This window comes from Phocoena phocoena, chromosome X, assembly GCF_963924675.1.
Source record: "Phocoena phocoena chromosome X, mPhoPho1.1, whole genome shotgun sequence".
Taxonomy (NCBI): domain Eukaryota; kingdom Metazoa; phylum Chordata; class Mammalia; order Artiodactyla; family Phocoenidae; genus Phocoena; species Phocoena phocoena.
In genome coordinates, this window is record NC_089240.1 from 13,019,342 (window position 1) to 13,091,430 (window position 72,089).

Below are 72,089 nucleotides of genomic sequence, written 5' to 3' on the forward strand. Positions count from 1 at the left end.
TCTCTTTCATTCTAAAAAGGTCTTTAGTGTTGATGTAAACAAGTAGTAACATCTCTCAACTAGACAATAATTAATTTTTTATATAATTGGAAAAATCCATTTACCAGGAGAAAATCATGTGGAAAGTGTATGATGTTGAGATTGCAAAGTGAAGAAGTTCAGCACATGTTTCCTTGAACTAATTTTGAACTACCTTCAGGTTTTTGTGAAAATCAAACACCTTGTCTGGATACAAACACTACTCTAAAGCACAGTGAGTAAAACACCCAAATTTCCAGGTCGTATTGGCTTTGACAAAGAGCAGAAGTCTATTTAAGAATCATGTTAAGCTGTTTAAAAAATCTATTCTTTGATTTGTAGATATATTTATTTTGTATATAATTTTTTTTTTTTTTTTTGCGGTAGGCGGGCCTCTCACTGTTGTGGCCTCTCCCCTGCGGAGCACAGGCTCCTGACGCGCAGGCTCAGCGGCCATGGCTCACGGGCCCAGCCGCTCCGCGGCATGTGGGATCCTCCCGGACCGGGGCACGAACCCGTGTCCCCTGCACCGGCAGGCGGGCTCTCAACCACTGCGCCACCAGGGAAGCCCCCCCATCAACTTTTAAAAACATATTTAAGTATAAATTTTTGTAAGCAAAAGTTATTCAGTTTTACTTATCCTCCTTCCTAAGGCAAAGATTTTAACATGCTGTAACTATGCCTTGAACAGCCCCCACCATTTTATTGTTGTTTTGAGATTTAGTTTCACTCATGTTTATAAAAAATGATTACTTTTTAAGTCATTAATTAAACTTACTGACACTTTTTAAGTCATTAATTAAACTTACTGACATATTTTATCAACTTATTTGTTCACTGTTATTTCACACATCTTAAGCATTCCCTCTGCACTCACTTCTCTTCTTGCCAAAGTATATACTTTAATATTTCTTTCAGGAAGGGTCTGTGAGTCATAAATTCAGCCTATGTAAATCTGAAAATATTTTTATTTATCCCTCACTCTTAAATACGAGTTTATATGCACATAAATTTCTAGCTTGAATATATTACTCCATTGTATTCTTGCAAGTATTGTTAGTGAGAAGCCTACTCTCTTTCTAATTGTATCTAGTTCTATTTGGTAGCTTTTAAGATATTTTCTCTTTATCCTTGCTGTTCATTTCCACTACAGTGTACCTAAAGGTGGTATAATTTTATTTGTCCTGCTCGGTTTCAAAATGAACTTTGTTCTGAAGATTCAAGTCTTTCTTCAGTTATGGAAAGTTTTCATCAATATTTCTTTAAATATTGCTTCTTCAACTTCCCCTTTTTTTTTCTTTTTCTCATGGCACTTGCATTATGCTTATATATTTCTCAATCCTTCTACGTTATAACTTATCTTTTATATTTGGTATCAGGATCTGTGTGCTAGATTCTGGATGAATTATTCAAGACTGTTTTCTAGTTCACAAAGTCTCTATTCAAATGTGTCTAGATTTCAGGTTATCGTATCTTTTGAGGAACTATCCTATCCTATTTTTAATTCCAGTAACTATATTTTTCATTCTAAGTTTTCTCTACGGTTCCTTTCATATGTACTGACTCTTACTCTTTTAAGTCTGCTTTGTTTCATAATTTCCTGTTTAATTTATGAAAATTTATTTTTTAACCTGTCATCTTAGGCATACTTATGAGCAAATCTTTTTTAAGCTGTTTTCTTATTTCAGTTTCATTTTGAGTGAATTTGTGTTTTGATCGATGGTTTTGTCAACTGTCTCTCATAGCATATGGTTTATTTACTTTCTTTGGAATTTTAGTTTCCAAGATCGTCTTGAGACTTTGAGAGGAAATTCTTTCTCTCCTCTTGATGCTCTCCAGCAGGTTTTTAATCCTGCCTTTGGGCTGATGATACAGAACTAGGAGTTATTTGGAGGTTCCGGGGTTGGGAGGGTCTCAGTCTTGTGACGGACAATATCAGGGGCATCTCAAATCCAGTCAGAATTAGCCTGTGGGCATCTTGGCTCCATTCTGGTATGAAGGCTGCCTGCGTCCTCTCTTCCCTCACAGGCCCACCTATGAACTGCTGCTGCTAAACCACAGCCCCAGGTGGCGGTGAACAGCAGGTCTTTACAGCTGCCTTCACCCTTTACTATCTTTTCCTTCGGCCTCTCTAGGCAAACAGGAGGAGACAACACTTGAATCCTATTTCAAAAAGGTGGCTGAACTTTGTGCTACCCCACTGCCTGGGTAATGTTCAGCATGTACAGCGGGGCTTCAATAAAGACAGAGAAGCAGACAGTCTATCCAGATAGAGAACTTTAGGAGTCAGGCTTTTAAAGGCCAAGAAGGAATTTTACTTAAAAATGAATCTAACTGGTTTTATGTTGGGTTATTTGGCTACAGATGACATGGAAAGATTTTAACCATAACTGCTTTTCTTTAGGGGATATATCAAGGACTCGGTAAATGAACCTACTTTAAAGAATGTGGGAACATGAGAAAATATTCCAAGGACCAAACGAAGGAACCAGAGCAGAGGAAGGGGGCACAGAGAGAGAAAGAGAATCTAGGAGATGGAAAGAAGGAAGCAGAAAGAAAAGCAAGGTAGAGAGACAGGGACAGGAGCAGAGGAAGGGAAGAGACAGAGGCAGAGATAGATGAGGCAGGGTTGCGGGGAGAAAGAGTCAAAGGGAAGAGGAAGAGAGAAATACAGGCAGTATAAGAGAGCCAAAGGCAGACAGAAAAGGAAACGGCTAGCAAAAAATATTCTGAATACGTTGAAGGGATTCCATTTTCTTGCTTTTAAAAAATAAAACATAGCCACAACCATAGGAGGAGATGTACCCTATTTGCTGAGTCTATTGAGGGGATAACCCAGAAGAGCAGAAGTAGTGAAAATGACTGATCTTCCCGTCAGTGGTATGACCCCCTCCAAGCCTGAGACAGAAGGCTGCTCTCCACTAGCTGTTGCCAGGCACAGCCAAGGAGCACTCCCACTGCCTCTGGTCACTTCTTCCAGCCGGGCTGATCTGATGGTCTCTTCAATAACACATTCATCCGCAGCCTTATTAGTTTTCGTCCTGAGCAACATTAATTGCCCTCCGGCTGAGAGCATGTGTGAGGCATTGATTGATGACATTGCACTGTTTTCCGCTTCAGCAGCAGCCATATAGGTCTTGGCTGACGCACACACCCCTCCCCACATGGCAGGTGGGGTGATTCCAGGACCAGTGACTGCAGGGAAAGTGAGCCCTCATCAGCAAACTAGTAGTTGGGTTAATAGAATGAACCGCAAGAGATTAACCCCATCCCAGTGACTGATCTTCCTTTGAAACCACAGGGTCAGCTCTCAGCATGAGGCCAAATATTTGCTTTTCTCCAGGAGTGCTTCCATTTATCCAAACCTGTCTTTGCTTGGGTTTCCCCAGAAGCAGAGTCTGAGCAAAGCATATGAGAGCAAGTAGTTTATTTGGGAGGTGCAGATAGCACTGGTAGGAGAGTGGGGAAATGTGAAAAAGGAGAGAAGGCAGCCGACAAAGCATGCATTATCAAGCCAGCTTCCACTGTGGACAACTAGAGCTTAATCCTACAGGAAAACTCAGAGAAATGGTATAAAACCCATGCCCCAGGTTACTTAACTGAAGGGGCATGAGAGCTGGGTTTTTTTTTTTTTTTTTTTTTTTTGGCTGCGTTGGGTCTTCGTTGCTGCGCGTGGGCTTTCTCTAGTTGTGGCAAGCGGGGGCTACTCTTTGTTGTGTTGCATGGGCTTCTCATTGCAGTGGCTTCTCTTGTTGCGGAGTACAGGCTCTAGGTGCGTGGGCTTCAGTAGTTGGCACACGGGCTCAGTAGTTGCGGCACACGGGCTTAGTTGCTCCATGGCATGTGGGATCTTCCCAGACCAGGGCTCGAACCCATGTCCGCTGCACTGACAGGCGGATTCTTAACCACTGCGCCACCAGGGAGACCCAGCTAGGGTATTTATACGCTAACTCTTGTCAGTCATTGGCTGCTACTGGATGGCATTCTGTCCAGGAAATTCCATCCTGTTCTATGTATGAGCAGAGTGGCCTTCCACCTAAGGCGATGTTGACACTGGCAGGTGGAAGTTAGCTGGAGTAGACTAGGTGGTAAGGCCTGAGGGATGTGCGGGGCTCCTACAACACTTGCCCAAAGCCTTAGTGGACACTTAGAGGCTTCCTAAGCTCCTCAGAGAAAAGCTGCCCATTTCTAAAGTTTTATAACATAGGCTCATCTACAGGCAGTATAGCAATGATTCCTATGGTCATATGTTTTTATCAAATTCACACACGCAAGCTGTTTTAACCACAGTTGGTCAAGGTCACTATCTTTTTCCACTCTGGAATCTTCCCTCACACTTCCCTTGTATTAGGTGGTTTCTCTGATCCTCCCCTTCGAAAAAGCACAGTAAACTAATCAACAGTCATTCTAAACTAGTTTTAATGAAAAACATTATCACTGTTTGGACTTTGGAGTTATGGTCTATTGGGACTGCTTTAAAACAGGCCCCCATGGGAGAGGTAATGATTAGCAATAGTTAAATAATTATTCACTGTGGCTCTTTGGTGTCCCTGTGAACCAGAGCACTTTTGGGGAGGGCTGGTTTTGATAGTCACTATTACTTCTGGTTCAAGAACTAGTGGTAAATGTAAAGTGACGAGAGGAGCTGTCTGATTCTTTAAGGAAGCAAACTACTAAGCTTAGGGAAACAGTTTGGGAAAATCCAAATACAATTTATCATCACTAAGATTTGGAAATTTATGAAGCCACTTGTAGCACCTGACAGGTTTTTATTCATCCCTGAGCTAACATGGGCCCTGTAATTTGATAATATTTGCCCATTCAAGTACCAGTATCTATGAAAAACCCCATGTATGATACAGACACATATGTATTTGAGTGTATATGATGTACCCATGTAACTACGTAAATATACATGACATCTATGTAAAACTCTCCAAAAATAAAAATTGAAATATTAGGAATGGTCAACATCATTCTGTTTCCAAATACAGACTAAGAGTATAGGGAGTCACTACCATTTGTTGAAAGCTTACCGTGTGCCAAGCACTATGGAAGCCCTTAAAATCCACAAAAGCCCACAAAGTAGGTTCAGTTATTATTGTCTCTGTTATTCAGATAAAGAAACTAAAGCACAAAATGTTAAGGAACTTTCCCAAGATCAATTTGTAAGTGATGGAGCTAAGATTTAAAATCGGGTATTTCTGACTCCAGAACCTGATTTTTAACTACCACTGGTAGCTTTAAGTATAAATAGCCTGTTGGGACTTCCCTGGTGGTCCAGTGATAAAGAATCCACCTTCCAATGCAGGGGACGCAGGTTCGATCCCTGGTGGGGGAACTAAGATCCCACATGCCATGGAGCAACTAAGCCTGAACACCTCAACGAGAGAGCCCGCATGCTGCAAACTACAGAGCCCACGCACTCTGAAGCCTGCGCGCCACAACTAGAGAGAGAAAACCCACACGCCACAACTAGAGAGAAGCCCGCGTGCTGCAACAAAAGATCCCACATGCCTCAACGAAGATCCTGTGTGCCACAACTAAGACATGACACAACCAAAAAATAAAATAAATAAATAAAGTATAGATAGCCTGTCAAAAGGACAAGGTCTTGGCAAAACTGCCTAGAGCCTTGGGCCTGTAACTGTTCAAGAGTCTGCAGGAAATTGACATTTGTATGTATAGGCTGGGGCAAAGGTTAGAGGACGGATAACATTTTCTCCTTGTGTAAACACTAGGGGCATTCCAGGACTCAATCTCACTCTGCCTTTCTCCTATACTTTTTCTCTGTTAAGGTGATCACCCCAGGGCTCATCTAACTGTCCTCCAGCTTCCGTGAACTTTAGCTTCTGGCAAGGATGTCTATGCGCTCAGACCCGCTAAAGATTGGTACCTCATACTTCTCCCCGGGCATATTTGTCTAGAACAGACACATAGTCTATACAAGGTTTCTCTATGAGGTAGACAAGTTTTATTTGTTTGTTTCTGCCTCTACTAGCAAAGAGCTCAGGTTAAAAATGATTGAGATGCAAGAAGTCTCATTAAGTGGTATGTAACTGACTTTTGGTACTGACCTTTATGCAGATTATACACAAGGTGCAATTCTTCTTGGTCTTCATGTTGTCTTAGCAATTCCACTCAATTTCTTTATACTTCTGTTAACGTCCTCTAGCTAAAGACCATCAGAAACACACCTAGAGTCAAAGTTGGTTTTATTGATTTATTACAATGAGAGTGAATGTACACATTGGGGAACCATAGAGCATCTCAATAAGAGGGAGTTCAAAAGGATTTATTACAGTGTTTGGACTTGTAGTAGGTGACTTGGGGCAAAGTTCAGGAAATAGGGCTTTATTCTGGGTTAGGTGCTGTCAGGAAATGGGGATAATTCTATAACTGGGTACTTTAATAATTCTTTTTTTTTTTTTTTAATTTATTTGACTGTGCTGGGTCTTAGTTGCAGCACTTGGGATCTTTGTTGCAGTGTGCGGGATCTTTTAGCTGTGGCATGCAGGATCTAGTTCCCTGACCAGGGATCGAACCTGGGCCCCCTGCATTGGGAGCATGGAGTCTTAACTGCTGGACCACCAGGGAAGTCCCAATAAATCTCTTCTAAAGGAGGGGAGACTAGGGTGAGGCTTTACTGTAGTTGGTGAAGCGGCGGCAATCACTTATATGAGCCAAGATAAGGGGATGTTTGATCATTTTTGTTGTTTGAACACTGTTCACGCTTTCGTCTGTTTTCAGACATGATTGCAGGGTGGTCTTGTTTTTATCTTGATCCGTCATGGTCTCAGCATGGGCTTATGTGATGCTGGTGTCTGTGAGACGGCTTATGTTCACCAGGGGAGCGCTGGGGCCCGGCTACGAGCAACGCCAAGGCTTAGCTGACAGTTCTGGGCCAACTTCTGCCAGTAGGGGCGCCTTACTCTTTCTCAGTTTTCTTATTCTTAAGCTGGTATTTCTGAGTCTCATCTTTTGGATGAACGCACCTCTCCTGTATGTAGACCTCATAGGGAAAGACAAAATACCACAAAGATGCTAACAATGGGCCTTAGGCCTTCCAAAAGATCTTTCCACATTGCAGCAGAAAATACTGATACCATGTTTTCCTTTCCTTAGTTTTCCATTTCCTCATAACATAGAAATAATTCCATCTGGAGCCATACCTAGAACAGACCAGGAGATGATGCGCCAAGGCCTGTGGTCTAATTAAAATAGATTAAGGAATGAGAAGTAAGGATCAATGTAAGCTAAAAGTTGAAATGCAACAGTTCAACGGTCACACGATGGCACGTAGTAACAATAATCAGTAAGGAAAGCTCAGATTAATCTGTGTCATAGCAGTGATTGTAGCTAAGTGGTCGGGGAGAATGCAGAAGACTGCTTAGGACAGTTCTCAGAGTTTGCATTCTGGCTTTGGAAGCCCTTTATGACTTGCCTCTCCCTTGGATAGTAGAGGGAACCCTCCTCCTTCTCTTAACTTTATCCCCCCTATAGCCACACAGACTGGTTTCCTTTGAGCCAAAAGCTTCCAGATGCCCTTCTGTGCTGGAGAATAAAGTGTCTGACCCAGCCACTCTCGATTTATGTTCCCTGGGCTGCTAATAATAACAGTTGCTATCTTGATACTCTCAAATAGATACTGAAGCTGTTTGCCAGTAGGATTTGTGTTTGTGTTTCCGACAATACAATTTTTCTCCCTGCACTGTTCATATCCTCTGTAGAGTTTTCCCTGCATTAAAAATATTTGCTAGAATTGAGACTTGTTAGCTTGTTACCCCATATTGATTTGCAAGTTCTACAACTTCATATAAATGAAATGTTGCAATGCAGTATGTGTTCTTTGTGTCTGCTTTCACTTATAATATTTGTGAGACTCATCCACGTTATTGCTTGTAGTAATTTTTTTTTTTTTGCTGAGTAGTATTCTCTTATATGAATATACCACAATTTGCTTATCTCATTTGTTGATGGGTATTTGAGTTATTTCTAATTGAAGGCTATTATAGTTAAAGTTGTTACAAGCATTCTTGTACACGGCTTTTTTTATGGACATATGTTTTCATTTTTCTTAAGTAAATACCTAGAAGCCGAGATTTTGGGTCATAGGGCGGGTGAATGTTTAAATTCATAAGAAACTGACAAATAGATTTCCAAAATGATTGTACTGTTTTACACTCCAACCAGCAGTGAGACTTCTCGTTGTTTCACATCCTCACCAACATTTTTTGTTGTTAGTTGTTGAACTTTTAGCCATTCTAGTGGGTTTTATAGCACTTTAAAGTTTTCTGATTGTCCACATCAATAAGAATGCTGGATTCAATTCTTACCTGTTTTTTGCTTATATTTTTATGTTTTTCAATTCTTACATTTTATGAGTGAAATTAGAAAAGGTACAACTTTTTTCTTTAAAATTGTACAAAAAATACTAACCATAAAAGAAAAGATTGATAAACTGGACTTCAGTAAAATTAAGAACTTCTATTTATCAAAAGACACCTTTAAGATAATAAAAAGGCAAGATAGGAAGACATTTTATGTATACAAAAGATGACTCATATCCAGAATATATAAAGAACTCCTACAAATCAATACAAAAAAGACAAGTGACTAAATTTAGAAATGGGCAAAAGATTTCAACAGGCATTTTACACAGAGAATATTCAAATGGTCCATTAGCACATGAAAACATGCACAATTTCTTTAGGCAAACTTAGACCACAGTAAGATATTACTAAACAATGAGTAGAATACCCAAAATTAATAAGATTGATAATACCAAGTGGTGGCAAGGATGTGGAGCAATTGAACTTTCATATACATTTTTGGTGGGAGTGTAAATTGGCAAAGTCATTTTGAAACACTGACAGTATCTACTTAAGCTAAACATGCATGTATTGTATGAGCCAGCAACTCAACACCTAGGTATAGAACCAAGAAAAATGAGTACATGTGTCTTCCAAAGACATGTGCACATTTGATCATAGTATCCTTATTCATAAAAGTCCAAACAGAGACAACTTGAATGGCTATCAGTAGGAGAAAGATATATAAATTGTGTTATATTCAAAAAGAGAAGGAACTATGACAGCACACGATACAGATGGCTCTCACAGACTTAATGATGAGTGAAAGAAGCCAGACCCAAAATAGTACATTCTATATAATTTCTTTTGTATGAATTCCATGCATAGGCAAAGATCATTACTACTGATAGCTGTCAGAATACTTGTTGTCTCTGGGGAGAGGTATTGACTGGGAAGGTGTTTAAGACAGCCTTCCATGATGCTGGAAATGTTCTGTATCTTGACTGGGTCATAAAAATTCATCAAGCTGTACACTTATGATTAGTGCACTTTATTGAATGTATGTTATACTTCAGTATCTTTAAAAAACTTCTCATTGCAGTGTCTTCTCTTTGTTGCGGAGCACAGGCTCTAGGGTGCCCCGGCTCAGTAGTTGTGGCTCGCAGGCTCTAGAGCTCAGGCTCAGTAGTTGTGGCGCATGGGCTTTGTTGCCCTGCGGCATGTGGGATCTTCCTGGACCAGGGCTCGAACCCGTGTCCCCTGCATTGGCAGGTGGATTCTTAACCACTGTGCCACTAGGAAAGTCCCATGGAACAAAATCTTATTGGAGTAGCAAGAAGCCCTTTGGAGACACTAAAATGCCGACAAGGGATTATGACTTATAAATTACAGTAATACTCATATTTAGACACTCAACCATAGTGTCAACATGAGACTGTGTATAAGTTGCAGTGTTCCATAGAGGAAAGGCTAAAAGCAAGATAAATTCTGCATGCATAATGAAATTTCAAAATAGATTTTTTAAATGTAAATTTTCTTGTCACTAAGGCAGCTTATTCTGCTCTTAGAGTGTTCACTCAAGTTTGCCATGTGAATCCTTCCTTTGGAGTAAATGTGACACTAAGCAAATCAGTTTCTATACATAACTGATAAGCTCAGGTATTTGGGCAGAATAATGTAAGGTCTAATGATGAAATATTCATTAGCTGGGGACAAACTTGAGAAATATCTTCTACTTTGACTTCTGACAGTTGACTCGTGGCACTTTTTTCCTTGAGATGTCTGACTGGAGAACACAGTATTGGTGTATCATTGTCTGGGGGGCAAAAATTCAAAAGTGAATTGTCTCCTGTGGGAATCACATCCATATCCTAGGCTTTCCAAATGGAATAGCCAGTCATGTACAGGAGGTCTCAATTCTGCTGACTCTCCCGCGGACACAATGAGTGAGCCCTCTTATAGCCAATCTAATGCATAGAAGCAAGGCTGCCGCTCAGCAGGAGAGAAAAATGGACTTTGTCAGCTGCTGACTTTAAACCCTTGGACTAAACATTTTTTTGCAAAAATGTCCAAAGGTGGAGGATTTTGTAGGAAAAAACACTGTATCACAGCACCCCCCAAGACATCCCTCAAAGTCACAAAAGGAATATGTCAAGTAATTGAGGGCTTCTCCCTAGATTGGTCATCACCACTTACTGTGAAATGAGTAAGTCTGATTTTATAATATGTTTGCTTTCAGTAGATTTTAAAATTATTTTAATTCATAGCCTTTGTTGTTTTGATGGTGGGTTTTCAAGAGATGTTTGAAGAAAGTTTCATTTGAGGACCTTTTGGGGTATTGGGGTAAAGTAACACCTGTTACACAATGTCAAACAGTGAGTGGCCGGGAGTTCCCTGGCAGTCCAGTGGATAGCACTCGGCGCTTTCAGTGTCGCGACCCTGAGCGTTCAGTCCCTGGTCGGGGAACTAAGATCCCACAAGCCAAAAAAACCACCAGAAAACAAAAACAACACCAAAAAAACCCTCCCAGTGAATGGCTTTTTAAAGTTTTTAATAAAATTTATCTCTGCTATGCAGTGTTAAGCTTATAAGTGCGGAGTGGGGGGGGATTCATATTAACCATCTGGCTGTCTAAAGGGAATGTTTCGTCAAATGGGAACGTGACACTAAAGTTTGAAGCAGACTTACACTTCGGTCCACAGTCTCAAAGGTACATGAACTATCACTTCTTTACATATACACTTTTTGTATTTCAACTAAACTTCTGACTCCAAATTCCCATTACAACAGGCTAATGGATTACTAAGTCTGCACTTCCCCATCTTCTCCATAATGTTATCAGGCTTTTTATTTCTTGGGACATAATATTGACTGGAGGCAGGGGGTGAGGAGGGTTTAGAATGACCATCTGATCTTCAGTCATGGTCCTTGAAGGCTCCCTCAGTCAGCCCCTACCTCTGAGAGTATTACCATTGGGACAGGGACATCATATTCTACTTTCATCTGTAAGATGCACCGTTGAGCCAGTCACCTTTGGGGTCTTGCCAACCAACAGGAAAGCCAGGAAGTAGTTTGTAGATCCAAGATATTCCGAGATCCTTGGATTCTTTCTCATCCCATTTCCCAACCCCAGGGAAATTAATCTCTAGTCCAGGAGGGAGAAGAATCTCTCTTCCTTCTGCTTTAATGAAGCTCTGAATATACCTGAAAATGAATGAATGTATGAAGAAGTGAATAATGTTTCATAAGCCCCATTTCCTAGTTAGTCTGTCTTGTACCACAGGGCAAGTTCACTCTGTCATCTCTGCTGTTCTGTGACCTTAATCTAAACCTTATAGAAGTCTTCTAATTATTACCAAATTCAGCATTTTGTGCCAGGAGTTGTGAGGATCACAAAAGAAGCAACCTCATTGTTGCCCCCAAGGAGCCTCTTGTCTAGTTAGAGACAGGGCTTATATCCACACACATTAGAGAGCAGTATGCGGCAAAGAGAAAAGGAACATTCTGCTTGTTAGGGGAGAGCCAAGCAAAAGGCGATCACTTGCAGACTACAGTAGATGGAGAACACTATGAGGAAACAAAGGATCTGGACCACAGATGTCTTTGGTAGGTGGAAAGGAGAGAGGAGAAAAAACATTTGGTAAAAAAAAAATAATTCATTTCTCTTGCTATATCTTAGCTCCGTTACAGGTCCTACCCCAAAATTGAAAAGATACTCAATAATACCTCGTTAATTGATTGATTAAGGTATAAAGGTCTTTAAAGCTAGAGTGAGGAAACATGGACTCCATTCGCAGCTTTGCCACTAACTAGCTGTGTGATGTTAGGCAAGTCACATAGCTTTTCTTGGCATCAGTTTTCTCAATCAGAAAATGAGGAGACTGGATTTTAAAATACTCAATTCTCTTTGAGCTCCAAAAGCATATAATTAATTATCATTCAAACTAAGGAATCAAGTTGCAAAAGATTTTCTGGAAGAAATGAAGCCTGGGGACTTCACTGGTGGCGCAGTGGATGAGACTCCGTGCTCCCAATGCAGGGGGCCCGGGTTCAATCCCTGGTCGGAGAACTAGGTCCCTTGTGAATGCTGCAACTAAGAGTTCACATGCCACAACTAACGAGCCGGAGCTCCACAACTAACAGCTGGTGCTCCACAACTAAGGAGCCCACCTGCCACAACTGAGACCCAGTGCAACCAAATCAATCAATCAATATTTTTTTGAAAATAAAAGAAATCTGTTATAAAAAAAAGAAAGAAATGAAGCCTGAAGTGATTTTAAAAAGAAAAATATCAACGAGCAAAGATGGAAAAAGAATTAATGAATCTTCATTTAATAATAAGGGTAACACATTAATGAAATTACATTGTAAGCCAGAACTTGTATTTTCAGCAAAAGAAAGGAAACGTAAAAACATGTTGCTTCCTAACTGGAGAGGAGACTGTGTGGGTGAGGCACTCTCCATTATCGCTCCAGAGTAAGTATGTTCTCAGTGATGTGAATTTTCTGCTGTGACTTCCGCTCCAAGCTAGAAGTCAACAGGGACTTAGTAAAAGTTTCAATTTAGCAAAAATCAATTGGAAAGTTTAAAATCAATCGTAAGTCTTAGTTACTGAAATCAATTAAAACCTTCTCACAGAGTGTAATTTAGATAGTTCTCTGCTCAATATACCTTTTGGCGGGGAGGGGCCGGGTCAGAATGCCATAGTTTGAAAAATCCATCAATAGAATAAATATTTGAGCTCATTTTTCTTATCGTTCAGATTCCTATTTTACTGTAGAGCCTAAGGACACAGCTTGTGTATTTGTACTCCTCCCTAGATTTTTATCTCATTGTGCACTGTTTTTTATCAATGAGAAAAAAGACAAAGGCTAAGAAGGGAGTGGAAGCACTCTGAACCTATCACAGTTGATCCTTGGATCTTGTCCTCCATATGTAAGGTGTTAGAAACACTAGAGGATCGGTGTACAATCACTTATGGTGAGCCTGTCTTTACCCTCCACACCTTCCAGGAAGCTTGTCATAAAAAGATGATCAGGAACAATAAGATTGTCTTTCTCAGGAATTTACACTGGGAGATATGGAATGCATCAGTTGTTTGTAACGTCGACTTAAAAAAAAAGTGCACAACATGAGAGTTGTGAGTTAAGTTTTATTTGGCACAAAAGGAGGACTATAGCCCAGGAGGCAGCATCTCAGCTCTGAGAAACTGCTCCAAAGAGATAGGGGGGAAGGTCAGAATATATGTGATTTTTGGTGAAGGGAGAGTACATGCAATCAAGCACACATTTTTTGCAGAAGGTTTCTTCTAGTCTTGTGAAGCAGACGTCACAATGAAGGGTTTTACTGCTTTTCTAGATATGAGGAGATATAAGAACTGGGCTCATAAAATCGGTTCCTGAAAATATCTAACTATCTGAAGACTTGTTCTGCCAATTTTTCCCAGAGCACAGAGTGCCTCATTTCTGCTCTCCACCCTGAACTCCTTTCAAGGGGTGTTGGAAGTCAGCGGCTGCAGCAAGCAGCACATGATTTAATCCTTGTAGAGGCAGATGGCAAGTGCCAATTTGTAGTTGACAGAAGAATGCATACAGGGAATGTCAGAAGGTAGGATCCGGATCATGAGGGACCACGGCAAATTCAAATAGTGAGAAAGTAGAAACAGTGTAAGTAAAAGGTGTGCGGAGGGGAAGACAGAAGGCAGAGGAGAACGGAGCAGACTCTCAGAGCAATGCAAAAATGCCATGACTAAGTCTCCTCAGTCTAAAAGGAGTAAGTTCCCAGAATCACCTGTCACCTTCCATTTCAGTTCAGACCACCTGGGTCCTAACTACAGATGACCACTTTCCCTGCAAGACCCTACTCCTTGAAACCAAAAAGCCTTAATCAACACAGTAAAAATATTAAATGCCCTATACTTATATTCAACAAATAAATCCTGGAAGTAGGATATACTTAGTAACATCTTTTGAACTCTGGTGGCAGCTCAGTCCAATCACCTCATTTTACAAATGAGAATAATGAGGGCCAAACAGCAAAACAATGTAGGCAGTGCCATAGTGCTCGTTACTGTCACCCGACTGAAATCTAAGTCTCCTATGATGGCAGCTTCTAAAATGACTCGCAGGGATCCTCACCTCCTGGTATTCATGCCGTTGTGTGATTCCCTTCTTGAGTGTGAGCTAGACTTAGTGACTTGCTCCTAGTGAATAGAATGCGGCAAAAGTGATGCAGTGTCACTTCTGTGATTAGGTTATAAAGGACTGTGACTTCCATCTAGCTTTTACTCTCTCCCTGGCTCTTCTTGCTTGCTCACTTTGATGAAGCCAGTGGTCATGTTGTGAACTGCCCTATGGAGAGGCCTGCATGGCAAGGAAATGAGGGCTGCCTCTGGTCAAGGGCCATGCAGGAGCTGAGGCCCTCAGTCCAACAACCCACCAAGAACTGAATCCTACCCACAACTGTGAGTGAATTTAGAAGCCAGCAAGCCTTGAGATGACTTCACTCTCAGCCAGTACTTTGTTTTTGACCTTGTGAGAGATTCTGAGCCAGAAGACCCAGCTAAGCCATGCCTGTATTCCTGACTCACAGAAATTATGGGGTAACAAATATTTGTTTTATGAAGCTGCTTAGTTTCTGGGTAATTTGTTAGGCAGCACTAGATAGTTAATACACCCCAGTGCCCAGATCAGTGCTTTTTGCTGATGCCTGCAGAGTCAACAGTAGCCATGCTTGCCTCCAGCTGAAGGAAAGCTATGCCTGTGATTAATCTATGATCCTAACACCAAGTGATTTCACTGCTGACCGTGGCATGGAAACAATATTAAAATGACAGTGCGTCAGGTAAAGCTCAGGTGTGAGATTAAAACAAACAGAAACAAAATAGAGTTGCTGTTTCTAAAGTGACTGCAGATTTCTGTGATCTGGAGGCACAGACTCAAATTATCTACTGCTGCCCCTTAAACATTTCATCAGTAAATGCATAGCAACAATCTTGTTCCTGGTGATGTTCACAGTGAAAACAAACACTTGATTGATTTTTCCCTCCAATAGAATGAATTATCCGTGTTCTTTGTCAAGGTGGGCAAACATGTGTGCATGTGGTATGGGGAATATGCACATCTTTCTTGTGCAGTAGAGAGAGTTATGGAAAACTAAGATTTGAATTGCATTTGCAGAGACTTTGATAGCTAACAGCACCACGGTATAAATTAACTGAATGAAAATTGCTCAGGGAGAATAATTGTATCATTCTTTATTCATCCATCTATTCATTCAGTTATTCCCTTGCTTATTCAACAAATACTTATTATGCATCTACTATGTATCAGGCAATGTTCAAAGGTCCAGGAGATCAAACTATGAATAAGATAAATTCCCTGGTCTCTTTTCACTGGATGCCAGTAGCAACCCTCTCCTCACTCCCACAGTTGAGATAACCAAAAATGTCTTCACACATTGCCAAGGGTCCCCTGAAGGTCAAAACCACGCCCCAGTTAAGAATCACTGAACTAGAGTTCTTGGGGCCAAGGAAAAATCAACTGACATCCCAAGTATTTAAACATTTCACAGAATAAACTTACCAAGAAAAAATAGCTCTTTTGCTGTACACCAGAAAGTAACACAACATTGAAAATCAACTATACTTCAATAAAATAAATTTTTTTTTAATGAAAAAAAAAAGCTCTTAACTCTTGGGATCTCATTTCAAATATATCAATATTACCCTTTTGTGGTATTGTTAATATAGGAAGGTCCAGATTTTATAGAATAAATACATCTTTAAGCAAGTTTAGAGTTGGTTGTGACCTCAGGTATGTAAAAATTATGAAGCGTTAGACCAAAGCTGCACGCCTGTCTCAGTCTACTCAAAACTTCCCACGTCAACCTCAGCTTGCTCAGTGTACTGCACCAGAAACTCTTAATGACTGTAAATGCATGTGCCCTTGTGTTATCTGTCTCCTTTTGCTTTATGAAAATTGATCTTTTCTTGGTGGCAAACTTCCAAATATTCTAATGCGTTAATGTGCTATTCACCGATCTAATACGGAGATTTATCTTCAGAGATATGCTCCCGAGTCTTCAATACTAATTTTCTTTCTGTTTTGATTTAACCTATGTCATTGATAACTTTTCTTTTTCTTGAATACCTCTATTCTGGAAGTTCTCAATCTTGACTTTGTAGGAGCCCAGTTACATCCAGTTAGAAGGGGGCATGGGACTGGAGGAAGGCAAAAATGACCAAATAAAGCTAATTCAATTCCCCTTTGTTTATATTATAGGGAGGAAAAATAATTTTCCTTCTACCCTTCTAGCTTCTTGGCCGAGACCTTCTGTAATAAAAGACAGATTAACGAGAAAAAACAAACAGAACTTTAATAACATATATGCCTCCTGTATTACATGGGAGAGACCCAGGGAAACTGAGTAACCCCTGCAATGGCCCAAACCACCACCACCTTCAGTACCTTTCTTTTGTCAGCTAAAGACCAAAGAAAGATGTTGGGGGGCGGGGAGAGCGGCAGTTATGGAAGGTGACCAGGAAAAGCACAGTAAACAAGCTTATGGTTGTTATGCAGACTTAAGTCAGTGCCTTCTCCATTGGTAAGTTTCTAGAGATTTAGTCATACTCCTGGGGAGATGTAAATGTCTTCCTGGGGAGATGTAAATGTCTCTCACAAAAGAGTAACTTTCACTTGGTTTTTAGAGCTTCTCCTGTGTCTGCAATTTCTTAAAAACATCCAGCTCAAGATAATCCTTAAACCAAAGAGCCATATTTAAAGGTGTTATATTCTGCTCCCCTTCAATATGAACATAATTTTTTTAAAGGTGAAGATTTAAAATTCTCATGTCAAATGCTGGCAGAGTTTTCTTCTTCAGAAAAATTGGGAGTTACTGACTCTACACATAAAAAGTATAATTTAAAAACTTAAGGAAAATTTGGCATTAAAAAAAATCTGTGAACACTTATTTAATGTGGACTCTGTATAAGACCCTAAGATAGGTAGTGGGGATACAAAGATGAGAAGACAGACCACTGAGTTCGGTGTAAAACGTGGCAAAGGAGAAAACAAATGGCCTGGAAGAACGTCCCAATGAACCTGGCACACTCTTCCTTCCACACTTGAGCCTTTTGGTATTAGGCAGTGGGCTTCAAGGCAAGACCAAGCCTGGGGCACTGGTCTTTAATGGTTGTCTCAATGGAATCTCAAGAAACTTCAAAACTTGTAAGAAGCTGGAAACCTCTTTGGATCGTATACTCATTAGCAAGGTTATTTCTTCTTTAAATCCAGGACTTTTAAGTATATCTATTCCTTCATTAATTAATTCCCTGAAAATCCCTGCTGCTAAGTGAAAAGCCATTAAAATTTTAAAATCTTTAATTCTTTTAATTTTTTTAAAAAAATTATTTAAAAATTTTTTATTTTTGGCTGTGTTAGGTCTTTGTTGCTGTGCGGGCTTTCTCTAGTTGCGGCTAGCCGGGGCTACTCTTCGCTGCAGTACGTGGGTTTCTCACTGTGGTGGCTTCTCTTGTAGAGCACAGGCTCTAGGTGCGTGGGCTTCAATAGTTGTGGCACGCGGGCTTAGTAGTTGTGGCATGCGGGCTTAGTAGTTGTGGCTTGTGGGTTCTAGAGTGCAGGCTCAGTAGTTGTGGCATACAGGCTTAGTTGCTCCGTGGCATGTGGGATCGTCCCAGACCAGGGCTGGAACCCGTGTCCCCTGCACTGGCAGGCGGATTCTTAACCACTGTGCTACCAGGGAAGTCCCACTTCTTTTAATTTTAATGAGAATTATAATGCCTTCCATCCCAGTCCAAGATACCCAAACACAATTTCACAGATGGAAATATATGTCAATTCAATAACAAAAACAACTTTATATAAGTAACAAAAACAATTTGAAAGTAAAACTATGCAATTTGTATGTAATATATTATAAAATGATTTATTCATATCTGTTCTCAATGACATTTTCTCACTATAAACACTATAATGCCAAATGAAATCAGTGGGTACAGTTTTGTCTGATATTGTAATGCTGAAAATTTACTTCTAATGGAGTTTTCATTTATTGTTTTGGTTTTTGAAAAATCATAATTCTGAAAAAGAAAAGAAAAGAAAGAAATTGTCTGAATGGTGGTGTAACTAAAGAAAGGCCATTATGGTGAAAAGTCTTAACTGACCAGTCATTTATGTGCCAGAAGCCTGCACATTATTGTAAGGTCAGATCTTAACAAAGGGCACCACGAAACAGAGGAAAGCTTCAAGTGAGCTTTATTAGGGAGCGCTCCCGGTCGAGGTTCACTGGTCCGAGAGAAAGGGGGCCAGAGAAGTCGCACCCGGGTGAGGGTTGGGCAAGATTTTATAGGAGAAGAAGGGAAAGGGGTGTGGCGAACCTGGGAGGGCGCAGGGTATTCCTTATTTGGTGGTCTTTTCGGGTATCCTGGGGGACTGTTAGTCTCGCCCCTCGAAAGGCGGGGAAGGCTGGGCTGGGTTCAAAGTCCCCAGGTCAGTTCCTGGAACTGGGTGGTCCGGAATGCCTCTAGGGCAGTTTCTGGAACTGGGTGGTCCCAAGAATTTCGGTCTGATGCAACCTCTGAATCTGACTGTGTTCCCCTGCCTCGGGCCAGTTGGCCTTACAATTATCTTCCCCATTTATGATCACATAGGTGCTACATCACTACCTCTACGATGTAATGTAAGAGGACACAAATCTTCAGATCTTGGCAGCCATCCATGGGGGAGGGGGCCACATCTGCATTGTGACGCCTGAGAAGGTGAATTTGACCTTGCCCTCCACACTTTATCTGATTACCTACTACTCAATAACAACCAAATCAATTAAAAGGTTAACTCCGTAACTATATTTGGCCTCTTGTAGAGTCTTCACAGGTATGATTAAAAAATCATCATAGGTATTCATCCCATCCAGCAAATCAAGATAATTCAAGTTCATGCTTAAGATAATTTTTCAGCAGAAGTTCAGACACCAGGTAAAAAGTGATCAGTTTTGAGTTGCAAATGTCAGAGTAACTTGAAAATAGACTCAAGGGACAGCTTCCTTCCCTGATAGATACTGCTATTACCTAAGAATTACCCCAGACACATTTTGTAACAGTTATTGTTCCTCCTCTTCTTTCTTCTTCATCAGCTCTCTTCTCTTTACTGGGTGCATTCTATAAATGCACATAGTGCAAAGTATTTGACAGTTAGAGGACCTGGAGTTTTCCAGGCTTTGCCAATGAATCCAAAATGTCATCAGTTATAAGTTGCACCATTATTTATTTAACACTAAGAAAGAAAAAATGGTTCAAATTAATTTATGACATAGTGCTTCCTAATTACTTTGAAATTTTATTGTATAATTTTTGAAAGAAATTTTTAGACTTAGATTTTAAATATAGATTTTAAGAATCCTTTGCTCTTATGCATACATCAAAAGGGACGTATGAACGAAATGAACTGATTTAATTCCTAGGGATTTTTCAAATTTATTGCCAAACTCTTTTTTTTTTAATTGAAATACAGTTGATTTACAATGTTGTGTTAGTTTCAGGTATACAACAAAGTGATTCAGTTATACATACATATACTTTTTTTTTTTTTTTGGCTGCGTTGGGTCTTCGCTGCTGTGCGCAGGCTTTCTCTAGTTGCAGCGAGCGGGGGCTACTCTTTGTTGTGGCGCGCGGGCTTCTCACTGTGGTGGCTTCTCTTGTTGCAGAGCACGGGCTCTAGACGCGCGGGCTTCAGTAATTGTGGCACACGCGCTCAGTAGTTGTGGCTCATGGACTCCAGAGTGCAGGCTCAGTAGTTGTGGCACACGTGCTTAGTTGCTCCATGGCATGTGGGATCTTCCTGGACCAGGGCTTGAACCGGTGTCCCCTGCATTGGCAGGCGGATTCTTAACCACTGCTCCACCAGGGAAGTCCCATGGATATACTTTTTCAGTCTTTTCCATTATGGTTTATTACAAGATATTGATTATAGTTCCCTGTGCTACACAGTAGATCCTTGTTGTTTATCTATTTTATATATAGTAGTGTGTATCTGTTAATCCCAAACTCCTAATTTATCCCTCACTCCCCCCTCTTTCCCTTTGGTAACCATAAGTTTGTTTTCAGTGTCTTTGAGTCTACTTCTGTTGTGTAAATAAGTTCATTTGTATCATTTTTTTAGACTCCACATGAGTGATATCATATGATATTTGTCTTTCTCTGTCTGACTTACTTCCCTTAGTATGATAATCTCTAGGTCCATCCATGTTGCTGTAAATGGCATTATTTCATTCTTTTTTATGGCTGAGTAATATTCCATTGTGTATATATGTACCACATCTTCTTTATCCATTCCTCTGTCGATGGACATTTAGGTTGCTTCCACATCCTGGCTGTTGTAAATAGTGCTGCTATGAACATTGGGGTGCATGTCTCTTTTGTTGAACTCTTTTGAGTTAATTTTCAACACAGCATTTCCATGTCTATGTTTTGTTTTTATATCTGTGTTATACCATAGAATACATATGATCTTGTCTTACGTGCCATTGAGAGCTTTGGTAATACAGCATTTCTTAAGATGATACTTCACTATTATCCTCGACATTTTCTTTCAAGCTGCCAGTTTGGAAGAAAATTCTGCAAATGCAGATGTTGGTACAGTCTTGCTTCGGAGAGATAGGTAAAGCTTTCTGCATAAATGTGAATAACAAAACGTAGCAGAATTTCATCTACCTATGATTATCTTCCTTTCCTATATCCCATAAAGCACATGGCCATTGCATTGAAAGAAAATGTGAAATTGTCATCACTCTTTCAATGACAGCTATTTGTTTCCCTGATATCAAACTTACACCCTGATGCTGTTTCTTTGTCAATCTGCATTCACAATATCTTAATGTCTCAATACCAAATCATAGAATAATCTATGGAAGATATTTTAAATGCCAGTTAAATTTAACATGTGTAGTAATAACAGTGTATATAAATCAACTGAAATGACAACAACATAAACACAGTGATGGAGCTGGTGCCATAAATAACATGACAATGACCACCTACCTGGCTGCCAATACTTGTAAGATACAACCAACCATTAGAAACACCTCAACTGCAAAAATGTTAAAATGGGGAGGTGGGAGTGCATCGGAATTGATGAAATATGTAGATTGCAAATAAAATCAAGAATGTGTTTAGATTATTTCATTTAAGCCTCAGCTCCAGTGTTTACCCTTCCCTCTATGTAGGGTCTTTAATGATTGCAAAATGAGAATGAAGAGAAAAATCTAGGGATTCTACCTACATTTTGCATAATTTAGATAAAACTATTCAATGTGGTTGTGTTTGCTAAGAACTGCTGCCTCTGTCAGCAAGGATTTAAATCCAACTTAGTCCTAAGTGTGGTTTAGGGAGCTTGATTTGAAGAGAAACATCTCATTTCAGAACTCTTTTCTCCTGGTTCCCTTCCTTTATTACAAGAGCACATCAAGGGAACCCTTCTTGCAGAGAAAACCCTTGAATATTACTTAATAACATCTGAAATGACTCAAAACGATTCTTTAGGATTATGTGCATTTTAATAGGGAATTCCAAAAGTGAGAATGAAGCTTTCAGTATCCAGAAGAATTAATTTCTCAAAACAGATATGTATGCGGTGATGTTTTTGTTGGGAGAGATTTTCTAGCACACCTCATCCTTCTGCCTGCTCATGAGGATGGCCCAGCTGCCTAACAAGCATGAGGGTATGAGCTACAGATGCCCTCAGTGAGTAGTCTCACCAGGGTCAGTCCCTTGGACTGCGCCACCAGGGAAGTCCCTGTGAAAGCATTTTAATGAATGTCCTTGGAAGGAAAATAAATAACTATACTATCAGTCGAAGGGAGGGTTAACAGTGTGCTGAAAGAAAAAAAAAAAAAAAAGATAAAACCCACTGAAAAACTAACTCAAAACCCCCTGTATGGCAGAATGGTGATGACTTGGGAGAAGAAGTAGCAGCAGCAGTACAAAGTCCAAAGTGATAGCAGATGCAGAGCAGCTGACTTTGAGGGTGAGGTTTCAGGGCAGACATAGAAATGATAATAAGATCTTCTAACATAGCTCCAGTTACAAGTTAGGGGGCAGCTCTACTACTAAGGGCGCTGTGAGAAGCCTGACCAAACTCTTCAGTCCTCTGATGGCGATGGCCAGCAGCTGTGGTGAAATCAGTGATCACTTTTGAAATACCATGCTCTGGGACTTCCCTGGTGGCGCAGTGGTTAAGAATCCGCCTGCCAGTGCAGGGGACATGGGTTCGAGCCCTGATCCAGGAAGATCCCACATGCCGCAGAGCAGCTAAGCCCGTGTGCCACAACTACTGAGCCTGCACTCTAGAGCCCACGTGCCACAACTACTGAGCCCATGTGCCACAACTTCTGAAGCCTGCGTGCCTAGAGCCCGTGCTCCGCAACAAGAGAAGCCACTGCAATGAGAAGCCTGCGCACCGCAACAAAGAGTAGCCCCTGCTCGCGGCAACTAGAGAAAGCCCGCACGCAGCAATGAAGACCCAACACAGCCAAAAATAAATAATTTTTTTTAAAAAGTCCCATTAAAAAAAAAAAGAAAGAAATACCATACTCGAATTTCTACCAGGTATCCTTGAAAGGTATTCGTATCTCTATAGTAAAGCTATTTATAAAATAATGAATAAATATAAAAGAATATTTGTAAAATAATTTCAGTTGACCAAAGAATGTTAATGCCTGCTGATGGTTCTTTGTGGTGTAATGAAAGTAATATCAACACAACAATAAATGCAAGAAAGGACAGAGTTCTTCACTGTTAGTCAGTTATATATGAGGGTGTGATGTGTGCTCTGACCCCAAACAGGAGAAGAAGATAGGAACATAAAATTAACTTTTGATAGTTACAGCCCCTACAAGCAGAGGCTACGTTTTGATTATATTTTCTCTCTTCACCCATAAATTCACTCTTTGAGCTATAGCCAGTTCACATACAAGACAATCTTCTTCTGATTAGTTTTTACTTTGTTCCCCCAAAGCTACATCAAAAAGGTACCAAGTTAGACGAGGAAGCCAGGCCTAATGGCCTAATAGCTTCACACTGAAGGAGCTACATGGATTCCAAAAGCTAAGAAAAGCAATCCTGGGTTTAGGTTTTTTTCTTTTAGAGGTCAGATTCAAAATCCAGTAAGATTCTTCATTATGTTATTTCTATTCTGCTATGTACCTAAAATGGTGACTCAGTCTGTAGCCCATTAGACAACACCTGAGCTAAACCTTCAAAGCAATCAGAAAATGGCCCCAAAGTTTGAATAACAATCATTTAAAAGTATATATCGAGCTCCCCTTATAATCTAGGCACAGGCACAAGGGACATGGAAGAAAACAAGATGTGTTAGTAATTTTTTTAATATAATAAATAGCTTCACAAATCTCAACAGCTTGCCACAATGAACACATGTTTTATACTCGTGGGTTTCAAAGTTGGCTGTCATTTCAGTGATCACAGCTCACGTAGGCCGGACTCCACACAGTGCTCCTGTCTGCTCCACATTGTCGGATTCAGTCTGAGAAAGCAATGAATCTCTGGGCCATGCTCTTCTCATGGAGGGTAGCAGCTCAAAGAGCCAATTACTGATCTATTGCTCTCAACTCCAACTTCACCCTTCAGTACCTGCTTTGCAGTAGTAGACCGGACTCTTTCGTCATTTGTCCTGTACAGTAAGCTTTGTCAGTGAAGGGAGATTTTCAGGAGGAAGGGGGCTTCTTTTCCTGCATCCAGTGTGCTTTTACTTTTTCTTGAATAGTACATGTGTGTAGAAACATCTAGTAGGGCTCTGTCCCAGATCTGTGCTCAGAGTGCACCATCACTCAGTGATTACACAACCTGGCACAGGGACCTACATGGCATGACTCTCCTAATGTGGACACTCGTATACTCTAGGCCTCGTGCTGGCAGTGGTGCCCCAGCTCTCTCTGCATACCCACTTGTGAGCCTTGGCTCACTTGTACCCCCGAGAGTGTTTCCTTCAGCCTTCTCAACACAGACACCATGTATCACTGGCTTTGTACCACCTTGCTAGTGAGTGGGCTCCAGATACGCTGTCTCACTCTGTGCTCCTGCCCATCACTCTCAGCTCACCTGTGCCCCAGAGAGTTGTTTCCTGATACCTGGTGATTGTGGACCAGCTCTGGCCAGGGCAATCCAGCAAACATCTCCACCATCCAAAGGGCTGCAGCCATACCCTCTCCACTGAGATCTAAACCTCTCCTTGGGAAGCAGCCTTATTCCAAGTTTATCCTTCCTTGAGGTACTCTTTCTTATCCCTAGGGTATCATTTAGAGTTCCCATTATGTCTATGATGTCTATCATGGTTTAATAATTCATTATACTAAACTTTCCCTATTCAAATCATTATTTTTCCTGATTGGATCCAGACTGACATACTGTGCTTTTTAATGCTTCAGTTCAGAACTGGTACGTTGTCATTTCTGTCCACATTTCATTGGTCAAATCAAATCATACGGCCAAACGCAAGTTAATGAGGCAGGGATATGGTCTCCACTTACTCCAGTGGGAGCTACTGCAAGGTTGCGTGGCCACAGGCATGGGTGTGTAATTCTAATACAGGGAGTTACCAAGGGATTAGAAACAATAATCCAACGTGCCATATGGAACCTGCTTAATGGAGCTTATTGGGGAAGGAAGATATTAAGAAATTCCTGGGAAAACAAGAGCTATGAAAGGAGAATATAAAACACTGGGGGAGAATGTAATCTGTAGCATCATAGCAGTTCATATCTCAGTTCAGTTTCTTTAGCCTCAGCTGCAAGCTTGGGTCTTCACCATGCATGTGATGCAGAGTCAGATTGTGAGTGGGGTTTAAATGTAGAATTTGAAGTTTACCTACTCTGGCTTTCTTTTTTCTGGGCCTTCCTGGACTTTCCAGCAGCCATGGCCTCTCCGAATTCTGTCCTTTGGTTGCCCAGGTCAGAAAGAAAGCAGGTAAAAAGACAGCACCACACTGTGATCACAGCCTGCCGTTGTGCCATCTGCAAAAATTGGGAACTCACAATGTGTCAGTCATTTCTTCCAAATTTGAATGTCCTTGCAAAATCTGCCTATCTTGCTTTATTATGCAGAGTTTTCATCTAGTTGTTTTTTGTAATTTGTCCAGAATTTATGGTTGTCATCCACAAGAGATGGCGTCTGTTAGGAGTTTATGCCAACATATGAGAAATGAAACTTCAGCACTAGATATTCAGATATGAATTTTAAAAGTCACTTGTCTCAAAGAGCTTAAGTCTAATAGAGTAAGCCTACAGATAAACAAGTAACTTATAACACAAGATTATGAAGTGCAACATTGGACATATAGTCAAGGTATAAGGCTGACGAAAAAAGAAAAAGAAATCAAGAACGCTTTGGAGGGAGGACATCTGATCTGATCAGGAGTCAGGAAGAGCCATGGGGAATAGCAAGTTTGTGCAGAGTTAGAGTGCAGAAGGCAGGACTGGGAGCGGCAGAAGGGATCCAGACCATGACCTGACATTTATATAGCATGTCCCACATTTCAAATTACAATCATATCCATTATCTCATCTGATGTTTAATGAATCCAGTGAAGTCAGGCTGTCGTGCCAATAGAAATATTTTCCATTTTCTTGAGATGAATCCAAGCTTAGATCATTTATACTCAAAGTAGAACAAGATTTTAAAACTGTCTTTTATGTGAGAAAAAGAATGTACATATTAACCCCATGTGGGAATTGAGAAGAATAATATTCTATCCATTCAAATTGCTTCTAAATGTTAATCAAATGTGACATTGGCTCCCAAGATATGTGCAGCATGTCACCCTTTCTAACAGAGAAACGTTATTGTTTTAAAATCCTGCTAAAACTCCCCAGAGAACAATATTTCCTTCACTTTGTGTTTTCCATTCTCTCCCTAGAAGAAAGTTACAAAAACATTGTCTTAGTCTTTTTTACACACACACACACGCACACGCACACGCACGCACGCACACACGCACGCTCCTCATTCTGCAAAACTTGAACCCTATTTTAAGGGTCAGTTCAAGACCTACTCTTCTGCTTTCTGCTTTCCATCCTTTTCTTGAACTCCCATTTCTTATACTCTGCAGTAGCTCCCCAACCTGGCTGTGAACCCTAATTACCCGGGGGGCTCCTTCAAAATAAAATTTTTTTCTGGGCCCCACTTGAAATTCAGTCTCTGGAGTTGGTCTGCATGTTGAAGTTCTCCAGGTGATTTTAATGTGTCCCAGCACCCATCAACTGGGAACCATTAATTAATACGCATTACATGATTAATAATTAATTGTTGCCTGGCTAATTTATGTAGCTTGGCCTGTGTTCTATATCACGACTTCTCAACCTTTAAACTGCATGTGCGTCACCTAACTATCTTGTTAAAATGAGGATTCTGATTCAGCAGATCTACGTGGGCTTCAGATTATGCGTTGCTAATGAGCTCCCAGGTGGTGCTGATGCTGCAGGTCCAGGGACCACACTTTGCGTGCTCAGCTTGTAGGTGTTGAATACTCTGGGATTGGGGTCTCTGCTTTCAGATTTCTTTCCTGTTTCAAATGATACAATCACTAAATAGCCAATTCAAGGCCATTGTTTAAAAATATGTGCCTTTTATCCAATGCTATGTACAATTATCGTCCTTGATACAGCTTTACAAAGTGATCCACCCTTTTTTTTTTCCTAAGATTTTCTGCCCTTTCTCTCAGGATCTCAATAATGAAGATTCTATTACCACTTAGGGAAGTATTTAATCTGATATTCCTGTTAAGAGGATTTAATGTGGAAGGAAAACACAGCGATGCTCATACTTAAAAGACACATTTTAAATCCTCTAGTGGAGTCGTCCTCAATGCAAAATCTTCAAATTCAGTTGCATCAGAATCACCTGGGTGCCTGTTACAAAGCTACTTTCTGTACTCCATTCAGACCTCCTAAGGAGAATCCTTGGGGGAGGGGTTTAGGAATGCCTTTTAAGCAAGCTTCGCAAGAGCAAGCACATTGAAGTTTGAGTAACACTGATCTAAGCCTGCCTCCTTCTTCTGACAGTTGAGGAAACTGGGGTCTAGAGAATAATAATGATGATAATAATAAAGACAGTCAGCAGCAGTCGACATTTATTTTGTACATACTCCTTGCAGGCCACTGTGCTGATCACCTTATATGACAGTTTCATTTCATTGTAACCCTCATAACAACCGTAGGAGATAGTATTATTATTTGAGGAAACTAGAGAGGTTAAGAAAGTTACCCTAGGTCACACAGTTAATGAGTGTCAGAGTTGAGTCTTTTTTTTTTTTTTTTAATATTTATTTATTTATTTTGGCTGTGCTGGGTCTTACTTGCAGTATGTGGGATCTTTGTTGCCACGTGTGCGATCTTTAGTTGCCACATGCAGGATCTTTTAGTTGCAGCATGTGGGCTATTAGTTGCAGCATGCAGGATCTAGTTCCCTGGCCAGGGATCGAACCCAGGCCCCCTGCATTGGGAGTGTGGAGTCTTAACCACTGGACCACCAGGGAAGTCCCCAGAGTTGAGTCTTGAACCCAGATGTCCTGGCAGTCTTTCTATTGTATTTACTTTCTTGTGTGTGTGTGTGTGTGTGTGTGTGTGTGTGTGTGTTTACTTTGTAGTTCCCTTCTCCTACTATAAACTGTTTCACTAAAGGGTTCTTTCGTATATTCCCTGCCTCTATCCCATTCTTAGAAATAATCAGAATTGAACCGCAAGCCACCAGCACTGAGGGCCACTCCAGCTCATCCCTTGGTCCATAGCTCCTCTTTACCTTTAGCTCAGCCAGCCCCACCCTGCAGTTCAGGCTGCTCATTTACAAAGCTGGGGCAGGGATTATTTGGTTTATTAAGGATGTTAAAGGATAATGTTCAAAAAAAGCAAAATCACGACTCTCATACAAATGGAAAATGAACAAGTGGCACATATTTTTTATTGAACTCATTAATTGACAGAGAACTAGAAAAGACGTTACAAAGAAGGCAAAGAACCACAAAATTCTATACAGTAAAGGAATGTTGAAATGAATTTGCAAAAACTGGTCTAATCATTGGACAATAATAAATTGCATTCCACTGCACACAGCTAGTTTGTACTTCTGTGGACAAGAATTATTTATGTTGTCATAAGTTTTCTGCTAGTTAATTTCAATCTCTTCAGAGTCTTAGCCTTGTCAAAGGCAAAGGCCTATGCACTGGTAGGCTGAGAGAATCCTGAGACTCCAGCATTCCATTGAAAGGATACTCAATAATTTCTTTTGCGCATTCCAAAGTCTTACACTTTTCCTTATACTCTCTCTCTCTCTGCCTCCTAGAGATCAAACTAATCTCTAAGAATGGTTATTCATGGTCGCAAAATAAGGCTGGTCTCAGAAGGTTTGGCCTGACTATTTACACAGATATCACAAGTATTAATTTACTATATAGGCCTTCCTAAGTTAACTTTGCTGGAAGTTTTCATAAGGAAACTCAGATTGGACTTTTAAAAGCCTCTATTATTTGCTACCTTGAAGCTAGGAAACCAAGCCGAAGAAACTCTGTATCAGATTTCACTTGCACTATCTATAAATTCTCCTCAAGGTCCCCCAAATGTACCAAGTTCCCAGGCCTGCAGGAAGTAACGTTCTTGATCTCATGTAAGGCTGGACCCTCTAAGTACTGTGAGCATTTTCCTGGGAGGGTTTTGTAGGTATTAGTTCCGGAAATAAAATCAATTTGAGTTCCATAAAAGTGTCTGGCCATACCTGATTCAATGAGCATAATTCTCAAGTATGATACTCCAGAGAATATCTTGGTCATCTAATTGTGTCTTCCAATTAATTCTAGTAATAAGGAGAACAGGTTCTTAATGAAACTATGCCATAAAAAATAAGGAAACTTAGTTGAAGTTTTGGGATTTGGGGGCAGTGGCAGAGAAAGGAAAGGTATCAGTTAGAATCAAGTATTATTTTAAATGTTATGGGTTACAAAAACATCTATCAACTGGTGAAAGAATAAAATGTGGCAAACCTATACAATGAAATGTTATTCAGCAATCAAAAAGAATGAAGTGCTGATAGGTGCTACTGCACGCGTGAACCTTGAAAGCGTTGTGCTAAGTGAAAGAAGCCAGACAGGGCAGACCACACATATGATTCAATTTGTATGAAATGTGCAGGATAGGCCAATCCATAGGGCCAGAAAGTAGATGAGTGGTTTCTAGAGGCTGGAGTGATGGGGGTAATGGACAGTGAGTGACTGCTAAGGGGTGCGGGGTTTATTTTTAGGATGATACGTGTTCTAAAATTGACTGTGGTGATGGCAAAGTTCACTGTGTGAATATACTAAAAACCATTGAATTGTATACTTTAAATGAATGAATTGTGTGGTGTGTGAATTACATCCCAATAAAATTGTCAGGAATGTTATAAGTTACAGACAGCTTAAGTAGAAAGGGAAAGGTCTTTCTTATATAATCTTAAGGGGAAAATATTTACAAATATCAACTTTATTTCAAACAAGTAACCACAATAAAAATTTTCTTATCAGTTCATTCACTCCGGTGTAATTGGTTCTTGTTCTGATGGATCTTGGGTCAATAGTGTCATGAGACCATCTGCTTCTTGACTAAAAAGAGTTCTGGAAATCCTGATCCAGTGCACTGGTATGATCTTAAAGTTATCTAAGCAATGCCATCAGAAGCCTGTACCTGACAATCTTTCTTTTCAAAGTGTCAGTAATTTGAATTACCTGTTATAGTCCTTTTTCACAAGGCTCTGAGATGGTCCTTTTTTGTTGTAGACTCAAACATGACCTGTAGCTTACAGCAGAGTTTTCAAGCAAGAAATTCGAGTAAAATAAAAACTATCTGCAGAGCAAAAAGACTGTCACTGAAGACTAATGTTTACTGAAAATTTTCATATGTGAAAGGTCTGATGAGAATTCATAATAAGCATAATGCAACTGACTAGGAAATTAGATTATTTCCAGGCCATGAAAAGCAAAGATAATAACGTCACTCTAAAAATGTATGCAAATGTCTTTAAGCATAATGATTATGCCTATTTTCAACGAAGTTAATGAATGTTACATTTGATGTGTACAAAGGGATGAACACCAAAAAATGGATGAACATAATTATTCAGAAGGAAAGAAATCTTGAGATATATAATAATCCTGAAACACAATGTATATAATATACCAAGACTGTTGTAAGCATATACTAAGAATATATCAAGAATATCAAGTTAAAGAGATTCAGTGAGTCTGGAACAGCTTTTTGATATCTGTATTTTTATAAAATCCCATGGGTAAATCTGATATATATCCCCAGTTGAAATCCACTGTCCTAGAAGATGCTAGATCCAAACTAAAGAAACAAGGCTGTGGTCTAGTTGACTTTATTTTTTTTTTTGGCTGTGCCTCGTGCCATGTGGGATCTTAGTTCCTGACCAGGGATCGAACCCATACCCCCTGCAGTGGAAGCACGGAGTCTTAACAATTGGACCGCCAGGGAAATCCCCCAAAGCATTCAATTTCTAAAATACTTACATTCATGACATTTACTTAAGCACATTTAACCTAGGGAAGGCTGCGCATCTCTTCTTATTTGACTACTCTTCCCATGTAACTCACCAATGGTAACTAATAAAGAAACCTAATATTTCCAGCATCTCTCTTTTTGGAAGGTAAGAGAACAAACCTTTGTGATTTTTCCAGAAGCCCTCCAAGAAATCACAAAGATAGTTTTAGGTGTAAAATATATTCTGAAAGTTTTGTTTATCTTTTTTTGTATTAAGGATCTGATTTGGAAGGCAAAAGTCAAAGAAGTTGCCACAAGAGCCTGGGACACTTGATCAAGGTAGGATTATGGGTACCTGGGAAACAACATCTGGTTCTGTATTTAATCAAAGTGGCAATAAATATTTTAAAATAAAAAAGAAAGTAACACAATTGTAAAGAATCTTAGTTCCTTCATAAGTAAAGAACAAGAAACCTTTATTCTCTTTTTTCCTTAAATAGTCAAGTAAATAAAGTCAACATAAAGTGCAGGAAATTACTCTGTCACACACAATCTCTGCTATCTAGGAAAAAAAAAACCCTTCATGTTGTAGGCAAAGGCAGTAAGCAATAAGCCAAGGAAATACAGCCATTAAAATTAAGTACACTTTGTCAAGATTTTAACACGTTATAACTTTTTTTCAGGGCAAATAAAATTTACTTTCTAAGTTTTGTCCCTCATTAGCTCCTTCATAGTCTAGAACAAGGTGACACTTTAAGACAGATCTTAGGGGCTCTGCAAGGTTAGCAACAGTTTTATTATAATTTTAAGATGATATTAGGTTAGGTTACAAAGAGACTGGGCTCTCATCTTAGGTACCTTCTCTTGCCCTCTCACCTACTCCCTCTGAGGGAAACCAGTTGCTGTGTTTTGATCTTCCCTATGGAGAGGCCTACACGGCATGGAATAGATAGATGCCTCTGTCTAACAGTTAGCGACAATCTGAATCCTGCCAACAGTCATGTGAGTGAGCTTGAAAGCAGATTTTCCCCCAAGTTGAGGCTTGAGATGACTATGTCCTTAGCTGCCTCCTTGTCTGCAGCCTTGTGTCAGCACCACCCAGCTAAGCTGCCCTCAAAAACTGTGAGATAAATGTTTGTTGTTTGAAGCTGCTATGTTTTGAGTGGGGAGAGGATAATTTGTTATACAGCAATCAGTAACTAATACACCCCTCATCCCATCTCACGTGTAAGGTTTTTCAGGTTACAAAGACTTCCACATACTGATTTCATTCAATCCCCACAGTGGTCATTGGAATATTGTCCCCATGCTCGCTTCGGCACCACATATACTAAAGTTGGAATATTGTCCCCGTTTTACAGATGCAGAGGAGTGGTCACCCAAGATTACAACTAGTAAATTCTAGACTGAGGACTAGGAAGATCTTGAGCATTTTAACTCTCAGCCCGGGCTACGTAGTTCTACTACAAGCTACCAGTGTAAAGAGTGTCACTCCGAACCCATCTGTCAAGGTTGTCACTACAGTGAATTTCATATCTGTAAAGCATTCACTAACATGACTTTCCCTAAGATAAATAGCCATTAAGTATGTTATAAAATACAGCAGAAGGGTCTAAAACAAAGCCATCTTTCCAATAAAAAAATAACTTATTGCCTTATAGAAGTGTTTGAATATCAGCTTTTTTTCCAACTAGCTGGCCCAATACAATCCAAAAAGGATTGGGCCAGAGAAAAATAAAAATTAGTATGCTTTTGTTTCAGATAAATTTCAACAGCAGTTCACTGATTATGGTAATAGTGCCCTGTTATGAAAATGTCCTAACAGAGCTCCTTATGTAAGGCATTTAAGTAACTAGGCAGATTATTTCCTCAGAACGTCTTGAAATATTCAAGTAAAGACACTAAAATGATAAGAAATGTGGAATTCTTACTGAGGAGTATAATTAACAGGTATCTTTATCCAGTTCTCAGTTATCCACCTGGTGATCTGCCTCGTGAGTTTCCTGAGGGTGAAGACCTGAGCCTGTTCATTTATGGATATCACCAGCAGCATCATTTGCTTGGCACGCAAAAGGTGATCATATATTTTAATCTATTAATTGTTTAGTGGTTTTGAATCACATTTTACTCACTTCCCCGCATGATACTTTCTCAGAAACATGCTTTATAGTGGCAGAGGAAGAATTAAAAATATCAATATTGAGAAGAGGGATATGAGGGGAAGGAGATGCAAAACAGTTTTATTGTTGCTCTTGGTAGCCATAATAATATATATTTTAAAGGAATATTATTAAAGTTATAATAACAAATATAACCAAGAAAACAAAAATACTGACCTTGCTAAATATCAAAAGAACTATGTTAGAAAGCAAAGAAAATGATGTAAAAGTTATGTCGATCAATATAACACCAAAATAGGAAAACCAAGAACAAATGTATCGTCATATAAATACATGTAACTGCGCTTAACTCACATTTTAAGGAAAAAAACAGACAGATCCTCAGATTGGGTGACAACCCTATGCTCTATTTAAGATAACCCAAGACAGAGCAAGATGACCAAAACCAAAACCAACTGTCTTAGATCACGCTGCTATAACAAAAATACCATAGACTGGGAGGCTTATAAACAAAAGAAATTTATTTTTCACAGTTCTGGAGGCTGGAAGTTCAAGATAAGAGTACCAGCATGGTTGGATTCTAATGAGAATCTTTTTCCAGGTTGCAGACTGCAGACTTCTTGTTTTATCCTCACATGATGGAGAGCAGAGGGAGCTCACTGGGTTCTCGTTTTCAAGGGCACTAATCCCGTTAATGAGGGATTCAACCTCATAGCCTAATCACCTAGCAAAGGTCCCACCTTCTAATACCATCACATTGGGGGTTAGGGTTTCAGGATATGAATTTTGGAGGAACATGAACATTCATGCAATAGCACCAAATGTTACAGAAGACCCAAACCATATAATATGCTACATATGGAAATATATTCAGTTGTACACACTGAAAATAGAGAATTTAATCTTCTTTTGAGTATCCAAGAGAAACTGACTACATATGATGTCACCAGAAAAATTCAATATCTTCTGAAAGACACAATTGGTACAGGGAATATTTTCTGAACATATTGCAATAAAACTTGAAGTTAATTAAAAAAAATTTTAAGGCCTTTCACTTAGAAATTTAAAAAAAACTCATAAAAATAAATTTTAAAGAATTAACTAGCAAAAAAGTGATAAAGAACACACTACATATCAGTACCTATAGGCTAGAGCTAAATCAGTGCTCAGAGAAAAATTCATAAATAATTATATAAAAATAATAAAGTTTAATTAAGTATCCAACTAAAGAAATGACGGAATTAATAAAGAAAAATTTGAAAATAGTCAGAACCAAAATAAAACCAGTATTATTAATAAATAAATCACCAAAAAATGTTTGTGTTAAAAAGTAGAATTAAATGGGTAAATAACAAGCTAACCTCATTAAGAAAAATTGGGAAGAAATCACAAATCCACAAAATAAGAAATAGCCACAGAGGGACTTTGCTGGTGGCACAGCAGTTGAGAATCTGCCTGCCAGTGCAGAGGACATGGGTTCAATCCCTGGTTCAGGAAGATCCCACATGCCGCAGAGCAACTAAGCCCGTGCACCACAACTACTGAGCCTGTGTGCCACAACTATTGAAGCCCGTGCGCGTACAGCCCGTGCTCCGCAACAAGAGAAGCCACCGCAATGAGAAGCCTGCACACCGCGACAAAGAGTAGCCCCCATTTGCCGCAACTAGAGAAAGCCCACACACAGCAACGAAGACCCAACGCAGCCAAAAATAAATAAATAAAATAGCCACAGTGACAAAGGATTAGGGAAAAAGAAAGAAATTAAGAGATGGCTTTGCCAAATACCTTGCAAATAAAATCGGAAACCAAAAATTTAAAAAAAGACTAATATTATACAAAAATTTAATTTACCAAAAACTGCCTTCAGAAGAGAGAGGAAGCTTAAACTGATGATTTTCGTAGACCAACACAAGGTGTCAATTACTTTCACAGCCCAGCTAGCTTCACAGGGGAATTCTAAAAAACCTTGGAAGAACAGACTATTCCAGTGATGTTTGTACTAATCCAAAGCTTAGAAACACAACATTTTCCAAATGTTCTTTATGAAGAAAGTATAACATTGGCACCAAAAACCTGAAAAAGATTGCAGTATGATCAGACTTCCTGAGTTTGAATTTCAGCTCTGCTACTGTGTAGATTTGTTATCATAGATAAGTGACTAATGTCTTTGTGCCTCAGTTTTCTTATCTGTAAGGAACTTTCTAAGTCACGGACCACTGCTTGGTCCCATGAGGGCTCTTACACGGGCACTGGCCTCGACTGTCACCCAGCAATGCAGCAGAGGACCCAATGGGAGTGGACTTGTGACACACCCCTGGGAATTCCAAAATATACTTGGAACAGGGAGGCTTTGCCTGAAAGGGAAGTGCTGTATTACAAAGGTGGAAGCAATGAGCAAATAAAATTTTCGTTGCTGTGACTTCATTTGTGTGGGCACAGATTGGCGAGGCCAAAGGTTATTTGAGTTAAATATAAGTATGCAAAGATATTCCCTTACACATGCTGGGGTTCAGAAAGAGGAACAGAGCTGGGACTGTGGGGTCTGGAAGGGTTAGAGACAGTGGAGAAGGAAAGGTGTGGCTCATCTTGGTTACTTCTCTAAGTACCTCACCAAACATGTCACCTCACATCTCAGAGCCTCAGGTTCCTCATCTTCAAAGTTAGGGTGATTAAACTATTTATCTGAAGGATTGTTGTGAGCCTCAGATGGGGATGTTCTTTGTCCTTCCATTAGCTCCCAGTCTGTCATCCCACTCCTGGCCTCCCTACCTTCCCTACCCAACTTGGACCAGTACTTCAAATTCCCTCATATCCCCATCCTATGATTATTTTCATACAGATTTTTTTTAAAGCCTCTGGGTTAAAGCCACAATTTGTATCCTCTGCTTATATACCCAGAGGTTGAACACTGTTGGTAGAAATCATACAACCACAAAGCTAGACGCTACTGCCTACTCAAGGATTCAGTCTCAGGGCCACAATACCATCCCTTGATCATTTCTCTTGTTCTTTCTCGTATTCCTCTCACATCTTCTCAGTGAACATAGAAAATTGCCACCATGTTCCTCAAGCCATTATTCAATCCATAAGCCCCACACTTTCAGCAGATGACAAAGCTTCTTCCTTGGTGGAGAGTGGTTGAGGCCCTCAGGCATGATTTCCTTCAACTTTCAGCCCAACCTCCCCACGAGCACGTCTTCAGACATGCCCACACTTAACTCCTGTCCTCCAGGCTCAGAAAGTGCTGCTCCCCTCCTCTTATTACCAACCAACCAGCCCTTCCACTTTAGCCGCCATCCACATGCCCTCCATCTCCTCCTTTACCCCAGGGTCCTGCTCCCTCAGTCATACCTTCTCTTGAAAGGCTTTGTCTTGCTGCTGGCTCTTTCCCCCCAGCCAGTTAACATCCTAGAGGCTCTCTCTTCTTGAAATCCTTCTTTGAACATTTGTCCCTTGTATTGGGTTGGCCAAAAAGTTCATCTTACGGCAAAACCCGAACAAACTTTTTGGCCAACGCGATATTTACCATCCAGTCTCTCACCTATGCTTTTCATCTTTCCCACTGCTAGTTCCACTTCCTCACTTTCCATTCATGTCTCAACCCACAGCAATCTGGCTTCTGTCTCTACCAAACTGCGTTATATAAAGTGACTGGGGACCTCCTCATTACCAAATCCAATGGACACTTTCCATCCTTTATCTTACCAGAACACTCAGTTCCTTCCATCTTACAATGAATTAGAAGGCAAAACAATCAGCTAAGAGTGAGAAAAGAGATAGTAGTGGCTTCTCAAAGAAACAGCCTTGTGAATCCATTTTTCAAGAGTGTATCTTAGCCAAATAGTCTTTCTACTAAGTTAGAAATGGAAGCAGCAACAGAAACCATGCGGCGTGCATTAAATTGACGAAAACAATGCCATCAATTTAATGACGGATTTTTCGAGTAACTTAAGTATCAAAACTGCCAATTACCGGGCTTCCGTGGTGGTGCAGTGGTTGAGAGTCCGTCTGTCGATGCAGGGTTCATGCCCCGGGTTCATGCCCCGGTCCGGGAGGATCCCACGTGCCGCGGAGCGGCTGGGCCCATGAACCATGGCCGCTGAGCCTGCGCGTCCGGAGCCTGTGCTCCGCAACGGGAGAGGCCGCAACAGTGAGAGGCCCGCGTACTGCAAAAAACAAACAAAACTACCAATTATCTACTTATCTGTGACAATAAACAAGAATTAATTGATGAAAACAGTGCTATTTAAAAGTCCTTGTGTTTTCAGTATCACTGAAGCCACAAAAATCTCTTCACAAATTTTTATTTAAATAATGGAAGGCTTTTTCAGAAGACCAGAACATGAAAGTGTTAATTGACAAAGAAGCACAGGCCACCTTGTTCTCTGCTACCAGCTTTACAGATTTCACTAAATATCTTACAGACCTGGAACATGAAGTTCTACAGCTGTAAGAAAAATCACATGAAATTGGAAATGACAATATCTAGAACTATGTGGAAGTGCAAATTAACAATACAGCCCAGGATCTGCCCAAGGTGAATAAGAAATGAAAGTCAATAGTTAGATGCACTTGGCAAAGTTAATAACAGAAATGCAATTAAGGGAGAATGTAATAAAAGAAAAGGTTGTTTAGGGAAAGTGAAAAGTAAGTGTCATTCTTAGATGAGCAGTTTAGATGTCCAGAGGAAGGGAACTGTTTGATTTCCATGCGCTTCCCTACCATGATATCCAGTGAAGAATCCTAGGGATTAATCACACAGATGAAAACAAGGTATTAGCAACTCATGAGGTTAAGGGAGGCAGAGGTGCTAGGGAATCATATTCAGAAAGGATAGCCAAGACTGTAAGCCAATTTACAATGCCAAATGGGTACAGACCAAACATGTTAGATGCCAAGGTGACAGACCATGCCATATCTCACAGTTGTTGAGGATCAAGTTTCAGGATGAGTTGTGTACAGCTTCTGGAAATTTCTAGCAGAGAACTGGCAAGAAGGCAGCAAAAGTAGTAGGGTATCCCATCAGCTACAGAGTGTGAGTGAGGGCACATCACATAGGAAGACCGAGGGAGGTGCCTGAAAACAAAAACATCTTTGGATGGAGCCCTGGCATGATCCAAACTCTCACTTTCAAGGATTTTTTTTTTTTTTTTTTTTTTTTTGTGGTACGCGGGCCTCTCACTGTTGTGGCCTCTCCTGTTGCGGAGCACAGGCTCCGGACGCGCAGGCTCAGCGGCCATGGCTCACGGGCCCAGCGGCTCCGCGGCATGTGGGATCTTCCCGGACCGGGGCACAAACCCATGTCCCCTGCATCGGCAGGCGGACTCTCAACCACTGCGCCACCAGGGAAGTCCTCAGGGATTTTTTAAGACCAAATCTGGATCCCATGTTGGAGATTGTATTAGTTTCCTATAGCTACTATAAGAACTTACCACCAACTTGGTGGCTTAAAAGAACATTTATGTAGATCCTCATCCTCCAAGATTTTTGTTCAGAAGCCTAGACTGTAAGGAAGCCTTCCAGATGATTCTGATGCAGGTGCTTGTAGATCACATTTTAAGAGACACTATTATTGAGTACTGATGGGCACGGTGACCTTTAGGATTTCATGAAAGTCTTTGGAAACAAAACTTTCTAAATTAAAAAATACATACTCTTGGCTTAAGAATAATTTTGAAAATAGAAATTAAGATTTCAAAAGCACAGGTCAGAATTATGCAATGCGGCTTTGCAGTTATCAGAAGCTGTGTTAAGCAGGGCTACTGCAGTATGTGAGATAACACAAGATGAACAAACAGTGATTAATAACATTTAAGAGAGGCTGGAATCAATAGGTCAGTTATAATGGCTATTCTAGTTATAGTAACTGAGTTAGCATATGATTTACTGTTACTAGATCAATAAGGATGAAGGGAGTCTTTAAACGTTTAGGCAAGTGTGTATGTGAATAGAGGCTAAAACATAGGACCAGATAAAGAAAAAATACAGTAGAAAATTTATTCAAGGACAGTTTTTTCTCAGAGAGATTTTGTTGCGTTGCTGTGATACCAGTTGTCTTGAAAGCAAAACCAAGCTTCAAGGTTCTCACTTGTTAATATATCACGTACCTATACTTGTAATTGCATTTTTCAAGTAAGTTTAGCACTTGATGAAAAATCAGAAAACCACTTGACTGGTGATTTGTATTGAAAGGGATCTTTTGCACTGAAAGGGATCTGTTTTATTTGACACAACACAGACAGTGAAGGTAACAGGTTAGAGCATTTTGAAAGAATGGGCAAGATTGGCATGAGAAACTATTTATCATCTCTGTTCCAAAATCTTCCACAGTTTAAAAAAAGGTTTTGTATTGACTGTTTTATTTTTTAAATAAATTTATTTATTTAATTTATTTATTTATTTTTGGCTGCACTGGGTCTTCGTTGCTTTGCGCAGGCTTTCTCTAGTTGCGGCGAGCGGGGGCTACTCTTCATTGCAGTGCGTGGGCTTCTCATTGCAGTGGCTTCTCTTGTTGCAGAGCTCGGGCTCTAGGTGCACGGGCTGCAGTAGTTGTGGCTCATGGGCTCAGTAGTTGTGGCTCGCAGGCTCTAGAGCACAGGCTCAGTAGTTGTGGCGCACGGGCTTAGTTGTTCCGCGGCATGTGGGATCTTCCCGGATCACGGCTCGAACCCCTGTCCCCTGCATTGGCAGGTGGATTCTTAACCACTGCGCCACCAGGGAAGCCCCTGTATTGACTGCTTTACAGGACAGGTGCTAAGAAATGAAGTAACTAGATAGCTAGTGGGAAGCAGCCGCATAGCACAGGGAGATCAGCTCGGTGCTTTGTGACCGCCTGGAGGGGTAGGATAGGGAGGGTGGGAGGGAGGGACACGCAAGAGGGAAGAGATATGGGAACATATGTATATGTATAACTGATTCATTTTGTTGTAAAGCAGAAACTAACACACCATTGTAAAGCAATTATACTCCAATAAAGATGTTAAAAAAAAAAAAGAAATGCAGTAACTATGTTGAGGCAAATTACACAAAGGCAGATTCTATGAAGGTTGTTCAGGAATAGTTGTTTTTAAAAGATGACAGTAGCGGGACTTCCCTGGTGGGTCAGAGTCCTCTCTCCCAATGCAGGGGGCCTAGGTTCGATCCCTGGTCAGGGAACTAGATCCTGCATGCATGCTGCAGCTAAGAGTCCGCATGCCGCAATGAAGATCGTGCATGCCACAACTAAGACCCGGTGCAGCCAAATAAAATAAACACATAAATAAATATTTTTTTTAAAAGATGACAGTAGCAAGTTGAATGGCAACCTCAGAACCTCAAGAAGCAAAAGAGGAGTGCCTTTTGTTTGTTTTATATCCAGGATGTTGCAGATGATTAACTGTTTATAATGAAAGAGAGGAGAGGATATTTGAGGAGAAACTGGATAGCTTTGAAGATATCCCACATTTGGGTGCTTGCATTACCTGAAATCCTCTTATAAAGTGATCGGAACAGATCTGTAAACTGAACAACTCAATGTTAGGAATCATAAAATGTACATATCATAAACTTGACATTCACTTGCCAGTCCTTTGCTGTAGGGGTCATGGCTTCTTCCTCCAGTGTAGGTCTGATTGGAATTCCAAGTTGTCCCACTGATGTCAAGAGACGGTATTAGGTGTTTGTTTGTTTGTTTAAATAAATTTTTTGTTTGTTTTTTATAATTTTTTTTTTTTTTTTTGGCCATGCCACACGGCATGTGACATCAGTTCCCCGACCAGGAACTGAACCCGTGCCCCCTGCAGTGGAAGCAGAGCCCTAACCATTGGACCACCAGGGAACTCCCGGTGTTAGGTGTTGAGTGCGATTTTCTCCAGCTTTTTTTCTAAATCTTGAAAATTAAGTCCCATAGCTGAAAGCAAAAGGGATTAAGTGGGCCACACCTTCAATTTACAAAAGTGGCCATGACTCTAGCTGACCATTTGCCTCAGGACTGTGGAAAAGAGCCAGTAGAGCTAGCTTCTATCCACTCCTCGCTAGACCCTGCTCCATGCAAATAGAAGACCGGGAAGAGGAGAGAGGTTAACTTTGGGGGAAGAGTAGTGCTCAGGAAGAGAGGTGACTCCCCTCTTCTCCCTGTGAGGGGAGGCAATACCCTGAATAATTGGGGAACATTTTCAGGAAAGAAGGCTGACCTCACATTCCCGGTTTGGACATCTGCTCAGTTTACTGACCTGCCCTGCTGATACCCAGGTTGGGGAAGGAGCATTAAGGAGTAATGATAAGGGCCACCCTCTTGGAATTCCCTGTGAACGTGGAAGATGGATTTTGGCTGTCCCCAAAGGAGCTGTTTTGGTTTGAGACCCTGCTTAGCAAGATCTGTTGAGACCCTCATCCATCTGTCCATGTTCAGCCTTTAAACACTTAGTTACGTCAGTAATGATGACCAACCTAGCTGAGAAGCACATCTTGCTGGGGAAAGAGACAATGTCTATTTTTCCTCTCCCTTTTCCCCATCCTCTCACCAGAGGGGTAAATGGGGAGAAAGGCAGGGAAATTGGAGAGCCACAGAGAATAAAGAGGAAAGCTTTAAAACAGATAAAAAATTGAAGTTGTAACAAGACTGCTGTAAAAACTGGAATGAGATAGTTTTAAGGACCAAAAGTGATTAAGAAGTTTTACTATAAAAATGAGACTCCCAAAGGGGTGGCCAGAGCACAGTTGGTGGCAGTTACTCCAAAATGAAAACTTTTTCACATTTGTACCCAACATATTGAAAATTTTACTTTAAAAACTTGAATAATTGAATAATCTACTCCCATAATGCATAGCCTGTTCTTTCCAGTGGTGGGTTTTTTTTCCTTAAGTGAGAACTTAGACTCCAGGGATGCAAACTCAGTAAGGCACACTGTGAAATTGTTTTGCTCCACTAACTCCATCTTTTACTTTTTTTCCATCCATGTCTAATTTGGCAGCAATTTTTAAAGCAATTTGCATTTATTGAGTTTTTCCAAAGGGATTTAAGTTTTCATAACAACAATGTTCTTTTTACACTAACTCCTTTGGTTCATGTAATATTTTAGTTGAATCAAAGAATTAGGAAAACAAGTTAAATGGCATAAACAAGCTTGGGAGCCAATATAACTGATTCTTCAGAGGTAGACAACCCGAATGTTGTGAACAGAGTGATGGGCATATTAGAGATGCTTTTTCCCCTGACTCCTCTCTAGCATGTCTGACCCTCCAGGTCAGACTGACTGGCCCACAGGACAGAGGGTGCTCACAGCTAGTTGGCTTCTCCTGCATATTTTAAAGCTGTGAGAGAAAACATTTTGAACTTCAGTAGGGACATCTGGGCTTACCTTGAATAAATGTAAACTATTTCCTTTAATCCACTAAGTGATCCGCACTCTCCCTGCTTGAGAATAATGCTTATTTAATATAAATTACTCACTTTTGATGATCGCCAAGGTAAAATGAATAAAATCTCCCTGAATGTAGGCAGTAGGAAACAACACCATCCCTCTCTGAGCAGTAGAAAAGAACACCATCCCTCTTTAGAGATCCTTCAACATGGCCCACCTCTATTTTCAACCGCATTTTCTGCAATTTCAAGCCCCAATTTAATCAACCTTAGGCAGTATGCAATAATATGTTAATGTCTCATTTTGTCTTCATTGATCTCTCTAGTAAAGAGAGCTGATATTAAGAGGCTATATTCAGATGAATGCCTATTATTTCTAGTCCCCATTCAAGAGTTTCGTCATTAGAGCTATTATCTTAATTTTACCTAGAATAGCTGTTCATTGTCTCTAGGAATCTGGTTTCTTTTCCACTCCTCTTTCAGTGGGAGTGACACAAATCTAATCTCAGTCAATTCAGGGGTTTCCTCCAAAGCACATTTTTAAGACCGAAGGTTCTTAAATATCACCAAGGAGACGAAAATGGGAAAAATCTGATCCTGAAGTTCCTCTGTCCTGATTTTTTCTCAACAGCAGATCTGCTACTTGTGGCTCATTGTTTAGGACATGGGGATTATTTTGTTCCATTATCACTCCACTGGGGCACAATGATGGCACCTCCCTCTGAGGCTGCTGGGGCATCACCTGCCCAGACTCACCATGATTCTATTTTCTGTCACACCAGGAGCAAACTTGCCAGCAGGGCTGCAAACACTTTTATTCCTGTCTTCAGAGTGTGTGTAAAAGCTAGGAAGACATTTGGATTTCTCTCTTGCCCTACTCAGGATTAGTTAGAAGCCACTTTAAGTCACTTAGTTTTTGCAGCATTCATTCATCCAAAAATATTTGTTGAATGCATACTATATGCCAAGCACTACACAATGCAGTATGTTCCTGATGACCTAAAGATGTGCTTACCTCTCCCTGGCAGACAGGGCAACTATGAGAGACTTGGCTAGGCATCTTTCTCTGAACATTTCAAGAAGGGCTATAAGCTTAAAAGCCAGGTGCAAGGTGAGGGTTATCTGGATGACAGTTTGCAGAACTAGACTGGAGTCTTAATTCCACTGATAATGTTAAATTCTTTGTAAGAGGAAGACTTCTTTATCACCTACCTTTGTGCTTCTCCCCCCGCCACCCCCCACCATGATACCTAGCACAGTTTTTCCTGCATGTGGCAAATAATCAATAAAAAGGTTTTAAGGGCTTCCCTGGTGGCGCAGTGGTTGAGAGTCCGCCTGCTGATGCAGGGGACAGGGGTTCATGCCCCGGTCCGGGAAGATCCCACATGTTGCGGAGCAGCTGGGCCCGTGAGCCATGGCTGCTGAGCCTGCGTGTCCGGAGCCTGTGCTCCGCAACGGGAGAGGCCACAACAGTGAGAGGCCCGCGTACCACAAAAAAAAAAAAAAAAAAAAAAAAAAAAGGTTTTAAATGAGTATAACTGAATATTTTATGTACCACTCTATTTTCATAAAATTTGAAATATGCCATGCATTTTACTAGAGCAAGATAAAGCTCAGAAATATAGCTTCCTAGCTTTGTGCCATATCTACTGTTTCAAGATAATCAGCCTCTTGGTTTTGACAAGTGTTTTAATAATTATATCCTAAAGATGCTGAGGCAGCTTCCAAAACTAACAAATGCATTATGACTATTTTTTAAAAATCAAAGCTTTTTGAATGGGACGCCTAAAGAGAAAGTAACTTTTCCCTGAAGGAAGTAATTGTCCTATCACGAAAAGAAATTACCGTTAAATGCTGAATTGAATTAACCAGTAAAGAAATACCTTAATCTGCAGTTAGTAATCCCCATGCAGCCCTTCTGGAATTCCAATTGCCATTATTTTTGTGACTCCCCCCCAAATCTACAAATACTCAAGAGCCACTTTGTCTTCTGGAACAAAGCTATTGCTTAAAGTTATTGTGGATTTTAAGAGAAAGTTCAGGATCAAAAACTAAAGGTGAGAACAGGATTTCTATGATGTATTACCTAGAATTGTTTGCTTCAGCCAACCTGGTTCCTGGTCATAGATTCTGAATAGCATAGTAAAATTAATGCTTTTGAACAAGTAAAGGGCTTTAAATTTTCACTTAGCTCTGTTATTTTTTTAAAAAAAGACATGGAAATTAATAGTTCTAAAGTAGAACTTGAACTCTTCCATGTGAACTTGTGGAGTGTTTTCTTTTAATCTTTGACTTTTTCTCGTCGATATAGAGTGAAACTAGATAGGATGAGAATTCTGGCTCATTGATTCGAGTTAAATAAGGCATTACTACAGTTTGAAAACTGAATGAGTCGTTTTGCTCAGCACAAGTCAGTAGCCACCCAGCCAATGGAATACTATGAAAAAATGATCTATCGTGGCCCTTTACATGTTTTATTTTATTTGGTCTGATGCTTATTTTATACCTGATGGAGAGAAGGATGAGGAGTTTTGCAAGCAATGTATGTAGCAATGAATGGGACGGCATCATTCTACTTCCTCTTATTTTTCAGTATCCTGTCATCTCTTCCTTTGGTGAATTTGCGTCCTTCTATTGTATTCCACAGATGATTTTTAAGAAATAAAATGTCAAAACAAAGACTCTTTTTTGTTGAACAATTTGTAGAACAATTAAGGTAGTACTATCAGGGACTGTAAGGAAAGGTGAGATCTTTAAAATAAATAAATAAATGAATAAATAAATAAATATATATGTAAAGTATTATTGGTACTTTGGCCTCATAGTTTCATAACAATGAAGGAATGAAGGAAATGTTCTAGTGTGAGAATTTAAATATTATTTGTAAAACACAAAGAAAGCTTACTGGATTATCACAGTTGTGAGGGGAAAATACATCTCTCCTTTTCCTTAAATGAAATAGAAAAGATGACACATTCACAGAAAGATAGAGAAGATGAAAAGGCAGAGGGCTATGTACCAGATGAAGGAAAAAAATAAAACCCCAGGAAAACAACTAAATGAAGTGGAGATAGGCAACCTTCCAGAAAAAGAATTCAGAATAATGATAGTGAAGATGATCCAGGACCTCGGAAAAAGAATGGAGGCAAAGATCGAGAAGATGCAAGAAATGTTTAACAAAGACCTAGAAGAATTAAAGAACAAAGAAACAGAGATGAACAATACAATAACTGAAATGAAAACTACACTAGAAGGAATCAATAGCAGAATAACTGAAGCAGAAGAATGGATAAGTGACCTGGAAGACAGAATGGTGGAATTCACTGCCACAGAACAGAATAAAGAAAAAAAGAATGAAAAGAAATGAAGACAGCCTAAGAGACCTCTGGGACAACATTAAATGCAACAACATTCACATTATAGGGGTCCAAAAGGAGAAGACAGACAGAAAGGACCCAAGAAAATATTTGAAGAGATTATAGTCGAAAACTTCCCTAACATGCGAAAGGAAATAGCCACCCAAGTCCAGGAAGCACAGAGAGTCCCAGGCAGGATAAACCCAAGGAGAAACACACCGAGACAGATAGTAATCAAACTGACAAAAATTAAAGATAAATTGTTGAAAGCAACAAGGAAAAAACAACAAATAACATACAAGGGAACTCCCATAAGGTTAACAGCTGATTTCTCAGCAGAAACTCTACAAGCTAGAAGGGAGTGGCATGATATACTTAAAGTGATGAAAGGGAAGAACCTACAACCAAGATTACTCTACCCGGCAAGGATCTCATTCAGATTCAACTGAGAAATCAAAAGCTTTAGAGACAAGCAAAAGCTAAGAGAATTCAGCTCCACCAAACCAGCTCTACAACAAATGCTAAAGCAACTTCTCTAAGTGGGAAACACAAGAGAAGAAAAGGACCTACAAAAACAAACCCAAAACAATTAAGAAAATGGTCATAGGAACATACATATCCATAATTACCTTAAACGTGAATGGATTAAATGCTCCAACCAAAAGACACAGGCTTGCTGAATGGATACAAAAACAAGACCTATATATATGCTGTCTACAAGAGACCCACTTCAGACCTAGGGACACATTCAGACTGAAAGTGAGGGAATGGAAAACGATATTCCATGCAAATGGAAATCAAAAGAAAGCTGGAGTAGCAATACTCATATCACATAAAATGGACTTTAAAATAAAGAATGTGGGGCTTCCCTGGTGGCTCAGTGGTTAAGAATCCGCCTGCCAATGCAGGGGACACGGGTTCAAGCCCTGGTCCAGGAAGATCCCACATGCCACGGAGCAAGTAAGCCCACGTGCCACAACTACTGACCCTGTGCTCTAGAGCCCACAAGCCACAACTACTGAGCCCACATGCCACAACTACTGAAGCCCATGCGCCTAGAGCCCGTGCTCTGCAACAAGAGAAGCCACCGCAATGAGAAGCCTGCAGGCACCGCAACGAACTGTAGCCCCTGCCTGCCAAAACTAGAGAAAGCCCAAGCGCAGCACCAAAGACGCAATGCAGCCAAAAATAAATAAATAAATAAAAAGAAAGAAAGAAAGAATGTTACAAGAGACAAGGAAGGACACTACATAATGATCAAGGGGTCAATCCAAGAAGAAGATGTAACAATTATAAATATATATGCACCCAACATAGGAGCACCTCAATACATAAGGCAACTGCTAACAGCTATAAAAGAGGAAATTGACAGTAACACAGTAATAGTGGGGCACTTAAACACCTCACTTACACCAATGGACAGATCATCCAAAGTGAAAATAAATAAGGAAACAGAAGCTTTAAATGACACCATAGACCAGATAGATTTAATTGATATTTATAGGACATTCCATCCAAAAACAGCAGATTACACTTTCTTCTCAAGTGGGCATGGAACATTCTCCAGGATAGATCACATCTTGGGTCACCAATCAAGCCACAGTAAATTTAGGAAAATTGAAATCATATCAAGCATCTTCTCTGACCACAACGCTATGAGATTAGAAGTGAATTACAGGGGAAAAAACGTAGAAAACACAAACACATGGAGGCTAAACAAGACGTTACTAAGTAACCAAAAGGTCACTGAAGAAATCAAAGAGGAAATCAAAAAATACCTAGAGACAAATGACAATGAAAACACGATGATCCAAAACCTATGGGATGCAGCAAAAGCAGTTCTAAGAGGGAAGTTTATAGCTATACAAGCCTACCTCAAGAAACAAGAAAAATCTCAAACAATCTAACCTTACACCTAAAGGAACTAGAGAAAGAGGAACAAACAAAACCCAAAGTTAGCAGAAGGGAAGAAATCATAAAGATCACAGCAGGAATAAATGAAATAGAAACAAAGACAACAATAGCAAAGATCAATAAAACTAAAAGCTGATTCTTTGAGAAGATAAACAAAATTGATAAACCATTAGCCAGACTCATCAAGATAAAAAGGGGAAAGACTCAAATCAATAAAATTAGAAATGAAAAAGGAGAAGTTACAGCGGACATCACAGAAATACAAAGCATCCTAAGAGACTACTACAGGCAACTCTATGCCAATAAAATGGACAACCTGGAAGAAATGGACAAATTCTTAGAAAGGGATAACCTTCCAAGACTGAACCAGGAAGAAACAGAAAATATGAACAGACCAATCACAAGTAATGAAGTTGAAACTGTGATTAAAAATCTTCCAACAAACAAAAGTCCAGGACCAGAGGGCTTCACAGGTGAATTCTATCAAACATTTAGAGAGGAGCTAACACCCATCCTCCTTAAACTCTTCCAGAAAATTGCAGAGGAAGGAACACTCCCAAACTCAGCCTATGAGGCCACCTTCACCCTGATGCCAAAACCAGACAAAGATACTACAGAGAAAGAAAATTACAGACCAATATCACTGATGAATATAGATGCAAAAATCCTCAACAAAATATTAGCAAACAGAATCCAACAACACATTAAAAGGATCATACACCGTGATCAAGTGGGATTTATCCCAGGGATGCAAGGATTCTTCAATATATGTAAATCACTCAATGTGATAAACCATATTAACAAATCGAAGAATAAAAATCATATGATCATCTCAATAGATGGAGAAAAAGCGTTTGACAAAATTCAACACCCATTTATGATAAAAACCCTCCAGAAAGTGGGCATAGAGGGAACCTACCTCAACATAATAAAGGCCATATACGACAAACCCACAGCAAACATCATTCTCAATGGTGAAAAACTGAAACCATTTCCTCTAAGATCAGGAACAAGACAAGGATGTCCACTCTCCCCACTATTACTCAATATAGTTTTGGAAGTCCTAGCCACGGCAATCAGAGAAGAAAGAAATTAAAGGAATCCAAATTGGAAAAGAAGAAGTAAAACTGTCACTGTTCGCAGATGACATGATACTATACATAGAGAATCCTAAAGATGCCAGCAGAAAACTACTAGAGCTAATCAATGAATGTGGTAAAGTTGTAGAATACAAAATTAATGCACAGAAATCTCTTGCATTTGATACACTAGTGATGAAAAATATGAAAGAGAAATTAAGAAACACTCCCATTTACCATTGCAACAAAAAGAATAAAATACCTAGGAATAAAACTACCCAGGGAGACGAAAGACCTGTATGCAGAAAACTATAAGACACTGATGAAAGAAATTAAAGATGACACAAACAAAAGGAGAGATATACCACGTTCTTGGATTGGAAGAATCAACATTGTGAAAATGACCATACTACCCAAAGCAATCTACAGATTCAATGCAATCCCTCTCAAATTACCAATGGCATTTTAAAAAGAACTAGAACAAAAAAATCTTCAAATTTGTATGGAGACACAAAAGACCCCGAATAGCCAAAGCAGTCTTGAGTGAAAAAAACGGAGCTGGAGGAATCAGACTCCCTGACTTCAGACTATACTACAAAGCTACAGTAATCAAGACAATATGGTACTGGCACAAAAACAGAAACATAGATCCATGGAACAAGATAGAAAGCCCAGAGATAAACCCACGCACCTATGGTCAACTAATCTATGACAAAGGAGGCAAGGATATACAATGGAGAAAAGATAGTCTCTTCAATAAGTGGTGCTGGGAAAACGGGACAGCTACATGTAAAAGAATGAAATTAGAACACTCCCTAACACCATACACAAAAATAAACTCCAAATGGATTAGAGACCTAAATGTAAGACCAGACACTATAAAACTCTTAGAGGAAAACATAGGAAGAACACTCTTTGACATAAATCACAGCAAGATCTGTTTTGACCCACCTCCTAGAGTAATGGAAATAAAAACAAAAATAAACAAATGGGGCCTAATGAAACTTCAAAGTTTTGCACAGCAAAGGAAACCATAAACAAGACGAAAAGACAACCCTCAGAATGGGAGAAAATATTCAGAAACGATGCAACAGACAAAGGATTAGTCTCCAAAATATATGCTCATGCAGCTCAATATTAAAAAAACAAACAACCCAATCCAAAAATGGTCAGAAGACCTAAATAGACATTTCTCCAAAGAAGACATACAGATGGCCAACAGGCACATGAAAAGCTGCTCAACATCACTAATTATTAGAGAAATGCAAATCACAACTACAATGAGGTATCACCTCACACCAGTTAGAATGGGCATCATCAGAAAATCTACAAACAACAAATGCTGGAGCGGGTGTGGAGAAAAGGGAACCCTCTTGCACTGTTGGTGGGAATGTAAATTGATACAGCCACTATGGAGAACAGTATGGAGGTTCCTTAAAAAACTAAAAATAGAATTACCATATGATCCAGCAATCCCACTACTAGGCATATACCCAGAGAAAACCATAATTCAAAAAGACACATGCACCCCAATGTTCATTGCAGCACTATTTATAATAGCCAGGTCATGGAAGCAACCTAAATGCCCATCGACAGACGAATGGGTAAAGAAGATGTGTATATTCCATATATACAATGGAATATTACTCAGCCATAAAAAGGAACAAAATTGGGTCATTTGTTGAGACGTGGATGAATCTAGAGACTGTTACACAGACTGAAGTAAGTCAGAAAGAGAAAAACAAGTATCGTATATTAACGCATGTATGTGGAAACTAGAAGAATGTTACAGATTAACCAGTTTGCAGGGCAGAAATTGAGACACAGATGTAGAAAACAAATGTGTGGACACCAAGGGGGGAAAGTAGTGGGGTGGTAGTGGTGGTGGTGGTGTGATGAATTGGCGACTGGGATTGACATGTATACACTGATGTGTATAAAACTGATGACTAATAAGGACCTGCTGTATTAAAAAAAATTTAATTTAATTTAAAAATTAAAAAATAAGACATACAAAAGATAATTAAATAACCTTCAATTAATTTAGTTAAACAGAACCTATTCCTTGAACACATAAGTAAAATTAAGATTCAGATTTCCTTCTTGCAAAATATACAAAGAAGTGTAAAATTAATAGAAAATTGTATAGTTTGGTAAAATAAATACACATGCAAAGATATTCAGTATTTTTGGCTTGAACACTGTAGTGCTAGCTCACATTGCCTGTTTCAGCAATGTTCTTAGCTTTCTAAGGTCCCATTTTACAGGATTGTAAATACCGTTTAAGAAATTTGAACCTATTGGCCATTCACACCATGGTGCTTTCATTGGGCCCACACCCAGCTAAAATGTGATCGAAGGAGGTGATTTGACCTGGTGTACATTTTTGAAGAAACCTCTCACTATTCTGTGAATACAGTGTTGGAAGGGGCATAAACAAACAGGAGCTCCACTAAACAGGAGCTTGAGCTTGGGTAAAAGGAAGAAGAAATTTTGCAACCTGCTTTGCAGCCCCATGCAGCCACTTTGAATCTGAGGGTAGAGTTCAAAGGGAGATGGGAGGAGGTGGAGACTAAGGAACAAATCTGGCATTTTGCTCAGAGCCCCAGTGGTGACCACTAGGTGATGGGAAACTATTTCTCTGCAGTGCTTTTAGACATTTTTGGTAGGGTGCCGTTTTTAAGTTACTGATCCATAATTTTCTCTTGACGTCCGTGGCACACACTCTTCTGGTTTTCCTCCTACTTTACTGGCTTCCCCTTCTCCGTGTCCTTTGCTAGTTCCTTCTCTAACCTAAATATTGAATATCTCATGGTTCATTCAGTCTTAGGTTTTGTTTCTTCTTCTACTTTTTTCCTAGTTAGGCTCATCCAGAACCCTGGCTTTATATACCACCTATAAGCCAATGCCTCCCAAAATATGTGTCCAGTCCCAGAGTCTCACCTTCAAATCCTAACTCCTATTCCAGATGCCCACCAGATATCTTCACAATGAATAAACTGAAAAGCATTTCAAACTTAACACATTCAAAATAGAACCAATGGCTTTCTCCCTCACTCTGTCTCCCTGCTGGTCTTTCCCATTTCAGTTAATGGCCCCACCATCCACCCAGATGCTCAAGACACAGACATCTAATCCATTGGCATTTCCTATTGGTTCTACCTCTATAATATGACCATGCTGTTGTCTGCCACCTGGACTACTGCAGTAGTCTCCTGAGTGGCCTGCCCTCTTCCTCCCTGGCCCCCTTCCAACACTGTATTCACAGAATAGTGAGAGGTTTCTTCAAAAATGTACACCAGGTCAAATCACCTCCTTCGATCACATTCTACAGTGACTCCCCAGAGCACTTAGAGTCTGAGCTCCTTCCCTAACATGGCCTCCGTGGTCTTACTCCTACCTCCACTCCAACCTCGTCTCATTTCACAATTGCTCTGCAGAATCGTTCCAGACACATTAGCCTCAAACATGTCAATCTGTTCCCCATTCAAGGTACTTGCACTGTGTGCTCTCTCTTCCTAGAATACTTCTTCCTAGACTTTTACATGGTTAGGGTGTTCTCATTCTTCAAGTCTTAGCTCAAACCTGACCACAGAGAAGTTTCCCTGACTTTCTTCACTCTATAATAGTTGGCTCCTGCCACACCACATGGTTATTCTTGATATACTACTCTGTTTGTTTTCTACATACAAATAATTGAAAATTGAAACGATCTTTATTTGTTTTATTTTCTGCTTTCTAGTTTTTTCACAGAATGTGAGCTCCTTCAAGGCACATACTTCATCAAGTAAGAGACACTTTGCAAGCCAAGTTATCCCATAGAAGTATTTCAAGAAATAATTAGCTCATGGTGGCACATGTTTTGTATTGCTCAAAACTATATCCAGTTCTATCGCAGTATCTGGCACAAGTTTGGTATTCAGTGAATATTGTTTCAATAAATGAATGACAATGAATAGAATAACAGAAAGATGGAAGGAAGAAAACAGCCTTCAGTCTTCAGATGTCTGGTTCAGGAAAATCTAGTCTCTTGTAATTGAGCCCAGTGTCCCTTCCTTCACCCCTACTCACATCCCTCCAATCCTGGAAGAAGGAAACAATGAGAGAGAAGAACAAAGTGGAAGAATTAATATTATTGTCTTCTTTCTAGTGAAAGTCGATCTTTTCTACCGCAGGATCACTGCCCTTTGTCTCCTCCCTCTGGATCGTAAAAGGGTCCCCTGGGATCCCTGTATCAAAAGAAACTCCAGAACTTGTCTTGCAAAAAAGCTGGGGGTCCTCTTTATTTAGTACAACTTTTTTGAGAAATAGAAAGAATATTACCACATAGTTTCAGTTTCTACTTCCTTTTGAACAACATTTCCAAGTAATTCAACAAAGCTATTTATTTTACAAAGAAAAATATCACTCTTGAATTTTACTCTCTACTTTTATTAAAAATTTTAAATAGAAATAGATGAATTATCCAATTCATCTCTAATTAAATTGGATAATAAGGCCCCCAAAGGATCATTTCTCACAAAGTCTTATAATCAATATCTGAAAATATTGCATAATGATAACCATCCACCATAGAAATGGGCTATCAGTTCGTTGATAATATTCTCAGATGAATTTCGTTGCTATAATTCCCTTTGAGTAATTCAATAGTAAACCTGTATCTCAAAACCAAAACTAGAAATGGCAATACAACTTAGATTAGCTCATTTGAAAAACAAGGGGAAAACATATTTAATAAAAAGAAATTCACAGTTGGTCTGGTAATTTCAAGGTACTATAGCAAAATAGCCATAAGCATATTTTATTTCTCATATACACTTATCAAATTTTGAATGGTCTTGTTTACTTCCCTGTGTGAGCTAGCTGTATGTAGGATGTAAGTTAAGCACTAATACTTCCATCTTAAAATCTTTTTAAAAACTTTTCCACTTAAAAAAAAAAAAAAAAAAAAAAAACTTTTCCACTTAGACAATTAGCTAATTCAACAGCTAGTAGGTACATGGTGGGAACCCAAGAGATACGTGTTAATGACTTTGATTCTGCAAGTATCTATTGTGCATACCCTATGTGTAGGGCGATTCACTCAGTGCTGGAGAATACAATGGGAACTAAGAGAAGGGCCAGTAAAGCTCAGTGGCTGACAGGATGGACTTTGGAAATATGGCCCTGAGTTCAAATCCTGAGTCTATCACTTGGTAACTGAATAATATTGGCAAGTTATCTTACCTCTCTAAGCCTCACTTATCTATCTCATCTATAAAACTAAAAGTATCATTTGCCTCCTGGGATGGTTTTAAGAAATAAATGAAGTCACATATGTAAAGGGATTAACACAGTGACTGACACATCTTAAATGCTCAAAAATGCTTCTTGTTGCCATTGTAATGATTGGTATTACATGGTCCCTGGCTCCCTGAGAGCCTAGGATTTAAGGAGAGAAATAAGCATGTATGTGATTATCACATAGTGGAACGAAAAGCACACCATCTGTGTTTGTCCATAAATGAGTCAACCCAAGGCTCTAAGTTTATAAACTAGATGATATTTTGCCACACAATAAAATGTCAGTTCTGTCTACACATAGCAATCAGGTGTAGTGTTGTCTTGGATTAGTATGAACAATCTGATTTTCTGAGTATGGAATTTAATCTCAGTCTATGAGTTAAAAGATGATTATTCTTCCTTTCCCTTAAAAAAATTCAGATAGATAATGCTGCTTTGCCAACAATCTTCTATATGCTCTTATAAAATTATGAAAAGATATCATGTAATTCTTAAATAAGAAATATTATTCTTAAAGTCCAACCTCCATTTTTATCCTCAGCATCCAAAAGGATTGTAAAACGTCAGTACTACAAGAACAAATGAAATAAGTGGCATTGCTAAATTAAAAAGAACATAGACTGAATTTTTTTAAAGAAGCATTTTGGGTGTGAGTCATACCTCTCCAAGCCCTGGTAATGAGCAAATTCTTTTTCTCAAGATTTCCCTCAAACTAGGCCTTTCTGTCCAATTGTAAAATTATCTGGATAATTCTGTTCAGCAAACATCTATAAAATATTTCTTACATGTTAAGCACCATGGATGCCCAGAGCTCAATAAAACACAGTTCTTTCACTGAAATACTTGTCATGCTAATGGTGAAGACAAACAAGTAAACTACTTCTCCATTTATTCTAAAATGTTGATTATTTACTCACATTTATCATCTCTAAAATTGAAATGCATCTTTCAGTCAACAGCAATTTATAACTCCTATCAGCCAGGTGACATTCATGATGTATTGCCTGCATATGCATCTTAGTTATCTGCATAACAAATTACCCCAAAACTTAGTGGCTGAAAGCAGCAATGTTTATTACATGAAATATTTTGTAGATCAGGAGATCAGGCATGGCTCAGCTGAGTCCTCTGACTCCAGAACTCTCAGAAGCTGCAATCAAGGTATCTTCTGGGGCTATAACTGTCTTAAGGCTCAACAGGGGGTGGATCTGCTTTCAAGCTGACTCAGGTGATTGTTGACTGGATTTAGTTTCCCATGGGCTATTCAAGTGAGGTCTTGGTTCCTCATGAGCCATTGGCCAGAGACTTCCTTTGGTTCCTTGACTAGTGGTCTCCAGATTGGGCAGCCCATGACATGACAGATGGCTTTACTAGAGTGAGAAAGCAAGAGGGAGAGAGGGAGAGACAGAGTCAGATAGCCAGAAAGAAGTTGGTCTTTTGTAACCTAATTTCACAAGTGTCATCCCAACGCTTTGCTGAATTCTGTTCATGAGAAGCAAGTCACTAGGTCCAGCCCATACTCAGTGGGAGGAGACTATACAAGGGTGTGAATACCAGGAGGTGAAGATCACTGGGAGCCATTTTAGAAGTTGTCTGCCACATTGCCTGTGATTATGGAATTTAGTTTATTCCTAGGGGTATGACTGGCCACAGCAATCCCTTGACATTTCAGTCCACAAACCATTTTTAAGGACAATATGAGGAAGGAAGATGAATCCTAGTTTTCCGAAAATGGTTTATTAGCACCTTCTGGTAGCAGAATGGATGTCAGGGGCTTGGGAGAAAATTCAGAGATAACTGGTAGAGCACACTTTAAAGAAATGCTTCAGCAACAATGCTGTTTTGCGTATGTTCTCTTCTAGGAGTTTTAGGTGTCATGTCTTATATTTAAGTCTTTAAGCCATTTTGAGTTTATTTTTGTGTATGGCATGAGGGTGTGTTTTAACTTCGTTGATTTACATACAGCTGTCCAACTTTCCCAATACCAGTTGCTGAAGAGACTGTCTTCTCCATTGTATATTCTTGCTTCCTTTGTTGAAGATTAATTGACTGTAGGTGTGTGGGTTTATTTCTGGGCTCTCTATTCTCTCTGTTCTGTTCCATTGATCCATAAGTCTGTTTTTGTGCCAATACCATGCTGTTTTGATTACTGTAGCTTTGTAGTATTGTCTGAAGTCTGGGAGGGTTGTGCCTTCAGCTTTGTTCTTTTTCCTCAGGATTGGTTTGGCAATTCTGGGTCTTTTATGGTTCTGTATAAACTGGGATTATTTGTTCTAGTTCTGTGAAAAATGTCCTGGGTAATTTGATAGGGATCACGTTAAATCTGTGGATTGCTTTGGGTAGTATAGCATCAAAGCTGTTGCTGGGACAATACTATGTGGGGAAAGGTGAACATCAATGCTTCTGAATAGCAAATGATTTAGAAAATTTAGACCCTGAATGGGAAAAGGTTTTAGGAATACCTTGACCAATTTATTTCATGTATATTTTTCATTTTATGAATGCAAAATAATAATATATGATTAAACCCCATGTCTAAATAAGTATAAAACAGCTCTTTCAATAAGCTTAAAATTAAAAACTAAATAATATTGAAAGCATCATATCAGAGTTTAATTGGCAACATTTTTTTCTTTTTAGTGTTATATGAAATAATTTCCCACAATTAAAGGCATCTTAAATTCAATGACTCAAGAAACAATTACAATGCAGCGTGATGAGTTTAAAAACCTGAGGTAAGTTATCCCTACCTATGGACTCTCTAACCATGCCAGGGAGTCTGCAGTCTAGCCAAGATGTGTCTTCAGTGGATCACTCATATGGACATTTACATACCTCATTTAAAGTTCAATGAAAGTGAACAACTAAAACTTCTGAAACACTAGAGAAAAAGTTAAAGGTGATCGTAAACAATCTCATATATTGTGCAATGGAAAGGAAGACTTGAGAGATGACAAAAGTGTCCTGTCAAGCACAGTAGAAGTGATTTTCATCAAAATGAGATAACTTTTTATAACTCCCAACTGTGGTTCCCAGTGTGCAATCACAGACCCCAAGAGTTAGGAATTATTGCAGCGGGCCCGTGAACCCATGTGCACATGAAACATTTTATGTAGAATGGCTAAATAATATCTCAAACTTTTTTTTTTTTTTTGCGGTATGCGAGCCTCTCACTGCTGTGGCCTCACCCCTTGCAGAGCACAGGCTCCGGACGCTCAGGCTCAGCGGCCATGGCTCACGGGCCCAACCGCTCCACAGCATGTGGGATCTTCCTGGACCGGGGCACAAACCCGTGTCCCCTGCATCAGCAGGCGGACTCTCAACCACTGCGCCACCAGGGAAGCCCTCAAACATTTTTAAACCACTGTTTTTCAAATGCATTAAAGGTGCTTTGTTATTAATTAAATACACATGATTTTCAAGTAATTTTTGACATCATCCTAACTTTTTTATTGTGGTTTATTTAAGCAACAAGCATTAGAAATATAACTATTAAAGAATCCATGAAATTTTTACTATTAAAAAATACCCTCTATGACAAAAATTCTGGGAACTACTGTCCTCAGGCTTCCTGAGTTTCAAACCTAAGCATGTTCAAAAATGCTTCATTTTCTATGTCCCCATAGCCTTAGGAAATCATTTATCTCCACATTACTGGTTAAAGACCGTTCTCTTGCTATCACTCTTTCTATTTGAAATTTCATACCCATAGATAAAACTTGTCACGATTTTAGAAAAAACTCCATTTTTATTCCAACACATTAAAAGGAAATCCATTTTGTTTCTGAGAGTAACGAATTGAATTTTAAAAGAATTTCTTTTTCTCTCTTGGTTCCTTAAAGTCAGATTTTTTCCTCTAATTAATGTCAGGCCATCTTTCATTTTTAAACAGCATTACCCTAAGAACGTTGGTTTAATTTTTTTCAATTTAAATGGTTGAGTCGCAGTGCAATGATGATTTTATTATACAATTAAGAAGCCAGAATACCAAAAATTAGCCAAGATGGTAAAACTATTAGTGCTCTGTCACAGCCAAAATGATTCATTTACTTACCACAAGAGATTAAATTGGTCATAATTCAGGTATATACTTGATAAAATGGAAAGAGAAAATTTTAGTAAGTATACTCTTATTAACATGTTTTCTATTCATAAGAGACTTCAAGTGTCTCTCTCTTTTTTCTTTTTTATAAATTTATTTATTTATTTATTTTTGGCTGTGTTGGGTCTTCGTTGCTGCGCACGGGCTTTCTCTAGTTGCGGCGAGCGGGAGCTACTCTTTGAAGCGGTACGCGGGTTTCTCGTTGCAGTGGCTTCTCGTGTTGTGGAGCATGGGCTCTAGGCACGTGGGCTTCAGTAGTTGTGGCATGCGGGCTCAGTAGTTGTGGCTCATGGGCTCTAGAGTGCAGGCTCAGTAGTTGTGGTGCATGGACTTAGTGGCTCCACTGCATGTGGGATCTTCCCGGACCAGGGCTCGAACCCATGTCCCCTGCATTGGCAGACGGATTCTTAACCACTGCACCACCAGGGAAGCCCTCAAGTATCTCTTGATATGAGCTCTAGGGTTAACAAAAAATTCAAATACATGCTCATATTGTTCTACACATAACTTGAGCACAGTTGCCATTTATTTGTAGGTTCAAGATCAAGAGAGTGATTCAATTTAAGCATGTGTTGTTTTGAATAAAGCAGGCTTGAGGACCATGTCCTACTGATACAAGGCAAACTAAAAGACATCATTCTACACCCCTGTTCATCTGATACATTTCTCAAATATCCACTTGATAAGGAAAACAGAATTAAGGAGCTCCATTTTCAGTTGGCAATTCAGCATTAAGTATAAAAAAATAGGTCTGGATAGCTGGCCAATCCATTATTTAAGTCATCAAACAACAAATATTTATTGAGTGACTCATATGCTTCCAACACCAGGCTAGAGCTGGGCAGACAGCAGTGAATGATACTTGATGCCCCTGCTCTCAGGAAGCTTGGAATCTATTTGGGATTCAGAAAGGAAAGAAACTAATTACAAATTAGTGTCAATGGCACTACCAAAAGGTTTCCTCCAGGATGCTTTGGAACCACAGGAGAGGTTCCCAACCCAACGGTAAAGAATCAAGGAAGACTTCTCAGGGAAAGTTAGCCCAGCACCTGGTGGGGTGAGGGGTGGGGATGGGGTAGAGGAGTGGTCCAAGCAGAGGGAAGAGCATGAGACAGAGCATGGGTGGGATTGGGGAACTGAAAGTAAAGGTTCAGTCTATTGCTATTAAATGAAATAGGAAATAAAACCTCTAAAAGGCTTTATTGGCTTTTGTGATAAGCTGTACATCAGAAAAAAAGTGGCATGGTCAGTGTGACGTATTACATACTCCAGAGACTTTAAAGTGATGGATAACTTAAGGTTAACACAGGAGTAAAGAACGCAGCAAACTTTGAATACATGAATACTTTTAAAGGACTACCACATATACTGTGTTGGATTAAAAGTTCGAGTGATTGACATAGCCCTCTACCAGCTAAAGGAAAATATCCTTCATTGAAATGCTGAGATGCCTCTATGGATTTTTCTTCTTTCATTTTCTGAAATACATTTTTTGTGTAGATATGCTTAAGTCAGTAATAAAACATGATCCAGACTACAAATGTTTTTTGACGCAACAAATTTTAGTAAGTCATCTAGCACCGAAAATGAGGTTAGACTGTGGTCAGGGAACTCAATTCAATGTTAGAACATCCATCAGTGATGCTTTCATTCAAGGTAATATGTCAATCTGTCAAGATATCTAGTTGATTGACATTTTTGTGGAGATTCCAAATTTCTTCTTTTCCCACCTCTGAGTTCCCACTTCTATCATTGTATAGGCTTCAAATGGAAAACCCAGCCAGAAATATGACACCTTTCAACAGTCTCCTGACATGTTATTTCAATTTCTATTTGTCAATTCTAACTGAGATGTAGGCATAGCAAACATTACACTGCCAAGCCCCAGACTGAGTCTGGTGCTGGGGGCTTGAGAAGGTGAAATCAAGCTGTGGGTTGTCAGCAGATCATGTAGTTGTCCATAAGGCTGATCATATCAAAACCACATGTTCGGGACTTCCCTGGTGGCGCAGTGGTTAAGAATCTGCCTGCCAATGCAGGGGACATGGGTTCAATCCCTGGTCCGGGAAGATCTTACGTGCCGCGGAGCAACTAAGCCTGTGCGCCACAACTACTGAGCCTGCGCTCTAGAGCCCGTGAGCCACAACTACGAGTCCACCTGCCACAACTACTGAGCCCACGTGCCACAGCTACTGAAGCTCGCATGTCTAGAGCCCGTGCTCTGCAACAATAGAAGCCACCGCAGTGAGAAGCCCGCATGCTGCAACGAGTAGCCCCCACTCACCACAACTAGAGAAAGCCCACGCACAGCAATGAAGACCCAACGCAGCCAAAAATCAATCAATTAATTAAAAAAAACCACATTCTATTCTTCAAAGTATATATACTTGGAAGAATATTCAACATATAAAGCATAAAAACTAGCAATATGAAAAAAAAAAAAACTAGCAATATGCTAGAGCTATTAGACACATCGGTTAGGATTATAGTTAAATTATAACTAAAGGGTCACAAAGTCCAATCAGGATATATATTCCTAGAATTCAACCTTAGGATGCCATTTGCATAAACTACAGTGTAAACTGTACGTCTAGGAGTTTTGTAGTGTGCCTGTCCTATTAGCAAGAATATTTAGACGATTGCTGCTTGGCTACAAAGTATCTCTTTCTATGAGTTAATATGCTCTGGGGATGGTACTTATTTTTCCTTTTTTTTTTTTTTTTTTTTTTGCTAAGGTGTTATGATACAGTGACCCCTGGAAGAGTAGAGGAAAAGTGAGTGGAGAGATAAAGAAGGGATAACTTTCCCTATTCCTTTCTCCCCATACACTCCTACCCAAACACACACCAGCCAGACAGGCTACTTTTGTACCTCACTGGAGAGGGAAATTGGGTATGTAAGCCAAAAGAGAGAGTTGTGTTGATGAGTTTATAAGACTGGGCTGTTCCTTATCCAATTTAATGGAGAGAGATGGAGAAGACATTCACATCACTTCAGTGCTGGGAACCCACAGCAGCAGGTAATGCAGACTAGGCAGTAGCAGTTACGCCCAGCTGAGAAGCCACAGAGGCATGTAAGGACCAGAGTGGCTGCAACGGGCACAGATAGCCATGGTGGAGCCAGAGCCAATCAGGGTCAGATTTGTAAAACACTGTTGCAGGAAATCCTCCCACATAACAACATGGAGAGCCTTTGAAAAAGACAGAAGGGCTGGGAGGAGCAAAAAATTGGGGGATATTACTGTCAATGTGACTGCAGACTTCCTCAGAGTCTGGAGTGACCTGGGATATTTAGGTTTCAAAATGTAACTTTGATTTGAAAAGTAAGCCTATAAACTTAGAACGCTGTTGTTTCCTAACATACCATGAAAATAAACACAGGGATTGAAAAAATGAATAGAGAAGGCAAAAACAAAGAGTCTTCGATGTCACTTAATAACTATTGCAACTGCTCTTTAAAACTCATTGTAGCCTTATTGTCACAAATTGAAAAACACTAGGATGGGGCTGGTGGAGACAAAAAGAAAGGGAGAGACCCTGGATGGATGAAAAAAGTGAGGCAGAGAGAGGTCCAGCCTCTGCCTCCTGGGGCTGCCCTACATGCCTAGGTTACCCCTTCCCAAGTGCCGCCTCCTAAAATGCCTTTGACACCCATCTCCATTTGTCTCAGGGACAAGCCGTGCAGAGCTGGCCTAAATAGCTGTATTGATTGATCTTTACTTCTGTAGGCATTTGCTCAGATCATCAGCAGCTTTTCTCAGCCTCCAGTACAGCTCAGACGCTCAAGAGTTATCCATGTGTGAGATGATATTGCAGTGTGATAAGTAATTCCACCAGCCAAACTGAACCCCTCGGTTAACAAAGTGTTTATTCAGCTTCTCTTGCTGGATGGAACTGAGCCCAGGGGTTAGAGCTGAGGGTTTCCTCTTTGTACCAAAGCTATAACACCCAGCTGGGAGGTGATCAAAAACTTTAAACCACTAAGCAAGAAAGTAAACAAGCTAAAACAAGGATGAGATTGCTGGCTCAGAAAGTGGCTTAAAGAATAGGACATCTCGGGACTTTCCTGGTGGCACAGTAGTTAAGAATCCGCCTGCCAATGCAGGGGACACAGGTTCGATCCCTGGTCCGCAAAGATCCCACATGCCACAGAGCAGCTAAGCCCGTGTGTCACAGCTACTGAGCCTGTGCTCTAGAGCCTGCAAGCCACAACTACTGAGCCTGCGTGCCACAACTACTGAAGCCCGCACGCCTAGAGCCCGTGCTCCACAGCAAGAGAAGCCACTGCAATGAGAAGCCCACACACCACAACTGTAGAAAGCCCACGCGCAGCAGCAAAGACCCAACGCAGCCAAAAATAAATAAATAAATAAATTTATTTAAAAAAAGAATAGGACATGTCTTGAGTGGCCAATCCTTTCTGTGTTTGCTTTAATCCATTCTCTAGATTGTAAGTTTTTCAACGTTGGCACTACTGATATTTGGGGCCAGATAATTCTTTGTTGTAGGTGCTGGCCTGAGCTCTGTAGGATGTTTAGATGTCTCTACTCACTAGACGCCAATAGCAATCCTGGCCCCTAGTTATCAAAGTCAAAAATATCTCCAGAGGTTGCCTAATGTCCCTTAGGGGCCAAATAATCCACACCTGAGAATCAGTGATCTAAAATTAAAGGTCTTCCTAACTGACAGCCTATGCTATATCAACAACAGCACACACAAAAACAAAACAAAAACAAAGAACCTGCCAATCAAAGTGATTTATGGGATTTTTTTTTTTTTTTAATAAAAAGGCCAAATGCCAGCTTTCTCTTTTTGTTTTTGGTTTGCTTGTTTGTCTTTTTCTGTTATTCGAGGAAAAGAATCAGGTAGAAAGAGAAAAAGGTTATGTCTCGTGTTGAGCACCTAACATATCCACATTTCTTGCATGTGTACATTTAGTCCACGTTAGGAGAATACAAATGCAAAAGAAAATAATTGAAGTAGAGAAGAATTTGCTACTCCAAGATATGCCTCTTTGGCATAAGGATTATTTTGAGCTGGTTATTTTTTTAAGAAACAGCAGACATAGGAAAAGCTCTGAAATATGAGTAGTAGAAGTTACCCTTTTTGAAGAGACATTTACATTTACAGTTATAAAAAAAATCTCCATTTATAAGGGTGTCTCCCTCTCTGTACCAGGAAGAGAAGGATGGTTCTAAATCTCTAGAAACTCTTCTCAATGGAGAAGGCAGGGAATTAAATTTGAAGACAACCCTGTCCTTGTTTACTGTGCTTCTCCTGGTTGCCTCCCACAACTTCCCCCACCCCCACAAAGTCTTCTTTTGTCTTTAGCTGGAAATAGTATTTAAGGTGGTGACTTGGGCCATTTCGGGGAGTTAGTCTTCCTGGGTCTCTCCCCTGTATACAAGAGGTATACATGTTATTAAACTTCTGTTTGTTTTTCTCCTATTAATCTGTCTTTTATTACAGGGGCTCTCAGCCAAGAACCTAGAAGAGTAGAGGAAAAATTATTTTTCCTCTCCTACAAAATATTGTAATTCTAAGAACCAACCTCCAAATTTGCACTAAATTTCTCAAGAATGAGCCAAGCAGACATCTAATACTGTTTTAGAGCCTAAAAACAAATGTAAATTCATAATATACAGTGGGAGTAAAACTGATCTTCAAAAGAATCATTCAAACTGTTTTTTCAACAGGATTCTCTCAAAACTAGACAAATGACTCCCTTAGTACATGGACTCTGTAGCATCAAAATGACCAATGATTGGAGTTTTTTGGCCAAACTACTGGACAGAGTGAAGGAGGGAGGAATGGAGAAGACACAGGGCTGTTAAGACAGCCCAGTCCATCATTCAGTATCATGAAGGTAAGAAGAAATTGTTTGGCAGCTACTTTTTGCTATCATCAATTTTTTTTAAATAGCATTTTTTTTTTTTTTTGCGGTACACGGGCCTCTCACTGTTGTGGCCTCTTCCGTTGCGGAGCACAGGCTCCGGACATGCAGGCTCAGCGGCCACGGCTCACAGGCCCAGCTGCTCCGCGGCATGTGGGATCTTCCCGGACCGGGACACGAACCCATGTCCCCTGCATCGGCAGGCGGACTCTCAACCACTGCACCACCAGGGAAGCCCTTTAAATAGGATTTGATTTTTTTTCTTGACTGTGAAGTTACTCATTGTAGGAAATTCTGAAAATACTCAAAAGAATGCCCCACTTTGAGATAATGACTATTAACTTTTTTCCTTCTAGCCTTTTTCCATGCATATGCAGTAAACAAAATTGGGCTTATACTACAAATTTCGAAATAATATTTTTTTAAAAATAAAATTGTAAAGCCCAATTTTTGACTTAACTTTGTATTGTGGAAGTGCCGTCATGTCACTGGAGTTATTTATTCTTTCATATGTTTGTTTTTCACTCCATTATTCAACAAGTATTTTTGAGTACCTCTGACATACCAGGCACTATTCTCATGGCAGGAGATACAGCAGTGACCAGAAGGGACAGAATCCTCAGCCCGGATGGGGCATATGTTCCAAAGTGGGACAGCCAGCAATAAGCAAATGAATAAGTACTATATTTTGCATGTAAGACAGTGATAAGAAAAATGGAGAAAAATAAGACAGAAAAGGGTTGAGAGAGCAGTTTGGTGTGTGTTTGAGGGACTGCATCTGCATTAAAAAGAGGTCAGAAAAGTCTTCAGTGAGAAGGTAGCATTTGAGCAAAGACCTGAAGGAGGTGAAGGAGCTATTCTTAAGGATATCAGGGAAATCCTTCCAGACCAAGAGAATTGGGCAGGAGCCCATCTCCAGTGTTTCAGGGGCCATGAGAGCTGACAGAGTGGGAAGGGGTGCCACTGAAGGGGGGTTGGGGGAGAGGAGTTTTAAGGGCTTGGGCTTTGATGGTGTATGAGATGGGAGACGTGGGGTCCAGGGATGGCTTACCATCTAACTAATTCACAGATAGTGCTTGAGGAAGAGACTGACTCTATGCAGGGGGCAACACCAAGAACAGAAAGCCTGGTTGGGAGGCTACCACAGGATCTAGGTAAGGCCTGATGTAGGATTAGACACAGGTAGAGGTGACAGAAGTAGTTGGATTCTGGATATATCTTGAAAGTCAGAACAACAGGATTCCAGAGGTATCAGTTATGCAGGGTACAAGGGAAAAAAAGAAGAGTCAGGAATGACTCGAAGATTTTTGGGCTTGAGAATATTGCTCTAAATTACAACTTTAGTAAGTGCATAATTTATGACAGTTCTTTTTAAGGTATTCTCATTCTGTAGGCAGTTTCAAAATTAAAAAGAAATAACAAGACTAATCACAAGAAGGTCATCTTTATTTGAATATAAGTTTGACAACCAGAAATCAATAGTGTAAGTTCAAATAAATCAAAAGGGGCTTCCCTGGTGGCACAGTGATTGAGAGTCCGCCTGCCGATGCAGGGGACACGGGTTTGTGCCCCGGTCCGGGAAGATCCCACATGCCGCGGAGTGGCTGGGCCCGTGAGCCACGGCTGCTGAGCCTGTGTGTCCGGAGACTGTGCTCCACAACGGGAGAGGCCACAACAGTGAGAGGCCCACGTATTGCAAAAAAAACAAAAACAAAAAACAAAAAAAACAAATAAAAGCATCCAACCCCTTGGAAATGAAAAATAATTCATTTTAAAAAAAGGATCGAAAGAAAAATAAACAGTTCAGTAGAAAATTCAAAACCAAAATCATCAAAATCTAAAGGGTGAGATGACTCTTGAAAGATGAAAAAGAGTTCATGAAGAGAAGAAAGAGCACAAAAGATTCCAGGCAGGAGGACAAGCCATGTCAGAGCAAGTGAGACAAACTAGTGCGACAACATGGTGCCCTTGGGGAACATTAAATGTTAAGGGAGGAAATGAAGGAAGGATAGGCAGGGTCCTATCACCCATGGCACTGTATGTCATGCCAGATATCCACATTTCATCCTGAATGTAATGCAGAACCACTATAGGATTTCAAACTGGGAGAAATATTTAAACAATGATGACTATTGGGCCTTCATGAAAGGACCCAATATTATTGGGCATGTAGTTCTGTTTTTTTCCTCTGGTTATTAAGAAAACAAAAGGTCTTGCTCTTATTTACCAATCTATGTAAGAAGATATAAAATTCAAAAACACATCACATCTACTTTGTTTTCCAGGAATCTTTCCCCTAATGTTACTCAAGCTTAGTATCATTCACATGGGAATTTACCAACACTCTTATCATCTAACCAGTTTTTTTCTTAGTTACTGTCTCAAACCCACTTTTGTAATTAACGTAAATGATTTCAAATGAAATGTAATGATTGCTGCATTATTTTGGTTGACTATTTACCCATCTCATCTCTTCCATTAAGGTTGAAGTAGACTGAGGGCAAGAACCCCCATTTTCAGAGTTTTTTGGAAATGACAAAATATATGTTTTGTCAAAAGGAGATCATATTTCTTCCAGAGCCCCCACATGGCTGTTACTCAATAAACTGCACTGAGAATCTCTATCACTACATGATTCTTTTCATTGGTATTTCATTTACAGTTAAGGATACACTATGATTTTCCAAGGAATTTTCAGGAGAGGAGGTTTCCTCAATCAACTCTGAGTATGCCAAAACGTTCATTAAGTATCTCTGCTACTTCAAAGCCTTAGTTAATTAAGCTTCTCTCAATATATTATCCCCATTCACACAAGTAGCCTCTTTAAAATGAATATGAATGCATTTTTTATTTACCTGTCTCTCTGGTTTCTGGTTCTTCACGCTACTTTATTATCCTTTGACTGCCTGCAGTGACTATATTCTAACATTGTGATACATGTTACCCTTTGAATTCACAGCCATGTATGTATGTGTATAATTACATACTCATGTGTGTATGCAAATTAGGGGCTTTATGCCTGTGTACAAATCACAATTAGTTCATTTCTTCCAGCTCGGCCATAGAGTTTACTGAAAAAGTGTTCAAGTTTGTCTTTTGGTGATTACCTTATGCTTAAACTAGCTCTCCTTATTTTCAATATAGAAAAATATATTGAATTACATAACCCCAGTTAGCTCTAAAATGGACAAAGCAAGACAGGCCAGTAAGGACATGTAATGCTTTGGAAAGAAATGCCAAATGAAGACTCCCAAAGTTTAGGTCACCAGGGGCCCCTGCCAAGTGTCTTGGCCTGGGTTGCACATAGAGCAGCACCTCCTCCATTGATAAGAGTTTCGAGAGATTTAGTCATGACTAAATCTCTAGAAACTCACGACTAAATCAGATTTAGTCATGACTGTATGGTCAGGCTGCTCAAGATGGCTGTTCTCTTGTTCTCTGTACATCCTTTGCTGCACCAGTGCCTGCTTCACCTACACCCCACTCACATGACTGACCTTCCTATGTACTTGCCTGGCCCCAGCTAGTAATTATTCTAATCTTTAGGTCAAACATTTCCACCTAATAGCTTATCAAAGGGGCCGTGAGGGGCGTGCCCCTCGGCTGGTTTCCCTGGAAACTGATGAGCCCCCCTGACGTGAGTTCCCCCTATAACTGGTAACCTCCCCCTGCCCCGGGAGGAAGCCTGCCACCGCGTCCTGCCCGCCATCCAGCCACCGCACACAGTGGGGTGTCGCTCCGGGACCTTGCTTCAGACGTGTAAGCTCCCCCGTCCATTAAACCATTGATGTTGCTGTCTCTGACTCTGAGCCCTTTCTTTGGTCTTGAAGCTGGGCAAGCACAGGCCTTGCAGGCCTGCGGGGTGCAGCCCAACAGGTACGGAGAGGGAGGCACTGTTACAAATGGAGGTTTCCCTCATAAATGTAAGTATCCACAACAGAAGGGTAACTTCTACTCGGTTGTGTGTCGCAGGGCCCAGCGGTAAGGCCAGGGAAGAATCACAGCACTGGAGATATGCAAAATGTGGCCAATATTGAATTCACAAATCACGCGGTTTACTGCACACAGTCAGCACACAGCACAGGTTAGTGAAAGTAGGGAAAGTAGAAAAGTGGGTAACGAACCATTCCAAGGAGAAGTCTGGGAAGAAGGCATCTGGCAACAGCGTGGGAAGTCGCCCTCTGCTCCCACGGAGCCTCCAGCAGTGTCCATCTGAAACACTGTCACAGGTGTGGAGTCAGGTCCTCCAGCGAAGAGCCTTCAAGTCACTGGGCTCAGTGGTTTCTTTTTAAGGAGTAACAGTTACCCCAGGGGAGGGAGTCTTGGCTCTTTCAGTTGCTCCCTCTGTTCCAGTGATGTACGTTGCCAAATAAATTTCTCATCTAAAGTTGCTGCCACTCTTAGTTTATCAAAGACACCCACAGTCCTACAGTGGACGTTTCAAAACAACTAATATGAAAGTTTACATTGGCCACTATGACTCCATTTTGAACTACTTAGCATAGCTTAATGTAGCTTAAATTCTGTTTCACACAGGATGAGTAGGAATCATAACACAAAAGAAATCACATGAGAGCATCAGTTTTCAGAGCTTTTCTTATGTCTGCTGTTTCTTAAATATAACCAGCTCAAGATAATCCTTATGTCAAAGAGGGATGTTTGGGGGTGGCATATTTTGCTCCCCCTTAGAACCTAAGACTGCCCCTTAGTGAGACAAATCACTATGGGCCGTTCAGTCCCAATATGGTCTTGGAAAAATGTAGTAAGTTCCCACCATCTATCCTCTGTTTAGTAATGCAGTGTAGACTTTTTGAAAGATACAGTTGCTGGAAAGGATTTTCACTATAGCACCAAGCGCTTTTTCAATTCTCTGGAACAATAGTAGCCTTTGTTCCTTCTCTGGATCTATCTAGATCTTAGTGTTAATCCAGGCCAAAAAAATATGTACATATATACAGAACAGCCCTCTCAATATGCTAGAAGAAAGCATTTATTTATTTATACTTTATACTTTTCTTTTTGCTTAGGCCTATTGTGTAAGAAGCCCAAGGTTGTGTTTACCAACCCTCAAAGAAAAAAAAAATAATAAAGCTTTGCACTTCATTATAAAACTGAGTATTCAAAGACCCAGGAGAGTCATGTTCTCCATATTTACAAGGTAAATAAGCACCTTGCTAGAGAGGCCACAAAAGAAACGCCGATGAGTCTCCCATTGTAATAACAGGCCAGCAAATACAGTAATCTAGTCAGGTATGCTGAGTTGCCAAAGGTTCCAAGAAAGTCAATTTGTATATTTTTTTAATAGCAAAGGAATCTTGTTTTCAGAATCTATTACAATATTTGGATTCTAGAGGATTAGCCTCAAATGGAAATTACATTTCCAAATTGTTTATTGTGATTTAAATGGTGAATGGTTAATTAGGCAGCATGGAGTTGGTGCAGCATGACCAGCAATGCCATTTCCTGCCATTCCCAGCCGGCAGCTATTCAGGGAAGAGGGAGGATGGAGCTTCAAGGCATTACTTGACTTCTCTGCCAATTAGTCATGCACTCAAGGGCATCTCCATCAGCCCTTCCCACCTCCAATTGATTTCAAGACATCACAGAGATTTGAAAAAAAAAAAACAAAAAAACTCTTCTCTGCAGAAGGAAAGGGCCTTCTGACCTAGACAAGAAGGGACGCCTTGTTTTAGAACCTAGTAACTAAAAGTTGGAGGGGGAGGGAACATGCTGGTGAACAGGGTACAGAGAAATGAAAGTAACAATTTTTTAAGGGGAGCTTATAAAAATATGGGGAAATCTGGGTACTCAGACTGGTTGTGTATCATGAAACTGATTTCCACCCGGCATTTGTCTCTTCTTCTGTTATCTTAATTTTTATTTTCTTTCTTCTTATCTTAGGACTAGTGACAAAGGAAGAACTCATTCAAGTCCCATATCTTGGCTTCAAAAACCAAGGCGGTTTCTCAGTTACATTCGGGGCTTTTTTTTTTTCTTAGCTAGTTTGAGGCTTTGAGTCTAATGTTACAAGGAATATGACAGAACACATTTAGTTTCAAATGAGTTAATGGAGTCTAGTCCTACTTTCCAAAACACTAGCCAGGCCAGCCTCCTTCATGAATCCTTGCGCATCTTGCTTCTGTGTTCTGTCCTTCATTCTTGTATTTTCATTGCCTTGTTTTTTCATTTACTGCTTATGCTGAACCTCTCTCCATTAATGCATTTCTAGCACATCTTTCAAGAGCAAGTCAAGTCTCCTTATTTGTAAAGCCTTCCCTGATGCATTTTCATCTTCCTTTTAGGCTTTGATGCATCTCATAGATCAGCCTTCCCGTCATCATCATCATCATCATCATCATCGCAGCTAATATTTACTGAACATCATGAACTGGGCACTGTGGTAAGTGTTTTGTGGAGATTATCTCGTGAAATCTGTGAGCCTATGCAGTAGGCTTTTACAGATGAAGAAGCAAGGCACAAAGAGGTAGAGGAGCTGGCCCAAGGTGGCTCTGTGTTGAAGGGGAGCAGAGTTTGTCACCTCAAAATACGCCTTTTTGGCATAACGATTATTAGGCTGATTTTTTTAGGAAACAACAGACATAGGGAAAGTGCTGAAAACCAAGTAGAAGTTACCCTTTTTGTAAGAGACGTTCATATTTATAAGGGAAATCTCCATTTCTAAGGGTGTCTCCCTCTCTGTACCAGGAAGAGGATGACTAAACCTCTAGAAACTCTTCTCAATGGAGAAGGTATGGACTTAAATCCACATAACAACTTCACCTTTGTTTAGTGTGCTTTTCCTGGTCACCTCCCATAACCCACACGTTCCCCAAGTTTTCTTTTGTCTTTAGCTGGAGAGAGTATTGAAGGTGGTGGCTTGGGCCATTTCAGGGAGTTACTCAGTTTTCCTGGCTCTCTCCCATGTACACAGAAGGTGTCCGTGTTATTAAACTTCTGTTTGTTTTCCTCCTATTCATCCATATTTTATTTTAGAGGGGTTTCAGTCAAGAACCTAGAAGGGAAGAGGGAAATGATTTTTCCTCCCCTATAGTACAAGTACACATCCAAATGTACCTGTCTCTCTAGTGTTTTAGCTCACACTCCTTGAATTTTTTCCTTAACATTTTATTATGAAAAATTTCAGACACACAAAAAAGTTGAAAGAATATTACAGTGAAGAACTGTATACCCACCACCTAGATTCTACCATTAATATTATGCTCGGTTTGCTTTAGTACAGACCTGACCATCCATTGATCCATCTTATTTACTTTTTCAATTCATTTCAGAGGAAATTGCAGACACCACTACGTTTCCCCCCAATACTTAAGCATGCTCGCCATTAATTCACTCCTCTAGTTTTAATGCTAAAAGGAAACATTGACATGGAGAGAACAGGGGCATTCCTCCCTTTGTCACTGGCCAAGTGGTGCACACTACTTTCGTTTAAAACCATAAATAAAAAATCGTTTAGGGCTTCCCTGGTGGCGCAGTGGTTGAGAGTCCGCCTGCCGATGCAGGGGACAAGGGTTCGTGCCCTGATCCGCGAAGATCCCACATGCCGCGGAGCGGCTGGGCCCATGAGCCTATGGCCGCTGAGCCTGTGCGTCCGGAGCCTGTGCTCCGCAACGGGAGAGGCCACAACAGTGAGAGGCCCGCGTACCGCAAAAAAAAAAAAATCTTTAAAGGCTACTTTTCTTCAAAATGTGGTGCTTTCCAAAGTTCGACAATAGCTGCCAAGGTCCTTGGGAACCTGTATCTATTAAGATGAAGAGGAATAAATTCCCATCAGCGGCACACGAACCAGGGGCAAGCATATACCTGTAAGCTCCAGATTCATTTCAGAAGGTACATTCTGGGCTGCAGAACAGTCACTGCTTCCAAGTTGGATGGAAATCACTGGGGTGTTATTGGGTTTCAGTGAGAAGGGACAGTGGACTAGTGTAGAGGATGCCTTGGGAGAAAACCCAGACACATCAATAAAGTGAGAAGCCAGAACGGGTGACACTAGGGAAGATCGTGCATCTATTTGTGTCTGAGGAAAACAAATTAAGTGTGGTCCATTCTGAATCACAATACACTGATTTTTAGTTCCCCGAAAGACTTCTTAAGAAAGCAAAGT